This window comes from Dasypus novemcinctus, chromosome 14, assembly GCF_030445035.2.
Source record: "Dasypus novemcinctus isolate mDasNov1 chromosome 14, mDasNov1.1.hap2, whole genome shotgun sequence".
Taxonomy (NCBI): Eukaryota; Metazoa; Chordata; class Mammalia; order Cingulata; family Dasypodidae; genus Dasypus; species Dasypus novemcinctus.
In genome coordinates, this window is record NC_080686.1 from 74,565,465 (window position 1) to 74,637,553 (window position 72,089).

At 34.7% G+C, this 72,089-nt stretch overlaps 1 pseudogene; it reads right to left on the reverse strand.

The window, feature by feature from the left end:
- Positions 1–28,681: 28,681 nt before the first annotated feature.
- On the reverse strand, positions 28,682–37,626 carry LOC101429022 (gem-associated protein 5 pseudogene; annotated as a pseudogene).
- Between the last annotated feature and the right edge of the window lie 34,463 nt (positions 37,627–72,089).

Genomic DNA, 72,089 nt, shown 5'->3' on the forward strand with positions numbered 1-72,089 from the left:
CTTAAGTTGGTCTTTCTCTCAAAGACAAGCAAATAAATCTTCCTTGTTGAAGCTGAACCATTAAATGATAATTGCTTGAGCAGCCTAGGAAAACTGAAACAATATTATTTTCAGAAGAAATGTTTTTCTTTCATGTGCCAGATTGCCTATGATATTTCTGAAGCATCTATGTGGCAGGGCTAAATTGAAATTTATGAAATTATTTATGGCCATCAGACATTTTGATCTATGTTACAGTTTGACCTTGTTAATATTTACATTTCCCTTAATGAATAAAATATCAAAAGAAATTATTAATCTGTAAAGATCAACTGACTCTATTGATGTTAAAGACTAAGTCTATTTACACATAGATTTTATTTTAACTTTGTATACTTGAGGCCTTAGTTCTATTAGTAAAAATTAAGTCCAAATAGTCATTACATTTCTTAGGTTAATTTGTTTATTTAACTGACATTTATTGAACATCCTCTCTATCTGTGTGTGAAGGGACAAAATTATAACAGAGGAAATAAAAAGTGAAGCTCTGTAATATAAAAATTAGTGGTGAAGCAGAGCATGTATTTGAATAAAGCAAGGTAGTGAACCAGTGATAGAAATCAGAATAGGTAGACCAGTTTTTGAAAAAAAATCACCTTAATTGCTGACACAGAGAAACTTTTTTTTGTTTTTTTTAGTTTGGGAAATACTTAAGGATAGCAGTGATAGAAGGTGAAATGTGTGAACTGCCTTTCTCTGTTCTATTCTGAATAAAAAAGAACAGAGGAGGAGAGAAGGAGAGAAGGAGAGAAGGAGAGAAGGAGAGGAGGAGAGGAGGAAGGACTCACACCTTTGATCATCTAATTATGGAAGAAGTTGGTAAACTTAGAAGAGAAAGCCTGAAATTTGATTAATAACAAAAGTAGCCATTCTCAAAGTTTCAAATAAAAATAAAGATTTTGTAACATATGGTAATTCTTCAACCTCATTCAAATGTAGCAGAAGAATAGGCTAAATTGAATAGTAGTAATTATTTTCTATCCCAACAAAGCAAGCAAGGTGAGAATATTTGACCAAGGTTTTTTGACAGAGAATCAAAGTTAGAATGGGGATTTTTTTTTTAAACCTAAAAATCTACGGCATAATTTGAGTAGGCATAATCTGTATGACAATACTTCATTAATTGAATTAATTTAAGACAAGGAAGAATCCAGTACAGTACTCACAAAGTTTCTCTACTAATTTTATACTTTAATGGATTTTAATTTTGTTTATATTTTCGAACTTAAGCTAGTCTTATGTCCCCTCTAAAGCTGGATAACTAACTGATAATATTATTTAGTTATGTACTACTTTACCACTATAGGATTTAGGGACTGATATCTATGTCAACAGCTTACATGTTGGGGCCTTTGGATTTCTTTCATGAATCCTAAAAGGATTATGTTTTTAAACTAAGCTATTCCAATGGTTGTGATACCCTTTGATTGCACTAAATTTGGTTGAGGGCCCTTTGGTTAAATTACATGGTAAGATCAATTGAGCTCTTTTAATTGGACTAACTCAGTGAGGCATGAGCCAGGTTAAGTCTCTGCCATTTTGCAGGTCTGATATAAACTGAGACACAGAGAGAGATAGACACAGATAAAGGAAAGTGCCATATTTTATCTTTGATCCTGTAATGTGAAAGAAAGGACTCCAGTTTTGCCCACAGTTGAGCTGCAAGGAGACAAGTCCCCAAGAGGCTCAAACAACTGAGCCATGTGCCTTATAGCTTGCCACTGAACTCAAGAAGAAAACGTAACAGCCAATACTGCGAGAGGAAGCCTGGAAAGAGATAAGCCCTATGCCTGGTTGCCCATGGCTGAGCTCCTGGAGATGGTAGATTCTGGATGGGAAAGACAGATACCTCAGATGAGATTGGTGGCCATCTTGCTTCACTATGTGGCTAGACAACAGGATCAACAATAGCTGACTTTGGTGGGAAACAACTTTGGTACTTTAATTTGGGCATTTCTTAACCCAAAGAAATTCCTTTTATAAAAACCAACCCATTTCTGATAATTTGCATTGGCAGCCTTGTGGCAAACTAAAACACATGTCAATAGTGATTAATATATCTTAGTGGAGCCAAGTACCTTATCCATGATGGGTTTCAAAGGCAGGTATGTGACCTGGTCTAGCAACGGAAACACAAGGAAGAGTTCTGAGATAAAAAACCTACTCAATGAATTTAGCAGAGTCAAAAGAAGAGAAAAATCTGGTTCCTGCATAAACAGTTAGTGAATAACATTGTGTTTGAAACTGCCTTACTTTTCAGTCTCCAGTTGCTCTAGAAAATAAATTCACAAGTTTGAGATTGGATTTTATGTTTCACAGACTCAGTGAATCTCTTAATCAAAAATAACTCACTGAGAATATGTAGACAAAACCAAACAAAAACAAAAATCTGATAAAACACACACTGTGTAAGGATGCCAGCTCCATAACTAGAACGCTGAGAAAGTTTGTTAATAAGTGGGAGCCATCACAACAGTGTTGGGAAGCACTAAACAGACAGTAAAGGGACTGCTACAGGGAATAAAGATCCTCAGATGTATTACGACTAGACTCTCTCAATGCGGAATTGGTGGACACTGGAAGTGGACTGCTGGGAAGTCCCAAAGGAGGGGGATTAAATTATATACCCAATAGAGCAGCCATTCTTGGTGCTATTATTGGTATGAAATCAGATTCCTGTGGCAACACACAATTTACAGAGAAATTTTGCTGAGATCAGGAACTCAAATTTATTTAAATTCTACTTGTTATTTTGATGTCTGTGTTGGAAGTACTTTTCTTCCAAGAAATTGTGCATGTGTTCCTTTAAGAAGTATAGCATCTATTTAAATTAATGTAACATATTGTGCCTGTTTGACTGTACAAATAGTGAAAATTCAGGCCTTCACCCATTTGAGACTAGCCAGTAGCTTTAAATTCTTAGCAGATCCCATGCTGTGCAGGTTTTAATGTTTAGTTCATATTTCTTTGAGCATATACACTTTATTTTGTCCAGCATTTATGTTAGGATATTTTTTATGTACTTTATCTTCAATGAGTCCAAGTTCTCACCTGCTCACTGTCGTATCACTTTCCTCGTCAGGCCATCTTTAAAAGTCAGAACACTTAATCTGCTTGTATTGGAAATAATTGGAAAGCCAGCAGTTTAAAGCTTGTTTTCCTGACATTATGGGATTTACCTCACTTTCTAATGAGTTCATTTCATTTAAAAATATAGGTTTAAAATATTTATCTAGTATTTTTGGTTTTCTTATAATGTAATAGTAAAGACAAGAGAATTTCAGGGTGTCTAGACCACCGTATTTCAAGGGGAAAAGAAATCCTTGTATGAAGAATAATCCTGATTTGATAATTGCTTTAGCATGTTGATGGAAAACAATGTATGTGTTGCAGGTATGTATATATGTGTATATGTACATGTATAACATTCAACTTAGACAAGAAAATGTATGTATAAATGTGTATATATATATGTATCTAGATATATAAGCACATACTGGCATGCCAAATCGCCTATATGTTAATGTGAGTGTATATATGAATACATATATATATACATGTAAGTATATTTTACCATTTTATAATTCTGTTTTTCTACTGTTTTGAGATTTTGAATGGTTTTATATTATTATTATTTTGCTCAACATGTTGAAAATACATAAATGTAGTATTTATTACATTTCTACTCAGAAAACTCTCATAATTTAATTACCTTATGTATGTCTTTATCCTACTGTTGTAGTTAAACTATTATATAACACAATTCATGCTTAATACATCTGCCTATGATTTACAAAAGTTAACAAAATGTGGGTCCTCACTAAATTTAGATAGAGGAAGGAGTTAAGGAAGACAGAAACCCTCATGCACTTTCTAACAGCACTGTCTCTATAGAGATGCCTGCTTGAATTACTCACAGAAATCCACATAAGAAAACTTTAAAAGCTATAGGTAATCAAGTTAGAATAGCATGATATTAATATAAAATTTTAGAACTTATTGTTTTTCAGTATTGAAACTGTTTTGGAGTTATTGTACTTCTCCTTTAAATCTACAAAAACTAAAACAAGCTACCCTTAATTCAAGAACAGGTCTAATAAATAACTGCTGAAACCAGTGTATCACCTGATTTATGAGGTGCACACCACCCACTTATTAGTTCCTAAAAGCTGTGATATGAACCAGAATGCTCTGCCCCTTTGGTGTTAGGTGACTTTTCTAATGTTTAATTTCAGCTGGTTCACAAATTACACACAATCCTAAGAACTTTAGCACTATATAATTATATCTCAAGTAAAAAAAAAGGAGACTACAGAATTCTCTAAGTTAAAAAAGATTCCATGAGGTTTCTAACTAATAAATTAACCATCACAAAGATGCTATAAAAAAGGAAAAATTTAAAGCAAAGGAACACCAACTAAGAAATATTGAAATATTTAATACCTGCTCCTTAAATTGGTTGCCAACTGTTGCTCACCGCATTTCCATTAATTATAATTTTTAAAGCTGCACCAAATATGACATCCATGAATTCTCTTGATTCACTCATGATTGATTTTTTCCAAACAGCTTCTCACTGAGTCATTTATTATGATTATTAGCTTAAAAATAACATTGACAGCAAGTCCAGTTGAATACATAGTGTATATCTTGTTTTCATTTAATCCTTTAGAAGAGGCATTTCTTCTTCTTCTTATAGTTTTAAAAATAGCATTGACATATTTACTCTTATATCTAACTGAAAATTAATCTCATCTGTCCCTATACCGGTGTCCAACTGGCAGCAGAGAAAACTAATTTACCAGCAATTTTCTATGACAATTCACTACTCTACTATTTCACTCCTTTAGTGAGTTAACTTACTCTAAATGGAATGACCTATTTTTTTTCAACTAACTTATATGTTCAAGTCATTCCTGTTCTTCAGCTTTGAGATTTTGAGTCCTAACTCTGTCTCTTCTTTATATAGCTGCTTGTTTGAATAACAGTACTATCTTACTCAGGGGCATGGGGGTGGGTAAATAAATAAATAAATAAATAAATAAATAAATAAATAAATGCCTATGTGCTTATTTCCATTTCAGTTATAATGAACTTTACACACTGAACTGGAATTATATTTATCAATTGGGAGGTACAGTTTCTCACTGATCCACCTCATATTTCTGATAACTTCTGGCTTATTGACTCACTCAACAAATAACCAATAATGTTGTAAAATCTATGTTTGATCATGTGTAAGTAAGATTGTGCTTGGCAACAAATAATTCCAAAATCTCAGTGGCTTACAAAAACTGTGAAGCATTTCTCTTTGTGTTTACAGGCAGTCTACAGTTCTGCTTTATAGATCCTGGCATTCTGGAGCACAGATTGAAGAATAAGTCCTACATGGACAGACTTGTTCTAATGGCAGGAGGGAAAGTCAAGTAACAGAATCATCTAACCATATTCCTTTGGACAAAACAAGTCACACCACCAAGCCTGGCAATCGCACAGGAAAATATACTCCATAGTATGGTTGGTGATATATACTACTCTTCAGGGAAAGGAGTAGAATAATGGGAACAATAAGACAAAGTAACCCAGAGTATATTTTACATTGAGCTTAGCAAATATTTGTTGAATGCTTATTATTTAACTTTCATATTTTAATATGATTGTGTTTTACTTCTAAAATTTTTATTCCACTTTAACTTGCAAAGTTTAGTGAAAAATACTGAGAAGTCAAATTGAACCTTGTAGAATTTTAAACAAGAACTTCATAGCAGCACAACAGTTATAACTCAATTTCTGTTACTTCAAATGAATTTGAATATATTTACCTTTAGAACACTCTTTTAAGGTCATTTGCTGTATTTCACTTATGATATAGAGAAATATAGAAAACAAAAGACAAAACATCTGAAGGTTTATTTGAGGTTAGAATTCTGTTCAAGGAAAATATAAATTGATCTTATGGGAAAATTAAGAAAACTAAAGATTATTACACACTTTTATGGAGTATTGCATGCTTTACCCACAAGTAGAACTGTAATCTGGTCTAGTGCTTCAGAGAAATAAAGTTTCAGAAGATATATAAATTAGCAAGATAATTGCATTGAGAGTCTGAAGGCAAGTGAGGAAAACCATTATATTGAGACAAATTTAGCAGGTGAATTTGATCAAGTTTGATAGAGTAAAAATTATTGGAAGAAAAGAAAGTCCATAGGATGTAACACTAACATGATAAATAGAATTCTCATGGGCTGTAACTTTAGAAGTTCTTCATAAATTAATACTTGAAATGATAATGTCCATCATTTAAAAATGCTTCTAGATATTTCTCTTGCCTTAAGATGTGTGGTTTTTCTTTTGCATTTAAAATGGACAAGAAACTCTCATGTAAACATTTTATATTTCGATAGCCTGAGACCATTTTGAAAAATCACATCTTTTAATTACAAAAATATGTGTGGGGTTAACTTGGGAAAATCTCATGAACTGGTAAAAATGAATTTCTAACAGATTGCCAAAATGGAAATAAAAGTACCAGTCACTATTTTAAATTTTGAGATAAATTTTAAAAGTACCCATTTGAAAAAGTAAGGAAATAAGGATGATTATAGCTCTTTTGGTAATTTATCTCTATCTATCTATCTATCTATCTATCTATCTATCTATCTAATCTACTTATCTATAACTATCTCTCCCTGCTGCCTATCCATCCATCCATCCATTCACCTATCCATTCACTTATCCATTTCTCTATTTATCTGTTCATCTATAAACATACAGAAATACATATAATAAAAATTCATTCTTATCCTTTATATAAGCTCAAACATGGAAATAAGAAAAGAAAATTAAATTACCACATAAATTTCATGAGCACCATTAATAATTTAGTATATTTTCTTCCAAATTCTATCAGCTGTGTTTCAGCACACATATGCATGTATGCATATTATTGATGTAATGTAATATATTGCATTGAAGTACATATTGATTTTTTAAATTTGAGAGAATATAAAGTTTCTCATATAATTATTATTTTGAAAATCAATATTCTATCTTGTGACTATTACATAATAATTCAAAGATACTATTAGTTTGGGATATTGATATATAATTTTGGTTTCTCTTAGTTATATATTTTCTACAATGGATATTATATCATTGACTTTATGTTATCTGGTATTTTCAACTTAGAGTAGATTCTTAAAATGTTATTACTGCATCAACTTATCAATATTGTTAAGGCTTTTGATATGTAAAGTTACTTTTCCTCATGTGTACCAAATTACATTTCAAAAAACTGTTGGTAGGAATCACTGCTATGGATAGATAACATTGAACTTTCAAATTTAAAATAATATTTACTTATAATTTCAACTAGCTCAAAATCATAACTATTTTAATTTCCATTTTCCTGACTACAAATGGAACTTAACTTGAATTTTTTATTTCATCCTTGAATCTATTATCTAATTTTATTTTCTTCTCTCTAAATTTTTTTTCCTGTCCATTTCTTATTTTTTTCCTAGGCATCTTGTTATTCCTCAATCTTACTCGCTTGAATGTGTTATATGCATGTATTTAAGTATATGAATCAAACAATTTAGCAGAGAATATGGGGTAAGACAAAAGAGGAAGAGTAAATAAATAAAAGAGCAAATATATAATGATAAATAAAACAAGAAAAGGGTCTTACACAAATTCATGTTAAAATGTGTTATGAACTGAATTGAATTATAAACTGTTGTATTGATTTCTTTTAATCATACCTGTATAGCACAGATATGTCTTAAAACATAATCTAAACCAACTATTTTGAGGGTGTTTAGTGTAGCATAGCTATAGATCAGGTATTTTTTTCCCCTTTCCCCATAGTTCAGGCAGTTGCAATTTTTCCTCCCTTGAAAACCTTTATTCTCTTTACCCTTAAGTTTGCTATGTAAAGTACACCAACTGAAATTTGTACCTTAAAATAAGAACAGCTAAGGGAAATTTTACCTCCCAATTCTCTATCTTCTCTTAAAGTTATTAATGAATTCATTTCATGTACCATTAATTTATAGTTTATGATTGCATAAAATATGATTATATAAAAACTTCTGTATATCTTGATTTTCTAGTTGTTCCTTTGAGATTCCTTTTATTCATTGTTCATTTTCTTTATATTTCCTTTCTTTTTACTGTATTTCATAATTATTATTATTGTCATCATACTGTATACTAAAGTAGTTTCTTTTCAGTGAAACATAGTTCTATCATCAATATTTTATCAAAGGTTAGTAAAATTTTAATTTTTTGCTACCTATACTTTATTCATACAGTATTTTGTAATTTTTTTTTACTTGTTTTAGCAAATAAAAAATAATTACATCTTCTACTATGATTGAAAGAATGATGAGGTCAATCTCAATAAACCAATCCATAGTAAAACCACTTTCACCTTGTGTGTATTTGATGAATTACCTCAGATTAACAAATCAGGCAAAATATTTGACAACAGTTATCATTTCTTTCCTTGGTAGAATTGGCTCAATTAACTGATATGACTGACTGTACAGACAGGAGCCCCTGAATTTTTCATAATCATGTACATTCTACCTGAAGCTAGGTACTTCGTACAAGAGAATTTTTAAGGATTCTGAGTAAGTGCATTACTCTTATGACATTTCCAATGTCATACATTTTGAATAATTTATGACTTCCATAGCAACTCTCCTATTCAACCATCCTTTGAGAGGACTGTGGCAATGTATATTGCTATTAATATTTCATATTATTTGCTTGTAAACCATCTTAAGATTATGATGATAAATGTAGTGCTCCACGTGATCAGGTAGTCAATGCAAGTAGTACATTTAAAGCCTGGCGCCTTTGTAATATTTATTCCTGACTGACTTTTATTTTCACATGTGTGTATTTATAAATCCATACCCATTTGACACATAATTTAGAGAGTTTAGACAAAAAGGAATATAGCAAATTAATTAGGGAAATGATCGTATATATAAATGATAGAAATGTTGATCTAATAATGAATTTTTAAATGTAAGACTATAATTATTCATACACAAAAGACTGACTTCTGAGAATTGTATTCTTTGAATTATACGATTGTGTCTAAACATCAATTTACTTTCTGATTGATTCTGTCTTTGAGCAATATAATTAACTTGCTGCTTTGTAGTCAGCTTTGGTTGTGGCTAAATAAGCAAACTATTTTTTGCAAAAATAAAATAAAAATTATAATATTCAAACTGATTGTTACATTGTTTATTGCTGGTATACCTAATTTAATTTAACTTACATATAATCTTTGTTTACTTAGCTAAAAAATTCTCTAGAACATTTAGATAGAGAATAAACTGATGAGAAATAAAGACAGGAAAGATTGATTTTCTTTGTTCAATATTGATGAAGATATGGAAAACAAAACTGAATGATGTGATTTTTTTTTCCTTTTCAATCCATGGAAAAACTGATAAAATAGAAATAAAAATTCAGCCTTGAAGATTGGATTTTAGTAAGCCCAATCTTATCATTTAACAAATATCTACATCCTATTAATTCATAATTTTAATTTTCAAATGAAAAAAAAATGTAACCATACACAGATATCATTATTTTCCAAATAAGACAATTATATTCTAATTTTTACCATTTTGGAAATCCTGCCCACTGTTCTAGCACCTTGCATGTGCCTCTAATTCTGGGTTTTAATTAAACAACTTACTAGAAATCAAAAATATTTTCTACATTTACACTACTTTTCTCATCTTTGAGACTTAGTTTTACTTCCAAGCATACCTACTCTTAAACATTTAATTACATACTGTTATTTGAATGATTGTATGGTATATTAGAAAACACAATGGGGAAAGAATCAGAAAACCCATTTGTGAGTTTTAGGTTTGTCACTTACTAGATGTATGAACTTTAGCAAATCTATAAAGCTCTCTGCAATTGGTTTCCTCATTTATATAAGTAAGATGTTCATTTCTTTGCCTACTTCAGAGTTTTTGTGAGGGTTAAAGAGAAAATACATGTGCACCAGCATTATGAAATATAAGGTAATAAGCAAATTTTTGATACTATTTGTTGAAATGAGAAATTCTGTAATTTTAAAAATTTATTAATGAAAATACACAAATGCTTTGGAGGGCAGAATATTATTGTAGAGCTACATCATTTGAGCTCTATACATTTATGTCTGCTGATGCACTACTTTATAAGGAAATTCCTTAAACCATTCGAGTCCTAAAAGTGTCCTTATGCTTTATCAATGTTTGTGAACAATTAAAAAAACTTTATAGTCAAGAGCTGTTATATTAAAGAAGAACACTGATAATATTGTATAATAAATTTTCCATAATTTTGACAGTAAATGAAGGATCTACTGAAAAAAAATAGTATTGTTCGACTCATTTATAGTGACAATCGCCATTTAAATCCCTTAGGAATGCATCAAGTTGGAAATCCACTTACCATCTCTTAGTCTAAAATAGCCATTCATTCTGCCTCCATCAGGATAATGAATCAATATTTCTTTGCAATAACACACAATGACATAGTTGACTTCCATTAGGACTGTTAAATACTAGCACTCCATGTAAGTGGAGGTAAGATGACAAAGGAGAAGCCCTTGCTGTTGCTATGGAAGTGTATTTCTCCAAAAGGGTGAGATTACTTTCCATTTGGCTTTTTTACTTTGTATTTCAGCCATAGGATAAACTTCTAATCCCAATTTATTCCTTGGCAAAAGAAGATTTTTGTAAGAAAGGAAGGCAAGTGCTTAAAAATTACCTAAGAGATGTGGCCAGGAAAATGTTTCAACATTGCCTCTGGCAAAGCAGGCTGCCTCTGTGAGACCCTGATGGAAGTTCAACGAACACTTTTAACGCAGATGGTTGAAAACAACCGTTGCCGTCATGTCTGTTTGAGGAGCCTCTTAAGGCATGTAGTACTCATAGAAATTTGTTGTGTACGTAAGGGGATGAAAGTGACTGTGGTTCGGACTGTGGTAGCCTGCTTGAAACACACAATGAGACATTTAATCACAAGTTGTACTAGGTTAGATGTGCTTATGATTAACCAGGAAAATAGATTCATGAGTAATGATTCATTGTTTATTCTGCATCAAGGCTAAAAACAAGAAAATATATACGGGAAGAAAAACTATTTTAAAAAAGATTCTTTGAGCATAGAACTGCCATGTACGTGTGCTTTCTTCATGCGCCTGAGTTTTGCTGTATAAGACTCTTCCCACTTTTGAACTCCAACAATTGCCAACAGAAAAATTTTGAAAATAAAATTTTGTAATTTCTGTTTCATGTTTGTACAAAATGCGTATAACGTTTTTCAGCATTTATTACAGCCACTATGATTGCCTGTCAATGCTCATTTCGCACTTAGCACCTATATATTTGTAATTCACACCACGTTTGTTGCATTGTCTTTAGACACTTTTATTCCCCAAGCTCAAAGGGAAGGGATGACACATAGACATGAAAACTAAGAGGCATGATCCTTTGAAGCCATTTCAGAAGCTGCTTCCACAGGCATTATCCCTGACTTTATGAAACCTTTCTTTTTTGACACTGGATATGGTATAGATTCAGATAATGAACAGATGTCCTAAGCTCAGGGAGGCACACAGTAGTCTCCTTTTTTATTTTCTTTTCACTAAGTTGAAAAAGTACATATACAATATTGGATTTTCATTTTCATTCCAATCATCTGGTCATCTAAGATTTATTTAAGAAACTTCGATTTTAGATCCATTATTCCACATGTTTCTGGGATATAGCTCAAAGTAATAGCCATAAAGTGTAAAATGGATTTGGAGTATCATATTTTAACATGAATACAGTTACCTTAAAAGATATATTTGGATTTTTAATATTAAAAGAATATATTTTCCAAGCTTTCAAGTAAAGTTGATGGTACTGGAAAAACTGGGCTTGTACTCGCATATTCTAAGGACTTATATTCCCAATATACAGAAAATCAGAGGATCACATTAAAATTTTGAGGAGTCCAGACTTTGCAACATCCATAGAAGCTAATGGAAGAATATGAAAAGTTTATGAGAGAGCATCTTTTAAAAACATACTTTTTGTCATGTTTTAAAGTAGGTTAAAATATAAAGAGGTAGAACAAGAATATATATTTTTAGAAAGTTATGTATTTTAAAACTGCATAGGAATGCTTCAATGAAGTGAAGTACTTTCAATGCTTTTATTCATGATAATGGAGGTGTGATAGAGTGGAGAAACCCAGTAAAGAATAACTATTATGCACTATTTACATTTCTATTATTGTTTCAAATTTACAGTGAGCCTTCTGAGATTGTGTAAATTGTACTGTGAAGGAGAGTTTATTTTTCTGCAAGATTTTTGTGATCATGTATGGGAGAAAAAAGCATGGAAGAATTATTTTATCTGAGTTATTATTTTTAGTTAGGAACAAATAGTGATCGAGAGAGGAAACATATCATTTATATATGTCAATTACAGCTGAACTAAAAAGACAAGAGATATGAAAATGATACCTTAACTGGAAAAGAAAAATAGTATGGGCATCTTTTTAGTATTGGGGTTAAGAGGTGCAATAACTTGACATTTATTTTAGTAGGGATGTTATAATATGACTCAGATCATTGAACTCCTAAAGTCTACAAATAAGGAAGTCCTCTGAATCTTTGCAGAGTTCATTTATCAGGTTCTTGCAAGTGTGAGTCTTACTAGGGCATCTAGATTAATTGCCACTTCTGGTTAACCCATTCTGATGCTCATGTTATCATCAGTATAGTAGACCTATGTGACTCTTTGTGGATATCAATTATATTAAATGTCCCTACAGAATACAATGTGACAGAGAGTTTTAATATCTCTATCTTACTGGTAACACAAACATGGGAAAACTTATTTGATATTAAGTAATATATGAAAATCCCATGGAATATATATTTGTATATTTAATTGTCTAAAAATAACATACCTTAAAATGAGATTTTTAAGAACACCCACATTTGTAAATAGAATGATATTATCAACAACACAAATGATGCTCAGATTTTTCTTTGTATTTTATCAGCAAGGTTACTGCTGTATTTGTTATGGACAAAATTTAAGGCACTGAGCACAAAAGATTACAGAAGATAAAGATACTAAATGCACCATACCTACAATATTCTCAAGGTAATTTAGCTGAAATGATATTAAATAAATGTTCCTGCTATGTAGAGGGCAAAAAAGTAAGTCTTATTTTTCAAAGTAAAAAGGTGTGCAAGTTTGGGTAAAATAGAGGCTTCAGTATAGTGAGTTTTGGTGGAGGGGATGGAGACAAAATGATTATCTTAGGCAAGTTGAAATTAATGTGCCTATTATAAATTGATATTTATTTGGCAATGGCAATTGGATATTGAAATATTTTCATTAAATCTTGCCAGACTTTTTATTTTGGGGTTATCTTAGTAGAAAAAATTAATTGTTCTGCTCTGATTGGCAAAATACTGTGTTCAGTATCTACTAGTGCCCAGATCCATTTAACATAATCCTCCAGAAGTAACCATCATTTAAACTGTGAAAGGACTATGGAAGCACAAATAATTAATGCTGATATGTTTAGAGAGCACAAAATGTAAAATGACAAGAAACAGAATCTAAATGTAATGACTTTTGTAGATATTAAATTTCTGACAGATAAAGAATACATACTTAAAATATTTTTATACAAAGTCGTTTAAACTAGTTCTTGAGTCTCACAAAGGAGGAATCAATTTGTATATAAATATTTTTATTTTTGTATGTGTGGTTTGTAGGGGATTGAATCAGGTCTCCCACAAAAGGCAGGTTCAGGTTCCAACCCCTAGTCCTTTAAGTCTGAAGTCATTTGTAAATGGGACTTTTTTTTTTGTCCTTTAGATTTTTTTTAATTTTAATTTTTTAAAAATTTATTGAAGTATATCACTCATACACAAACATGCATAAGCAATAAATATATAGTGATAGTTGTGAACTTACAAAACAAATGTGCATAACATCATACAGGGCTCTCATACCTCATCTTATCACCAATACTTTGCATTGTTGTGAAACATTTGTAACTAATGATGTATGAGCATCCCCAAAATATTACTACTAGCCAACAAACCAAGTATCTTACATTTGGTGTATTTTCCCCCAACCCATGCTATTATTACTATTACTTTTACTTCATTTTTACATGAACATGCATAAACAATAAGTGTATAGTAAAAGTTGTGAACTCACTAAGCAAGCATGCATAAATAACATCATACAGGGGTCTATAAATGGTACTTTTGAAGCTGTTATTAGTTAAGGTGTGCCCAAACTGAATGAGGGTGAGCCTTTATTCACTATTTATTTACTATTTTATTCACTAGGAATAGGAATTATACACAGAAAGGCAAGTCATGGGAGAGCCAAGACCCTGAAAGACAACAGCACCTGGAAAAGAAAGGGGAAGGCATTGTCATGTGACAGCAAAGCCAAGGAGCCTCAAAGATCACCAGCCAACCAAAAGATTACTGACCCAGAAGAAAGCAAGCCTTCTAGCCTCTGCAACCGTGAGCCAAGAAATTTCTATTGTTAGCCAACACATGTTAAGATATTGGTTTTTGCAGCTAGAACACTAAAACATGGTTCTACAAAGATTATAGTTCTATAGTACTATAATACCATTTTGCATGCTTTTCCTTGATCTGCCCACTTAAAGAAACTTTAGTAATACATTTAATTGATTTGTAATGTAAGCAAATTTGTGTTTTCTAGTAGAAAAGACACTTACAGATGTCATAAAAGCTCCAGCATTCCACTTTGCAGGGATGTAAGGGAGGTAAGATTTTGTTTATTTCCTTTCTCAGAGGGCAACAGAGTTAAATATTTCTTTAACATTCAACTGTGGCTAATTTGTAGTCTTTTCATATTGATAGAATTGCACTGAATATGAGACTTTCTCTCCCATGTCTATGTTTATATACGCTGTGACACAGGACCTAAAAATGAGTTATATAACAACATTAACAAACCTTCAGTTTTAAATTAAATGGGATCAAGTTCCTCCTTTTAGTTACTGATTTTTTTTTCTTTTCACAGCCTGAATTCTCAGAGTAGCTTTCACTATTTCCACTTTCTCTCATTCCCCTCTCCCCATTCTCTCCTTAGCTCAGAACACTCAGAATGCTAAATGCCAGCTGTAGTTTTCTTTTCTTACACTCTCCATTTCTGCAGCCTTGAAGATGGGGTTCATTCATTCTACCCTAAACATCTGTCTTTCCGCATTCTCTTATTCTAAACTTTATACCCCTCTGCCCACTTCCTTTCCCTACTATAGACATGTTTTCCTTGCACCCTTGAGTGTGTTTTCTGTCTAGATGCTGATCATAAGTCTCTACTTTTTTTTAAATCCTTCTAGAAAATTTGACCTATATCCATGGATTCAGTAATAGGTAGGGAAAACTCAAAAATATATTTCTAGTCTTTACTATACACCTTAGTTCCATTTTCTACTTAACATTCCTAAATGTTACCATAGCCTTTAACAGCCAACCTGCCACAACTCATGAATCCCTACATGCACGCATACTCAAACAAGCATATTCTCATGATGTCCAATGGTATCATGTTCTAAATTCAGGAAAACAATGGAGACATTTTTGTAAGCAATCTGCAAGTTACTTTTATTTTCTATGAAATTATTGACTACCCCCTTCTCTGTAATGAGAGATCCACTGTCTCAGGCCATCTCATCTTTGAGCTATATTTTCTGTAGTATCAAAGGAGTTTTCCAACTCATGTCTTTTGTTGTTCTGATGCTAGCACATCGTGCCTGATTTAATACATGGACATTCAACTTTAGCACCTAGTGGACCTATGTAAAATCTGTAAAATGAGACTATTAATAATATTTAACTCATAGGGTTGTTCAATGAAATAATTATCACATTGTTTTATAAAGTAGAGTGATTCAAGGCACATGGGAAACACTCCAAAATATTTATAAAAATAATTATTATTGCCATTACAATCAAAGCTATATTTCCAAATGAGAAATTTATCATTTTAGTAATTTAGGTAAACCCATTCATTTACTTCCAGTTGCCTTCACTACAGTGAAATTGGAGAATTCAAGAAGTTTCTTGGGTTATTAAAATACTACCACAGTCAAAAAAATGGAGATTAGCAGCTCTTGCTATTGAATGCCCACAACTAATTCAAGCATAATGATTTAGTTCATAATTAACTTTAATATTAAGTGTATTTGAATATTTAAAAATTTTCAATGGTTTTAGAGGTACAAAAAAATTGCAAAGAAAGGAAAGAGTTCCCTTATATCCCACACTCAGTTTCCCTTTTTCATAAAATCTTATGTCAGCATAGTACATTTGTTGCATTTTTTTTTTTTAGATTTATTTATTTATTTCTCTACCCTCTCCCCCCACCTGGTTGTCTGTTCTCTGTGTCTGTTTGCTGCCTTGTCTTCTTTATCCGCTTCTGTTGTTGTCAGTGGCACGGGAATCTGTGTTTCTTTTTGTTGCATCATCTTGTTCTGTCAGCTCTCCGTGTGGGCGGCACCATTCTTGGGCAGGCTGCACTTTATTTCACACTGGGTGGCTCTCCTTATGGGGTGCACTCCTTGTGCGTGGGACTCGCCTACGCGGGGGACACCCCTGCGTGGCATGGCACTCCTTGCGCACGTCAGCACTGCACATGGGCCAGCTCCACACTAATCAAGGAAGCCGGGGTTTGAACCGCAGACCTCCCATGTGGTAGATGGGTGCCCTAAAACTGGGCCAAGTCTGCTTCCCCATTTGTCACAATTAATGAACAGAGGCTAGCATATTATTATTTACTGAAGTCCTTACTTTATTCAGATTTCCATAGTTTTTGCCTCATGTCCTTTTTATGTTCCAGGATTTCATACAGGATACTATATTACATTTACTTATTATGTCTCCTTAAGTTACTCTTGGTTATGATGGTTTCTTATTCTTTCTAAGTTTTTGAAAATTATGAGAGTTTTTAGGAATACCAGTCAAATATTTTGTAGACTGTCCTGTGATTGGTATTTTGTTGCATGTTTTTCTCATGAGTAGAATGGATTTATTGGTTTTTAAGGAAAGAGTTAAAGTACTCCTCTCATCACATCTTTCTATCTATGTTATCTATGATAACTATTAATGTTAAGCTTGATCACCTGTTAATGTAGTGTTTGTCAAGTTTCTCCAGTGTAGAGCAACTTATTCCTATATTCTGTACTATATTCTTTGGAAGAAAGTTGTTATGTATGACCTACTCTTAAGGAGTGGAAAGTTATATTTCAACTCCTTGATGATAGAGTATTTATATAAACTATTTGGAATTATTCTGCTGGGAAATTTGTCTATTCCCCTTATTATTTATTCAATGATTTATTTATATGAGTATGGATATATGAATATTTATTTTATATTTTGGTGATAATCTAACACTAATTTAATTATTTTCTTGCTCAGTTTGTTCCAGTTTTGGCCATTGGGAACTCTTTCATTGGCTCTTTATTTTTTAAATTAATTAATTAATTTCTCTCCCCTTCCCCCCCACCACAGTTGTTTGTTCTCTGTGTCTATTTGCTGCGTTGTCTTCTATGTCTGCTTCTGTTGTTGTCAGCAGCATGGGAATCTGTGTTTCTTTTTGTTGCATCATCTTGTTGTGTCAGCTCTCCGTGTGTGCAGCACCATTCCTGAGCAGGCTGCACTTTCTTTCGCACTGGGTGACTCTCCTTATGGGGTGCACTCCTTGCGTATGAGGCTCCCCTATGCAGGGGACATCTCTGCATGGCACGGCACTCCTTGCGTGGATCAGCATTGTGCATAGGCCAGCTCCACACCAGTCAAGGAGGCCCGGGGTTTGAACCACAGACCTCCCATGTGGTAGACGGACGCCCTAACCACTGGGCCAAGTCCGCTTCCCTCATTGACTCTTATACTCCTTTGACATACCCTTATCATTGTATTTATGTTTGATCATATCCTTACTTTCTGAGGCAATAAGGTATCCCCACATTCACCTTCCATGTTTTCTAGCAATCAACCATTTCTCCAAGAATACCTATTTCCCTTTAGGGGAAAATAGTATTAGAATCCATGATTGAAACACTTTGGTGCCCCATTGTTCCTGGAGTGTCTTTGCTTTAGGCCTTTTCAGCAAACAGAGCAAGAAAATATGTGTACAAACGTGTATATTCATATCCTATAAATAATCTTATATGTAATGATCTCTATCTCTATTAAGTTAACATGATTTCATGCTGATATCCCTAATTCTAGTCCACTACCACGTGATTTTTTTTGCATATTTTAAAGTCCTACTCAAAAAATATCGAATCCCACATTCTGCTATCTGTTCACTTAATTGTTGACTTTTACCGTATATGTAGAGCATTTCCAGAATTGTTAACCTGTACCTCCATGAAAGAAATCTATCAACTAAATTAAAATACTTATGCATATCTCCTTTAGTCTTTAATCTTACAGACTCCACTTATCCCCAATACCACTTAAGTCAGCATCACTTTCCCCATCCTCTTCAGTGAAGTGGTTTCATAAATTTGTAATACATCTATATTATTTGGTAGCATTCTGTATTCCATCCTGGGATTCCCTAACTATCTAAGTGATTTTTTTTGATTTACATATATAATATTCACTTCTGTTCTAAACATTTTTAAAGATTTTGACAAATGCATCATGTAGTTAGCCACTTCTATAGCATCATTCAGAATAGTTTCATTACCCTAAAAAATTCCCTGTGCTTCACCTAGTCAACCAACTAATCTATTTAACTTTTCTATTACCTTGTCTTTTCCAGAATGGCTTATAATCGTAACCATACAATAAGTAGATTTTTCAAACTGGATTCTTTCACCTAACAATATCCATTTAAGATTATCCGTGCCTTTGCATGGCTTGATGGCTCACTGTTTTTATTAGTGAGAAGTATTCCGTTGTGTGGATTTACCATAGCTGTTTATCCATCCAACTATAAGAATAAGTTGGCTGTTTCCAGTGTTTGGTGATTATAAATAAGGCTGCTCTTAACATTCATGTGCAGGTTTTTGCATAGACAAAAGTTTTCATAACAATTGTGTAGATACCTAGAAGTGCAATTGCGGATAATATGGTAAGATTGTATTTTGCTTTGTAAGAAACTGATAAACTATCTTCCAAAGTGCTTGTGATGAGAGTTCCGTGGCTCAGTGTTCTCACTAGCAGATTAGATATTGTTAGGTTTTAGCCATTCTAATAGGTATATAATGGCATCTCATTGTTTTATTTATAATTCTGTATAGTAAATGGCCTTGAGAATCATTTCATATGTTTATTTGTCATCTGTATATATTCTTTGGTGTTATGTATTTTTAGATACTTTGTCCATTTTTAATTGTTTTTTCTTATTTTTTTATTTGAAAATTTAGTATGCTGTGAATACAAGTTCTTTATCGATTTTTTCTACCAGTACATGTCTTAGCTTTTAATTTAACATTGTCTTCATTTAACATTGTCTTATGAAATTCACTAAAGTTCAACTTACCATTTTTTCTCTTATTGATCAAGTTTTGTGTTACCTCTAAAAACTTCACACCAAATGAATAAATAGATTTCCTCCAACACTTTCCTCCAGAATAGTTTCAGTTTTATATTTTACATTTAGGTGTAGGATGCATTTTGACGTAATATTTATAAAAGGTATAAGTTGTGTCTTGTTTCATTTCTTTAGATATGGACCACCACGTTTACCAGTGTGATTTCTTTAAAAGACTATGCTTTTTTCTACTGAATTACCTTTGAATCTTTGTCAATGTTGTTGACTATTTATTTTAGAGGTTCTATTTTGTGGCTCTCTATACTGTTCAATTTATTTTTGTGATCACTCTAGTTTTATAGTAAGTCTTTAAACAAATTCATCAACTTTGTTTTTCTTCTTCAGCATTGCTCTATTTTAGGTCTTTAGCCTTTTTATGTAATCTTTAGAATCATTTGGCCAATTACACAAATTAGCTTGCTCAGATTTTGAGATTTCACTGAATCTATAGATCAAATCAGAAGAAATGAAACCTTAACATATTAAAGCTTCCAATTACTTTGATAATTACAGTTCTTTTGTACTTTAGTGTGATTTTAGAATCAGTTAATTTCTACAAAAAAAAAAAATCCTGCTTACGTTTTTACTTGACTTACATTGAAATTCTAGACTCATTTGCAGAGAATTGTCCTCTAAACAATATTGAGTTTTCAGTCATATCAACATGGTATATATTTCCATATATCTAGGTCTTCTTCAATTCTGTCTGTAAGCCTTTGTAGATTTCAATGTTCAGTTCTTACACATTATTTTATCAGATTTATGCCTAAGTATTATTTTTGGCTCTATTGTAAATGTGTTGTGTTTAAATTTAATTTCTGATAATAGATGCTAGTATATAGGAACAAGATTGATTATATATTGTTCTTTCATCTTGTAAGTTTGTTAAAATTATTGGTTTTAGTAGAACATTTTATAGAATCCTTTGAATTTTCTACATAGACAGTTACATTATCTGCAAATAAAACGTTTCATTTCTTTCCTACAAATTTGAATGTCATTTATCTCTTTTCTTTATAACCTTATTTCAGTGACTAGGACCTCCAGTGCTTGTGGAATGTAAAAGTCAGAAAGGCACCATGGCAAACCTTAAAAATATTCCTCTTTCCTGAAGTTACAGGGCAGACTACACTGAAATCAAAACGAAAGCACAGCCCTCAGAAGGCTGCTTTTCTAATGGCTGCTACTGCTCTATGTTAGTTGGATTTCGATGGGGCTATGAAAACTGAGATGGGTTTTTTAAATCCCTAGATTCTCCTGACCATTCCTAATTAAAATAATAGTAATAATAATGAAATCGTAACAAAAAATAATAAAAGCAAAATCTTCTTTCTTGCTCGCAAACGACTTTCCACACCTGCAGATTTTGTGAAGTCCTAAACTGATACACTTACCTTACAAGATGATGTGTTCCATGCAAGATTTCCCCCAAATAACTAAATAAACTCCAGATCAGTAACTAGAGTCATTGTTAGCAGAGCACTAGGAAAATACAATTCCTGCTCCAGGAATGTTATATACTATACATACCCAAAGAATTTTAAGACCTACCAATATGTCCTGGAAAAGTCAGGGGTAAAATATTTGGAAATAGCCATTCAGCACACTGAAATTTTTAATGGAATGCAAAGCAGTAAACCATCATACCTCCAAGCCCCACATTAAGACAGCACATATAACCCTTCTTTTGTAGAGTGGCAGAACATAGTACCAACTTCAATCACTAAAGAATTAAACTGTGAATTTCTGTTATATACATATTCAATTCAACTTTATCTCCTTCAAAAACAAGAGAATCATGGTAGATTATGATGGACTATCAAACGGCAAGCAGAATTTAACCACACATGTATCATCTTAACTGGAGCAAATTAACATTGTTTTTGGCCATTTATAAACAGCCAGTGATACAGCAAATTTGTTCTTAATCTCTATGACAAAGTAAATCAAAACCACTTTTGCATACCAAAAGGACACTTTCACTGTTTTTCTCTAGTTATATGAATTATCCTGCTGTCCTTCAATATAAAGTCCATAGGAAACCTAATCATCTTGAAATTCTGGAGAAAATTATTTCTGATTCACTGTTTTGCTGACATGATGTTAAGTGAACCTGGTGACCATAAAGTGGCAATTTCATTGGATACTTAATTAAGACCCATGTATGCCAGAGTGTGAAGTTTTATGGGTTGATGAACCAGGTCTACTAGAATATTATCTCTATAGTAAAGGAGAATTTGTTGCACTTCTTACATCCTAACCCCTAAAAAATAAAGTGTTTGGTAGGCCTTACCGAATATTGGAAACAGCATATTAAACACTTAAAATGCTACTCTGTCCAGTTTATAAAGATGCCAGTTTTGAATGCAGTTCATATAAATAGAAGGCTCTGTAGATGGTTAAAGCTATGGAGCAAAAAAGTCCTACACTTTGAGCTATTTCACCCATCAGATACAAAAGTGCTTTGAATATCATAGTTTATAAGAATAACCTATTAAATCTTTAGAATTCCCTGCAAAAGAGAGTTGTAAATTCTTAGTACATGACAGGGGCAAAAGATTTTTACTATAGAAAGCAACTCATTTTTTAGGAAACACCACTCAGCATGGTACTGATAGATACAGAACACCCTTGATTAGATATTAAGATACTGTGTGCCTGGAGCTATCTATCAAGAGGTGGGTATTATCAGAGGGCTGGTTAGCTTAGCAGCAATATTTTATATAATGATGGGGTTACACCTGATATTGGGCCTGGTAATATTCAGAGGGCACAAGTAAGTTTCCTTAATGTGTGCACCAGGTCCAATCACCTACCTCTGTTGTACCACCGCTTGTTTATCAACTAATATCTATAGATCCATATAAAAAACTGGCAGAGGAGGAGTAATCTTGGGCTAGGTTTACAAAAAGCCTGGCTCCTTTTGTGTCTCCTGCTACAAATGGACTACCTCTGCACTGAAACCACACTAAGGGTGTGATGCTGAAGGACAGTGGTGAAGGAAAAATCTTCCAGAAATCTGCAAGTAGAGCACTTAGGCATTTACTTTGTATATAGTGTGACTTTTCCTGAGGTCCAGAGCTAGAAAAATTTGTGGGTCTTAGAAAATGCCCTGGCTGATTCTCTGGAGAATGGAGGGATGAAGACTGGATGAAAAGAGACAAAGATGTTTGGATAAGTTGTATGTAGAGGGATCTATTGAATTGTCAGAAAGTTTGAAAGTATGACTTTACTTTAATGTTGCTACATAATAACCAATACAGAAGAAGCTCTCAAAAAAACCCTACCAGGTAGATAAAAAAAACTTATCCTATGGATAGCAGCCTAATGGCTGTCGTTGGTTGCTCTAGTAGTTGTGTATAGTTGTGTAATAGTCCCATAAGCAGAGTAGTCACAGCTGTAGGGTTAAAACTTATGCACAGAATTCATTGCATGTTGTCCTTCTCACTAATGCTGGTTTTGTTGATGCCACTGTTGAGTGTCCATCCTGCCAGCTAAAATAACACTGAAATGTCAATATCATATAATTACTTGAGATACCAGCCACATGCTGTGTCAGGTGGATTATATTGGAGCACATTCATTCTAGAAGGGACAGAGATTCATCTTTCTGGGAGTTGACCTCTCTCTCAGAAATCATTTTGCCTTATCTGACAAAACTACCATTGCCATCATCACTATGGCAATCCTGAAAAATGTCTGGGTACAGGTATGGGATTTCATATAATAACCTCTAAGATCTTAGGATGTAATTTATAACAAAAAGCTACTACAATGAACAAATGACCAGCACATGAAATTGTCCTAATTATATACCATCTAGAAGTGGCCAGACTGATAAAATCTTGAGAAGACCAGTTAAAAGCTCAAATATGATGCCATCTTAAGGATAATACATTTTCAATATTATGTTTTATGCTGTTATTTACAACTAGGAAATTAAAATTTTCCAATATTTGGATACTTTAGTCCTGGGACCAAGTCCTATAAATCAGATTAATCTCTTACCATTATTTTCAATGATCCACTTAAATAAATTTTGCCTCCAAACCTCACAAAATTAGACTCTTAGAGATTAAAATGTCTTATTCTATGGATTTGGGGATACTTCCTGCTGGTTACTCAGTAAGCTTTCTAGTTAATCTGAAGCTTTGACTATTATTTTGGACTTTTCATTATTGTGAAATAGCAATTAAAGAAAGGCATTACTTTTCTGGGGTTGTTTACTGATGTGTATTATATTATCATTGTGCTGCTACACAGTGATGGTACGAAAGAGTAACCTGGAATCCAAGAGATACACAGAGAAATGTCAATAATTCATGCCCATTGATAACCAGTACACAGTGCAACAAAGACAAAACAATTGAGTGTCTCACATTTTCAGGTTGAAGTTTTAGAGATTCCAACTAAGGAAGAAACATATCAACATGAATGCTAACAAAGATTGAGGAAAACCTAGAATAGTTAACAGAGTAAGGAAATGATAAATATCAAATTCAAAAACATGATGCAGCTTAACCTACTAACTGTCCCGTATTGTGCTTTCCAATGATTGCCACTGAATATGTACCTTGAAGTGTTTGTAATGGACTGGATTTGATGTAAGGAGTGAATAGAACTGAATGGATGAGAGGATGTATTAAGTTATGGATATTTCATAACCCACTTATATTTTCTTAATCCCTACCTCCCATTTTGGTCCAGTCATTGCTGTGCTTAGGTGTAACCTGATAGTACCTTGCCTCACTTGCAACAGATGGCTTTCGAATTTACTTCTTTTCAAAATTCTGATTCTGACTCATTTTTGCTGTGTTATCATCCAATAGTGACTAGTTGACTTTTGCTTTTGTTTTCAAACCCATTCTTGCTTTTCAGTCTGGGTCTATTTTCAACTTGTTGCTTCTTTTACACTGACCTCAACCAAGTCCCGGATTGGGGAAAAGTGGAAAATCAGTTCTAAGCCACTATGCCAAGATGGTGGCATGTTTTAATTCACCAATAAACACATGTATAGGTATGCAATAGTGGGAATGAAAACATCTAAATTGTATCTATAAAATTAGATATAAAGGCACGGTTTGAAAAGAAATAGTTTGAAGAGTAAAGTATATTTAGTTCAAATATATATTAAATTTTTGCATTTAGATAATGTGGTGATCCCTGAGATGGCATTAAATCTTCAATATGGAATTTCAGTATGCTAGCACCTCCCTTATAAAACATTTAAACAATATCATAGGAGGACCCTCCTATAAACAAATTTTCAAATTGACTTAACTCCCCATCCCTCTATTTATCCCTGTAAGGCCAGACTTCTTAGACCACATATATACCTTGATTAATCTATGACTTTCCTCCACTTGCACTCCTACATGCATTCTTTTTACTCCATAACTCCTGCCAATTTGAATACCATGCTAATTCTCCACCAAAGCTGCTATCTCTCAACTTGCTAATAATCAACTGACCATCTTTCTGCTAAATCCAATAGACTGTTAAGGTGTCAAATAGTTCCCTTAACAGTTTTGCAAAATTTTCTTAGTTATAAAAATACCATAATACTTAAGATTATCCCGAATTCACTGAAAGTTTTCTTTCAATCACAATCAGACATTTTTTTATGTTAGTATTTTCAGGTTATTTCTTTTTCTTTCATTTTACTTTTATTTTAAAATCTCTGTAGAGATTTATATTTTCTTTAAGAAAGATTTAGCTAGAAAGATTGCCATTTTTGTTATTTAACTGTAGTAATAAGTCCATTTTCACTGAATGTAAAACCTAACATAATTTGTTTAAACCTTTTATGCTTTGATTTTAAAATATCCTCCCCATTTGGTTTTTCTTTTAACTTAGCTATTTTTTTTCATTTTAATTGATTAATTTTTGTATTAATATACATTCCTTGTTAGATTATTTATACTCAATTTTTTTCTTTGAATCATTACTATAGTATTTAAGCAGACATCTTAAAAGTCTAATATATGTCATTTTCTATCTTTCTGCATAATGCAAGAACCTGAGAATACTTTAAAACAATGTAACTCATCAAGTCTCATATAATAAATGCATTTTATTCTCCTTATTTTTTAACACCCATGGGCCATTGCTATTAATTTAATCTAGTCAATACTTATTTTATTCCCACATATTTAATCTGTTTGCATTTCTGAGTTCCAATTGGATCAGTCTGCTCATACTGAAATCAGTCAGATTTTGTTTGCTAGAAAGAAATATATATATATCTATTATATAATTTTTGAAGGATATTTTTACTAAGCATAGTATTCTTATATTCTTCAAGCCTATTAAAATTACTTCTATTTTCTTCTGGCATCTACTATTACTGTTGACAAATCTGCTGTCAATCTAAATTCTAGTTCTGTGAAGGCAATAGATTTTTTGTTTTTGTATGTTTGTTTGTTTATTTGTTATCCTCTGGTCATTTTTAAAATTTTCTCTTGATTTGATTTTAAGAATTTAAATATGATTTTTGTAGGAGGTCTTTTCTTTTAGTGTGCTTGGGGATTTTAGTGTTTCTTGAAACTTTTTTCAGTTTGCAAAAATGCTTAGCCATTATTTTCTTCAACTATTTTTATTGTATTCCTTTTTCCCAATCTCCAAATTATACATATATTTGATTGTTATATAATGTCTCTAATATTTCTTTCCTGTTTTATGCATTTTACATATTTTGTCTTTCTGTACTTCTTTCCATTCTTTTGCTTCATGAGTTTATTTTATTTACTTTTTAAAGTTATGTTAAAGCTACTATAACAAAAATCTATTGGATCCTTTAATATATTTTGTTTAGTTTGGTTAGTTCTTTTTACAGTTTCTAGTTTTCTGATAAATTTTCAGTATTATCTATTGTCTGCTCGAACATATTAGGCATATTTATATTAATATTACTTTTTTACCTACTTTAATTATGAGGAATATCTATGAAAATATTTCAATTTTTAGTTGCTCATTTTATTTTATCATGTTTTAGAAGGTCTGTTTATTCATAGCTATGGGCTGGATATGATATGGATTTTCAGGCCTTGGAAAATAGATGCATTCAAAGAGAATTTATATTTATTAATAGAAGGAGCCTAAGGGAAATAGCAATCCAGATTATCTTAATCTGTTATGATGGTTCAGGTATTTAAAGTTTAGTTTAATTTCCTTTAAAGCTGAAATAATCTCTACTTCATCTTACCACGATTATTTCACTTTTTAGGATCACATCCAAAAATAGGTAGGGAGGCACTAGACTTAACATACTTAGTAGAACCTGAGCTCTAAGCTTTATTTCCTTCATTCTAAAAGGGACTTAAGAGATCTGCCAAGCTTCTCAGCCACCAAGTTTACAAGGAATAGATTTCTCAAGGAGAAATATTTCCTCAAATAATTGCCTCATTTAATTTCATGGAAATATTAAATTTTACCCAGTATCTTGCCCTTGTTGTTCCTCAATGCCTATTTACTTTATAATGCCTATGAATGTTTTTTTAAATTTAATAAAAAATCCACTGCTCTGCTAGCTGGTTAGTTTAGATGAGCTAAGCTTCTGCCTTTGAAAATATGTCAAACATTTGAACAAATTTATTGTTTTAAAAAGTGCCTTCAAATAAGATTTATTTATGTTGGAAACAGGTAAAATTTGAAGACATATAGAGCATCATAATAAGCATATTCCTTCTATCCAAGATAAGATCAGCAGTTCAGACTCCTGTTAGCATACAGATTCTTTCCCTAGTTTCATTGAACTACGTAGTCTCATTAAAACAAAACAAAAACACTTTATATTTTTAGAATGTGGAAACATATATTATAGATATCTAAGTACGAATTAACTCACATCATGGAATTTAAGTTGGGTAGTCCATGGAGACACTGGCACTATAAAAATTTCAGGATTTGGAAGTAAAAAGAGAAATATTTCCTTTTGATGACCTTTTTTACACTTTTCTATTTTCCATTTATTTGACTCACATTTATGCATAGCTATACATAAATTTTTGACTCTCTTGCTGTACTGGGCTGTAATTTTTCAAAATCTCCATTGTTTTGTTAAAGTTGCCCTTTCTGTCTTACATAGTCCTTTCCTCTACTTACATTTCATCTGACTAAAGCCTATTCATTTTTTTTAGTGAGATAAGTAAGAACAAGGATTTATAAAATAATATTTTGGGTTCTATTACACTAAAGCTGAAGTCTTTATGTATATATGGAGTCATAAATACAAAATTAAGAATGTGTATTTTTCTTCTGATAAGTCAATTTCTTCCTGAGCTATTTGATCATCAGCAATCATTTCTTACAAAACTGAAGGGAAAAGACATGTCTGAGTTAGTTATTTATTCCTCTAAAGCTTTAGTAAGTTATTTGTCCAAATAAGCAATTACATAAAATAAAACAAAACAAAATTAAACAGTGTATTTTCAACCTAAAATTCCAAGAGAAGGTAAAGTTAACATGATGCATAAGACATATTTCACATTCAAACTTCAATCTTTGAAAGAGTGGAGGGAGAGAGCCTGGCTTAACTAAGATAATTTTTAAAAATCTTCACTAATCCCCATAAATAAAAAGGCCTCTAACAAGAATGACATGTATATGAACAGATGAAGTTTTTACAAAAGTAGCTTGTGTTTGAGAACATAACACTTTGGGTGATTAAAAAAATGTTTCTCCTCTTTGGGTGAAACCTTCATGAAGCTTTAAAGATGACTGAAAATCACTCCACAGGGGTTTTCTGAGTAACTACTGCCAGCTTTTCATTATCTGTCCTCCAATAGGAAACAATAATTAAGTCTATAGGGCCTAACTCTTTAGTCAAAGTCAAATTCCACTGTGTCTAAGGGTAGAGTTGATTTCAAACTTGAACTTCATTTATGTTCTTTTGGATCACTGCAAAAGGATCTTGGATCAGAGTGAATGTCTGATGGGGTATAACTGCAGAGACGAAAGTTGTTCAATGTTTTGAATTTGGCAGTTGCTGAAAGATTCTTGAAAGTTCACATGGAGACAGATTGGTAGTGTCTTTTGTAAACTTTAGTGCTATTCTATTTCTGAAGGATCTCTTAGACCTGTTCCCACATTTCCTGGGTCACACTTCCAGGACACTGGGAACTGATGTGAAGCAGGATGAGGCAGCACTCTAGCACATCTAGGAAGGGCCAGGTCTTAATACTCTCAGTAAACTTAGCCATTGCTCATTTGCCTAAGAATTTTTGTCAACTCAGGCAGAGAAACTGATTCTTTTTGTTCTTTTTCACATTGGCTCTGAGGACTAGAGAGGGGCTTTTCTGCTTTTTGCTCAGATTCATTCATGTAAATTCATTCACTGTGGATTTACAGAGTTGACTTTTCTGGTGCTTCCAGATCATTTCTTCCAAGGTGTCCTGGACTTCTGCAATTGTTCTCTGTGAGTGCTGGAGATTGGCATGCCTTTCTGAAAAGGGCTCGTTACAAGCATTCAGCATTCATTCACTTTCTTTCATGAGTCTCAAGTCTGCAATCCAACTTAGCTCTGGCTGAGAAGAAGCTTCAGGGCAGATGTTTCAGGGCTGGCATCATCCAAATGCTAACTTCCCTCAACAGAGATCTTCCTTCTATGACCAACCCTTACCCAACACTGGATTCAGGCCCTAGAAAGTTACCACCAGAATTCATACAGATGTCCATAAATAAAAGGGCCTCAAACTTCTGAGAACTGATGTGCCAGAGGACTGATGGTCATCCAGTTTGCTCTTAATTGGCCACAGCCCACAGAAAGAAAGTTTGAGTAGACTTCCTGTATGATGGTGAAGTTGCCAGCATTGTAGCTCCAGACTACAGATCAAAGCAGTGCTTCACTCCAACATCCCAGATAGCCACCAGTTGCCTAAGCACCACCAGTGTCAAGTCATGGCAGATGTGAAGTAGGGGCTGTTTGGAGGGAACGTTATTTGTAGCAGAAGGGTACTTAATGCTTTTTAGCGTCTGAAATGCTGCCTGAAACTGCAGTGGAGTATCAAGGCTAAAGACACTCATGCACACTGCAGTCATCCTCTCCACAAAGGGCCCTTTTGTGCCTGTGGTTCAAGCATGGTAAGAAGAGGAGCTTCTACACTCTGAAAGCTGCCTTTCCTTCAGATGCTTGGAGAGTAGCACAAGAAGGCAAAACTCCAGTCTCTGAATCTTTAGACTTTCCTTGAGCTTCAGAGCTCCTTGGTTCCCACCCAGTTCCTGTACAAAAGCAGCTCTTCTGTATACCTGAGAACTAGGGAACCACACGACTCCTCCTCTCCTACAATGGCAGTCAACTTAGCAGCCATTCGACATGATACTGAATCCCCGTTTTTGGTCAAAATGTAGGCTGCATCAGAAGTGGAAGTGGCTGCTAAATAAAATTTGCCTGCCACAGCATAATGGCCATCTTTTTCTAGGCTGGTTCCCCACCTGAGGTAAACGCCCTTTAGAATTGGGTCAGGTGGGCACAGCCCAGCCTTGGCAACTGCAACAGCTTCCCTGTAGAAAGTGTTTGACTTGGGCAGCTCACAGCTTCATATACTTTGTGGATGGAAAGCAGGTGAGAGGCAGCCTTGACATACTGGTCTTTGTTTCATTAATTTATTGAGGTATATCACTCATACATAAACATACATAAACAATAAGTGTTTAGTAACAGTTGTTAACTTATAAAACAAACATATAACATCATACAGTACTCTCATAACTCACTCTACCACCAATAACTTGCATTGTTGTTAAACCTTTTTAACTAATGATTAAAGTGCATTGTAAAATATTACTACTAACCAAAGTATTTTTCATCCAAACCACCCTATTATTATTTTTATATCATTTATTTATGAACATACATAAACCATTAAGTGCATAGTAAAAGTTGTGAACTTACAAAGCAAACATGCATAACATCATACAGGGGTCCCATACATCAACCCTCCATCAACACCTTGCATTGTCATGAGACATTTGTTACAAATTATGAGAATATTGTCAAAATCTTACTACTAATTATAGTCCTTATCTTACATTTGATGTGTTTTTCCCCCAACACACCCTATTATTAATTTTTACATATATGTTTTATGACAGAAGATGTAAACTTATAAAACAATCATGTGTATTTGCAGATTTCCCAAGTAACACCCCTCCACCAACACACCACACTGTGGTGGAACATTTATTACAGATAAGATAATATCATCTGACTGTTACCATGTCATAGAGTACATTTGACTCATTTTTCAAACAGTCCCATTATCAACCCTGGACATATGTGGCATAGATGCATGAATATTATATTATTACTGCTAACCACAGTCCACAGTTCACTCCCGTTGTATTTTTCCCATGCTTCTCCACATTCCCAACACCATGCAATAGTGATGTACATTTGCTCTAGCTCACAAAGGACACTCTTGCATCTGTACCATCAACACAATTCTCATCCATTTCTTGGTTTACTGTGCTATTCAATTCCTAGATTATTCTCTAACATTCTGTCAATTGACATTTACATATTAAGACTACCATATTCAGCCACATTCCCTTTTATAAAATAGCTGTTAATCACTATTTGTTTCCATCCACTCTATACACTTCCACACTTTTACATAAATCTAATTAAAAATTCTACATCCATTAAACATGAGTAGTCCAGCTCAGTCCTCCTATTTCCTTTAAGAACCCAACACTTACCACCAGGTCTTGAAGATATTTTCCTCCAGTTTCTTCCAGAAGTATTATGGTTCTTGCTTTTATTTTTAGGTTTTTTATTCATTTTGAGTTAATTTTTTGATAAGATGTGAGATAGGGGTCTTCTTTCCTTCCTTTGGCTATGCATATCCAGTTCTTTCAGCGCCATTTGTTGAATGGACTGTTCTGCCTGAACCATGTGGGTTTGACAGGCTAGTCAAAAATCATTTGTCCATATATGTGAGGCTCTGTTTCTGAACTATCAATTTGGTTCCATTAGTCTATGTGCCTGTCTTTATGTCAGTACCACTGTGTTTTTATCACAAACCTAGATATGATTTAAAGTCTGGAGATGAAGGTTCTCTTTTCCTTTTTATGATGTTTCTGGCTATTCAGGACCCCTTAACCTTACAAATAAATTTGATAATCGTGTTTTTAAAAATTTTGTTTTTTTAATGATGGTGGAATTTTTATCCAGATTTTAATAAATTTGTATATCAATTTGAGTAGAATTGACATCTTACTGATATTTATTCTTCGAATCTGTGAGCATGCAATGTCTTTCCAGTTATTTAGGCCTTTATAAATTTCTTTTAACATCTAGTTGCAGTTTTCTAAACACACAGGCTATACATCATTGGTTAAGTTTAGTCCTATTTGAGTTTTATCTGTCATATTTTATTTTCACCACTCTTTTGACACTTTTAGTCACTTTTATTGATATTATCTTCATTTCTAGACTCTCTTACAAGCCTCTCTCTCCAATCTTTTCTTTTCGGGCTCTAGCACACCCTTTAGTATTTCCTGATGATCTGGTCTCTTGCTTAGAAATTCTCTCAGTTTCTGTTTATCTGTGAATATTCTAATCTTGCCCACATTTTTGAAAGACAGTCTTTCTGGATATAAGATTCTTGGCTGGAATATTTTCTCTGGTAGTATCTTAAATATATCATACCACTGTCTTCTTGCCTCCATGGTTTCTGGTGAGAACTCAGCACTTAATCTCATTGGGTATCCCTTATATGCCATATGTTACTTTTCTCTTGATATTCTCAGAATTCTCTTTGTCTTTGGCATTTGATATTCTGATTAGTATATGCCTTGGAAATGGGTGAGATAATTTTGGATGGTAATATATTGGGCTTCTTGGACATGGATAACTATGTCCTTCGATATGTTTGGAAAACTTTCCACCATTATTTCTTCAAATATTCCTTCCTCTCCTTTTCCCTCCTCTTCTCCTTCTGGGACACCCATAGCACATATGTGTACACGTTTTTTGATGTCTTTTAGTTCCCTGAGACCTGTTCAAATTTTTCTATTCTTTTTTTCATCTCTTCTTTTGTAAGTTCACTTTTGGAGGCGATTTTTTCAAGCTCACACATCCTTTCTTCTGCCTCCTCAAATCTGATATTATATGATTCCAATGTTTTTTAAATTTCATTTATTCCACCTTTCATTCCCATAAGCACTCCTCTTTTTTATGTATGCTTTCAAATTTTTCCTTGTGCTCATCCAGTGTCTTCTTAATATCCTTAATATATTAGCCATCTCAATTTATTAAGGAATTTGTTTGAACATCTATAATTAGTTGTCTCAATTCCTTTATGTCATCTGGAGGCTTATCTTATTCCTTTAATTGGGCCATATCTTCCTGTTTCTTGGATCAGTGTATGATATTTGTTGGTATCTTGGTATCTGGCTTACTAGAGAATTTATTCTGGGTGCAGTTTTTCTGTTTAGTCTAGGACTTCCTGCATTTTCTCCCTTGCTGGTTGTGTAGTAGGAGTCAAAGATGCAGTTGGTGCTATAAGCTGTGGAGGCTCAAGCTGCCTTCATTGCCCCAGGGACCAATGAAGTTTCTCCTAACTTTCTCCTTTCTCCCACTGCCTGGGGCGGTGATAGAGCTGCAGGTGTGGGTGGCAATCTATGCATTGTGGGTCCAAGATGACCATAGTTGCCCCATTAGTCTTCCAAGTAGTCAATCTGTGCCAGTTATAAGGTACCTGCAGTTACCTGGATAGGCTGGTGCAGGGCACACCAGCCTCCTCCCTGCCAGAGGTGGGGTGAAGACTAGGCTAGGGCTGCAGGCCAGTCTGGGTGAAAGAAACTAGTTCCTACTGTCACTGTGATTTTCAGTCAGCTGGTCTTCCCCTCATGCTGGGGGCAGAGTCAAAACGGTGGCTACCAGCCTCTTTCTGACTTGGACAGATTCACAACCCAGCTATTCCTAGGGTTATACCTAAGCCAGCCAAGTCTACTAATCACTATAAAATGGATGTCCAGCTGTCTCCTCCTCCCCTGTTTTGGGGAAATGGAGCTTCCATTTCCAGCCACAAAACAGCTCCTGGGGTGGCTGTGCTGCCAGAGTAGGATAATCACTGGCCTCCATGACTTGGCTGGTAATTTTCTGGAGAGGCTGGTGCAGGTCACCCCAATTTCCTCCCTGCTGGAGATGGGGCTAGGGTCTAGGCTAGAGCTGCATTCTGATCTGGATGGAAAGAAGTCTTTCCCTACCAGCATAGATTTTCAGTCCAGTCTGCTTCCCCTCATGCCAGATGCAGAATTACAATGGCAGTTGTTGGCCTCTTTCTGACTTGGACAGGCTCAAACTGTAGTTATTCTTAGGATTATACTTTAGCCTGCCAAATTTACTCATCAGTAGCTGAAGTTGGTGCCCAACCATCTATTTTTAGGAAGTGGAACTTTCAATTCCAGCCTCGGAGCAGTTCCCAAGGCAGCTTGTGCCTCCAGTGGAGGATGGGCATTGGCCTCCATGGCATTGGGTGCTCTACTTACGAATCTTCTCTGCAGATGGGCAGTCTCCTCCTTCCATTCCTTCAAGTATGTTGCAATATGGTCTATTGGCCTCCTGAAGCCCCCAAATAAGTGCTTCAGATAGCTCCAGATAGCTCTGGGTGTTTACTAACTGCCCTGTAGCAGAAGCTGACTCTGGGAGCTCCTTACTCTGCTGCCATCTTGCTGGTTTTCCAACATACTGATCCTTAAACACAACTATTTGGCAAAAGCTTCCATGGTCCACAGCCATACGTGGTAGCCAGGCATTGGTGCCATAGCCACGAAGTTGTCTGTCAGCTACCTTTTCTGCTGCAGTCTCAAGAACACCTTTTAAATCTCCTTTCCAATGCATGAGTTGGTGAAATAACGTAGGCTGGCCATTTTCCAAGTGACCTTTTTCTGCATCTTCAATCATTCTGTACAGGGTAACCTAACCCTGTCTGTGAAGAGCCTCTGGTGAAATCTTTCCTCTAGCCAAATCATCTTTTAATTCTTTGGAATGTTTTGCAGTTGCTAGTACCAAAGAGCCCTGATGAAGTTCCTCTTTGGTCCAGATTTCTGTTCAGTGCCAGCATGGATCAAAGCTTTTCTCTTCTTGAGTAAAGCTTCTGGATTCTTTTTAGGAGACTCCTTTTTTAGTAAAGTGATTTTGTTATAAACAATGACTTTTGACTTTTCAAGTCCTAAGGAAACTGGAGGGCAGATAGCTGGTTATTTATTAGTAGAACCCACTGCAGTGATATTGCTGAGCAACTCTGGCCACTGTGCATCCTCTTCACTCTCCTGGCCTGAAACACCAATTTCAACTGATTCTGAGTTCTCCTTTATGCTCTCATCTTCCTTCTCATCAAAGTATTCATGCTTTTTAGGCTGTCTTGAGGTGGGCGTTTTCTTGTTTGTGAGTTTTGGCTTAGGTTGAGAGAGACTTTTTTACTCTAATTCAATACTTTCATTTCCTTGAGGGGACTGGGAATGATTTTGCATAGAACAGAGCCTTTTGTACACACAGGAGTCATTTGCACCTGAGTAGATGCAGTCTGCATCCAATGGGGACCACATCAAACAAGGAAGTTGACCTCGATGTCCTCAGAAACTGTACAGTGGTTTTTTCTGGAGAGTATTTTATATCTGGACTATACCCCATGGGAAGCAGATACCAGCCTTCTATCATGATTTGGGCTCCAAGCCAGACTAGCAATCTTTACTGTGTGTCCTGAGAGGATTTGGTAAGTCTCTGTAATGGTCACTGGAGATTCAGGATTGCTTTCTATGACAGTCTTCAGATTGTACACATAAATGACAGAATTGGTGAACCCAAAGGCCATTAGATAGCTCAGCTCTGGAATGTTGACATACTCATGATGCCAGATAATGGTATTCACAAGCTTGTGATGCTGTTGGATGGGGTAGGTCAGTTTCAAGTTGGGAACCTGAAATATTTCTATTGATTCCTCTTCATTGCCAAGAGCCATGATTTTGCCCGGTTAACTCTGCATGTATTATCAATTTGTATTTGATTGATTTGGTGTCCCTGATGAGCTTGTTGATGTCAAAGGTTTCTCTACTAAGATACTAGGAGTTATGCTGTAAGACAATCCCTTCTCCTTCACAGCTGAATAAAATATCCTCCCAGTGATATGGGGGTCTGGGGGTCCCCAGGATAAAGTGTATGCAGTTTTCTTATATGTGCTAGAAATCTGTGTATATTTTTTTGTAATAGACAGCACACAATCCCACTTTTCCATCATCATTTCTAAAGTCTAAGCAAACTTCCTTGGTTGGGTGCCAGCACAGCACTATAACTTTGGACTTGATACCTTTGTATTAGTCAGCCAAAGGGGTACTGATGCAAAATACCAGAAATTAGTTGGTTTTTATAAAGGGTATTTATTTGGGGGTAGGAGCTTACAGACCAGGCCATAAGCATAAGTTACTTCCCTCACCAAAGTCTATTTTCACGTGTTGGAGCAATATGGCTGCCGACGTCTGTGAGGGTTCAGGCTTCCTGGGTTTTTCTGGGCTCAGCTCCTCTGTTTTCTCCACAAGGTCAGCTGTAGACTATGAGGCTTTCTAGACTTTGCCTCTTTCCACAGTGTCAGCTGTAGACTATCAGGTGAACAGCTCTGTTTCTCTCCCAGGGGTTTCTGCTGTATCTAAGGAGCCATCTCTGTTCCTCTGTGTTCTTCTCCTGGCTTAGTTCTTCTATTCCCAGGGCTTATTTCTCTTTCCTCTGTGTGCTTATTTCTCTGCGCTCCAGTTTAAAGCTTCAGCATCAAACTCCAACATCAAAACTCCAACATTAAGAACCCTCAACTCTGTCCTTTGCCATGCCTTTTATCTGTGAGTCCCCATCCCCTCCTCAAAGGGTGATGACTCAATGCCCTAATGATGTGGCCCAATCACAATCAAAGCCCCAATCATATCGCAATCATGCCCAGGTACAGGCTAATTACAAACATACTCTATAATCTATTTTTGGCATTCATAACCATATCAAACTGCTACACCTTTCCAAATATTTTTCACATTATAGGTTTTCTTTATGGAAAGTATATTCCACACATGAATCATGCAATCACTGATACCTATGGCCAAACAGCCTATATCCACAGGAATGAAAGCCAGACTATACACAAACATACCAAGGGAGGAGAGTGTCTAGTAGTACTCCAGGAGTGGCCCTGTCACAAAATATTTTACATATCTACCCATTGATATAGTAAGCAGTAGCTGTTTGTCTTCCTCAGTTTGTAAAGGACATAAAGTTCTAAAGAGGGTATATGTCCATTTCCAAGACTGGGTGAGATCTCATAGTAGCAGTTCTCATCAAAACATCTGAATACCAACTGTGTTGGCTGATCCCTAGGCCCATGGAGCATCAACCAAAAACTCTCTTAGCTGTTTGGTCCACACTCCCTCCTCTTCAAAAAATGGCAATTTCATAATCATCACCCCTTGGCCTCTAGAGCAGCTCCAGATTCAAATGGTCTGATCTTTGCTTCCAGTGGCTAAATGGCAGGCTTTTGTTATTGGAGTTTGAATTATAATTTTCCTTGAATTATAATTTTCCTATTGAGAATTTCAGGTTCTTCTGAATTTTCCTCTTGATTTATGGATCAACAGTCTTTATATCACAGGGGGCACCATCATGTGGCCTCAAAGTGTGTGAATCACTTCAACTTTCTTACTGATACCAATTAGAACCACTATGACATCCTTGTAGCCAATTTTCTACTAAATCTTCATCATGAAGTGAACAAGTAAGGCAGAAAATTGTCCTGGGTTCTATACAGAGGGGCTGTCTGTCATTTCTGTTAAGCCAGTAACAGAAAACTACTTTTTCATCCTCAGATACTATAAAACCCTTTACTGGAGGAGACCAATGTCCTTCTGATATCGCATGCTGATGGAGTGCAGGTTCTGTCACCAACTCCCCTATTACTTGAAAAGAGGGCATCCCAGGGCTGGTGCTTGAGCCCATACATATCAGGAAGACTGGGGTACACACAGGGAAGCCAAAAAGTTTCCCGGGCACAGCAACCCTGCATTGCGGGGCAGTGCCAATTGGAGAACCACAGCAGAGTCCGAAGCAACTGCCTCGTGATTCCGGAAAGCCGGGGCTGAGGGAGCAGCCGCCACAAAAGTCAGTCCTCAGACTCACTCCCTCACCCCACCCCCACCTAATCTTTTTTAATGCTTAGTTCAGGTATTGCCTTCTCTAGGAAAACTTTTCTTACACCCATAGCCATAACCACCATCACCAACTCGAGTATTTATCACTATAAATGTAAATTTATAATAGTTCAGTTATATCTATTCATTTTGTTTGAGAACAGGAACTATATTTTATTTCTAGAAATAACAGGTTGCTAAATGAACAATGGATAAATTAATAAACAAATGTTGAATTACAATGTTACAGAAGCTAAGAGAAAAGATTAAAAAAGGAAGGTGTTTCAGTAAAGAATAGCATTAAATGCTAAGGAATTTGTGCAGTTGATATATTAGCTGTCCTTTGGAATTGAGGAGATCAATGACATTTCAGAGTATCACTGATTGCCTTGCAGGAAGAATAAATGCAAAGTAAATAATGGAGGGATGCCCAGATAGGCTACTTTTTTGATAAAACGGATTGAGAACCTAAGTCAGTATTTATGTTCTTTCTTCTCTGCCATGAAGGAGGCACAAAGTTCATCAACATTCAAGATTCTTGATCAAGGGAGAAGAGGAAAAATGGAAAGAAGAGGACATTGAAGTAAAGTGTTGTTGACTTTACTGTCATGTCTAGACATGATACAACTTAAAAATGTATATATAATTAATTTTGACAACTGCCTTCATTAATTACAATTATGATTATGATTATTTAGGTCTACTCTGTAGAGGAAACAATGTCTATGAAGAGGAATTAAGGGGAAAAAGAGGAGCAAGAAAAAACAGGTCAATGAACAGAATTCAATGACTAGAAGAAGGGATGATATCAGAAAACAAAACACTCTCAAGCACCTATGAGTTCATTATTTTATATAAGGGTGGCTGTAGATTAATTTGAAAAAAATATATTTTTGTTTATTTCTATAGACAGTTAAAATTTGATATTGAAAAATTCAGTTGAAAAAATAATAGAAAATAATTGTTTTGTACAGATATATTCAGTTCACTTTTGGAATTTTTCTTCTTCCACATGGCTTGATTTTCATTTTATATTACTTTACTACTGCATCTTAGAACTACATACTTTGGGGCCAAATATAACATATTGCTATCTTTCCAGAATTTCCTACAAAATAGTAAAGGATAGTAACAAGAATTTGTGCTCACAAAGCACTAGAAAAGATAAAAAAGAATGTTCATTCGGTTTATTTTATTTTAAATGTATTGTAAGCAAAATTTGTTCGGCATTATATAGACAGTGAATATGGTAATTTGATTAAAGTGTGTATTTTTCTAGTGGCTGTACTTTTGTTTAGAATGTGAATAGCTCTTTTGGTTACTTTGGCTGTATTTGTATAAGAAGGACACATTTGTTTCTTTTGTACAGGAGCACATCTGTCTCTTACTAAGTAAAAAATTTCAATCCTGTGTGCATAATATCAGTTGCTTAAATATCTTATTCACCTTTGTGAGCCCTTCACTAACTAGCAGAGTCTTGCACATATTTGGAAATATAAAAATGTTTATTTAAATAAAACAAAAATCCAAAGGAGAGTGAACACCCTTTTAATTATAGTCATTGTCTATACAATTCAGAATAATTATTTATTTAAAAATTTTCTTCATAGAAAATTGACATTTTAGTATTTGTTTTTAAATGCATTTAAATAGTTTCTCCAGAAAATCCTTTACATTTCTGCACTAAACTTGTAAATTGACTCTTAGTATGTTTCGTTTCCATCTGATTCTCCAAGAAAAAGTCAACAAAAGGCAATTATTAAGTTCCCACACCATCACAAGCACACACATTTTTTTTCCAAATGTAGCCATTTGCAGTCAAGAGAATGGCCTATTTCTGCATTAGAATTTCACACATAACTGCTTTTCTTAGTGAATTGTTGATCTAGTTGGTTTAAATTATCCACTTGAAACACATTATTCTTGCATTCATTTAGCTGTTAACTGTAATTAGTGTTTGTATGAAGAATACACTGTTAAAACGTGTATGTGGTGTATATTTATGGTCAAATGCATATGTAATCAGAAATATATTTTCACCTACCTTTTCTAATTACAAGTATTGTGCTTGGTGCTATTTAGGTGACAAGTTAAACTTGTCAATTAAAAAATTATTTGTAATTAGATTTAATAATCAAACACATATGTATATTTAGTGCAGCAATTTTCAAGGAAATGAAAAATATTAACAAGAGAAGAGTTTATCCTAAAATAGCTCAAATATAGGGAAATAAATTACAAACTCATATTCAATTTCACCTTGATGTGGGCTATGGGTAGAAGGCTCTTTGTCTCTTCAGAGATAACCTAAGCTGTTTGACTTGTGGGTGTGGAACCGTAAGAGGCTGCAGTCCTGCCCTTAGGGACAATGGCAACAGCTCCAGTCCCAGGAAACAATTTAACAATGCAAGGGCTATAAACTTTAAGTATTTAGGGGAAATGCAAAAACCAAATATGCTAAAAGCTTATCTAGAATATCTGGAGTCCATGCTAAAAGCTTACCTAAGATGTGGAAGATATATATGCTAATTGAAGTCTATTGAGAACTGAAACAAAGGGACCATTTGGCCTTTCCTCTCTGTATAAAAGACATTTGAAAATCTTGTTCAGGGCTCGGGATTCAAACAGAAAGCTCCCAAGTCCAGCCGGCCATCAAATAAACCATTTTTCCTTCTCAAAATCATTCCTGAGTCCTGGCCTCTCTATACTCAAATAATTGAACTTCTCTCAAATTCTACAACAACCTGACTCCAATATCTACCTTCTTTTATTTTGAATTCAACTGCATTTTGTAATATTAGTTGAATCCTTTATGTTCAATATACAGCTAATACTACATCAACTATTTATAGAGAGAGTGAACTTTGATTAGTAAAAATTTAAAATCAGAACAATCAATACAAATATTAATATAAACTACCAAACTATTAACAAATTAATATATAATCTACTCTACATTCTGAGATATAAGGTGATTTCAAGACTTCAGTATATTTCTGGTATATGATTAATGCCAAACAAAAACTATTAGTTCAGATTTTTGAATTATAATGGAGTTTTAAGTGCTATGTAACAACCACTAAAGTGAACAAACCATGCTCTAGAATCTATTTTCCCAATGAAGGTTATATACTGATTTGAGAACTTTTGATTCTATTAAAAATAATACTGCTTATATGATTTTGAAAACATGACATATTGTATACAGTTTAAAATATGTAAATCATGAAATATTTTGTTAACTAATTCCAACTGTAGGCTTTTCTAATGTACTGCCTACTCCTGTATGCTTTAATTTATTTAATATAATTTATTCCCATCATCTTCCTATCTAATCCTGTTAAACAACTTTATTTAGTAACCCTAAATCTTATATTGAAAGGAGAGCTAACCCAAGATGTGGGGAGGAAATTCTCAATGGATTACTTCTGTTCCTACATAACTTCAGCCTTCTGTTTTGAAGAGTAAAAATGCCTTGAAATTTAAAGATAGCAAATCTCTTCTGGAGAAATTCCAGAAATCTAAAGATAAATCTTTCTACTTCTCCTCTCAGACACCTCAGACACAATTGATGACATTCTAGGGTCTTTACCGTACAGAAGACTTCCACCACTACTCTGGAGATTATTTGGTTACAGCTCAGGGTAATGACTGATCTATTTCTGAAGGGCATGGTTAAGAAATGTTTCAGCAGCCCCATAACAACTCAGATTCTCCTGACTTGTGTTGCAACCCATTGTTCCTGCAGGTAAACATGTGGCCTTCTTCATGATGTCCCAGGCCATTGGAGTGTGGGAACCAATACAAGGTAAAGTAATCTGACTGGGTCTTCTACTCTCCCATTAGTATATGTATAGTAAACTGTGGAAGGCTTATCTGTTAGCTTTCAAGTAAGGTGGGCTGGCAGATACTTCACAGTTTCTGATAAAACATAGATTATAAAATTTTCCAAATATTAGAGATATATCATATCCTTTAAAAATGGAAATAATAACAAAAATGAAGGCTGAATGGAAAAACCATGCTTAAAGAATTCTATATACATAATCTGTAAAACATTCATTATAATTTCTTGGTTTGATTCCAAGGCTTCCATGAGTTGGCCTTAATTTTACATTTCTAGCCTTATTTTCTACTTTTGTTCAAAATAAACTGTAAATTATGGGCAGGATAAGCTACTCATTTTCACTTAAAGAGGCCATAAAAAGTTTATATTGCTTGGTCTTATATCAGTCTGTCTTCTTGGAATTCTAAACTCCCTTGCCCTCTCTTAATTTAAGTAACACCTATCTATAAATTCAGTTTAAGAATGGGCTAATCTGTCATGTACCATCCTGACAGAAATGTTTAAAGGTAAAGGCTGTCCGTGTGCCCTGGAAAGGAACCTAGCTTCAGAGGTAGAAGCACCAGGCTATCCTATCTTGCAGCCATTCCATATGCAGATTATTCACCTGCAGAGACCGCATCACTTGGTTATGGTACTGGATTTGATATTATGCAAGCAACTCCTGAGCTCAGACAGGAGGTTGTCAAGGCAGTTTAGTATAGATTCCCAGAACAGGCTCTAACCCTGCTTAAAAAAAAAAAAATTGAGTGTAGTCCCTTAAGTCAAAGCTGACTGTATCAGTCAGCAAAAGGATTGCTGATGCAAAATACCAGAAATTGGTTGGTTTTTATAAAGGGTATTTATTTGAGGAAGCTTAGTTACCAGGCCATAAAGAGTAAGTTACTTCTCTTACCAGTCTTTTTTTATTCTCTCTTTATTTTTTTTAATGTTACGTTAAAAAAATATAAGAGGTCCCCATATACCCCCACCCCCCTCACCCCTCTCCTCCCACATCAACAATCTATTTAATCATCATGGGACATTCAGTCTTTTGCCACATGTTGAAACAAGACTGCTGCTGATGTCTGCCAGGGTTCAGGCTTCCTGGGTTCCTCTCTTCCCAGGGCTTGTTTCTCTCTGGGTTCAGCTGCTCTGCTTTCTCCACAAGGCCAGCTGGACTATCATGCAATCAGCTTGCCTCACTCTCCACATCCTCAGCTAGGTCTAATCAAGCCTTCTTTCTGCTTCTCTGTGTTTACTTCCTGGGCTCCATCATTAAAACTCCAAATTCTGTTCTCTGCCATGTCTTCTCTCTACGAGTCCCTGCCCACCAAGCCGGTGGGGATGCAAAGTCCTACTGACATGGCCCAATTAAAGCCTTAATCATTACATAATCAAGTAAAAGTGAGCCTCTGAATCCAATATAATCCAATAAGCCTGGAGGGACAGACTAGTTTACAAACAAAATCCAATATCTATTACTGGAATTCATAAAAAATATCAAACTGCCACACCCACTGCTGTCAAGTTCTGCTTCAGTTACTTTTTAACTATATATGGCACAGATTATTCATCTCTGAAAATAATGATAAAAATGGACATTATCTCACAGATTCTTCCTAAGGAAGTGAAATGTGGCTAATCTATGCAAATTCCTTAGAATAGTCACTTGCTGACAATAATAACTATAGAGCTTACTCTCAAGGAGTGTTTGTGCCCTTGCACTATTCAAAACGCTTAACATGTATTAGTTCATTTAAATGGTAACTTCTGAAAAATCAAACAAATTAATATTTTTACAGCTGGATGTCATATTTCTTTCTGTACTTACACAGCATTCATTTTTTGAAATGCAGATGGATGCCTATATAGATGCATATGCTAAGGTTTCTGGTCTCTTTTATATCAATTACCTCACTAAAGATGCGCAAGGTAAGGGCTCTAAATGATCAATTTTATATTGCACCGAGCTTCTTACAGTTTGGTCCACATAGTGGAGCTAAATTCATATTAGGACAATTTCTATCTTAATTAATTGTTCTTAAGCAAAGCATAATGCATGGTGATCATGATCACATTAGTGACAGCCCTAGGCTAACAGTTTAATTAACCCATTAACAGTGGGGAAGTTTATTAATCTACAATGATTGCTCCATGGCTTAACATATTTCGTAATGTTTAACATATGAGTCACAACTCCTCATTGATACAGGTGTATTTTAGCACTGGACAGAAAAATCTTGGCGATTGTCCCACTTCCAGCCCCTACTGGAATCAACCCTGCCCTTTAGGGTGGATATCTAGGCTTCTTTTCCTTGTGATCTTTCAGTTCTTGGATCCCTTGATACATTAATAAACACTTATTCTATAATCTGGCAAGTGTGATTTGAGGTATATTGGCACAAAAATTAGTGTTAAGAGTCTTCCTCTTTTATTAGCCATTAGCCATATCTAACACAGTTTATCTTTTTTTTTTTAAGATTTATTTAAATATTTATTTCTCTCCTCTTCCCCCCCGCCCCCCCGCCTTGGTTGTCTGTTCTCTGTGTCTATTTGCTGTATCGTCTTCTTTGTCCACTTCTGTTGTTGTGAGTGACACGGGAATCTGTGTTTCTTTTTGCTGTGTCATCTTGTGTCAGCTCTCCGTGTGGGTGGCACCATTCTTAGGCAGGCTACACTTTCGTGCTGGGTGGCTCTCCTTACGGGGCGCACTTCTTGCGCGTGGGGCTCCCCTACGAGGGGACACCCCTGCTTGGCATGGCACTCCTTGCGTGCATCAGCACTGCGCATGGGCCAGCTCCACCCAGGTCAGGGAGGCCTGGGGTTTGAACTGCGGACCTCCCATGGGGTAGGCAGATGCCCTATCCATTGGGCCAAGTCCGCTTCTCTATTTTATCTTTTATATGTGTCTTGTATCCTGTGTCTTTTTCATCTCTGCTATAATTCAAATCTAAGTCACTTTTATATTACTTATTCAATTATTAAGCAATTATTTATTGAGTACCCATTATGTGCCAGATATTGTGAATAGGTCAAAGTCCCTGACTGTAAAGAGCACACATTCTAATAGGATAAAAATTATAATATACAAGTAAACAAATTATTTAAATCTGATGTCATATATTGTTCAAACTTCTTTATGAGAAATAAACAGAATGATATAATCAGACTAGATGTGGCAGAGAGCTACATATGCTCAGAAGAAGAAATAGAAGAGCTCAGAAAATTTGTTGCATGCAAAGGTAGAAACATGACTGCAGGGGTTGGGAACGGTTTGAAGAGGTCAAGGAACAGAAAGGACTCAAGAGTAGATGAATACAGGGGATTTCTATATATCCAATGCCCTCCCCCCTTTCCCTCTCCTCTATTAATAACATTTTACATATGGATGGTACATTTGTTACAATTGATGGACAAATATTGATTACTGACCATCGTCAATGGTTTACATTATGATTTACATTTTGGACTATACACTTTTATAAATTTTGACTAAACTTAAAATGGCCTGTATCCATTATTGTGAGATCATGCGGAACAATTTTAATGCCCTAAAAATGCCCTATGTTCCAGCTATTCTATTCTTCCCTCCCCCTCCCTTCAGGACCTATGGTAACCACTAAGTTTCACTTTTTGAAGAATAAGATTCATAGTTACTTGCAATAATACTAAAGGCTTAACATATTCATCTGTTTTCTTTTAATAGGCACTGCCTATGTTCTCAGGAGACTCTTGCCGCTTTATTTGAGAACAAAGCACTACTCCCCAGGAAGGTAACCTAAAACTCTTTGAAGATAAAATTAAAAAGAAAAAAAAGACACTGGGAGACTATATGGAAGAAAATCTTACTGTACATACAAAACAACAGATCTTACAGGTATGAAAGACATATTATCTAAAAAAGTTATTTTATTGTTTAAATTTTTTTTATTTTTAAAAAATCTTTGTATTTTATATGTTATTTTTAAAACAAGTATTATTTCATTTTCTTATTTTATTTGAATATTTTCTTGGCTTCATCTTTGGAGAGGTTTTGAATCACAGAAGGGTCACAGCTGTGTCAGGGGAGAAACATTGATGCGGGGTGGGTGATGGGGGATGCATGGGAGAGTTCACCTGGCATGGCTCTAAGGCATATAATGTCTTCAGGTTTTTATGGGGCATTGTCATGGTTGGTGGAGATGCAGATAATAACCTAAAAAATATTGAATTCCCATTCTGGGGAGTTCTGGTACATTCTGTAATGGAACAGCAATAATCCCCTGAGTACAGGGGTAGTGCCTATTGAAGGAGGATGGGCCATTGTTCTGGGCCCTTAACATTGATGATTGTATTTATGAGCCTTTTCTTTTGAAATTGAAACTTAGCCTATTATATGTTGCCTAAGAGTTACCTCTGAGGGCCTCTTTGTTGCTCAACATGGCCTCTCTCTAAGCCAAACTCAGAATATAAATGCACTACTTCTGATGTGGGCTATGGGTGGAAGGCTCTTTGTCTCTTCAGAGATAACTTAAGTTGTTTGACTTGTGGGTGTGAAATGGTAAGAGGCTGCAGTCCTGCTCTTAGGGACCAGCAGGCTCCAGTCCCAGGAAATGTTTAACAAAGCAAGGGCTATAAACTTTAAGTATTTAGGGGAAATGCAAAAACCAAGGCTTATCTAAAATGTCTGGAGTCCTTGCTAAAAGCTTACCTAAGATGTGGAAGAGATATATGCTAATTGAAGCCTATTGAGAACTGAAACAAAGGGACGATTTGGCCTTTCCTCTCTGTATAAAAGACGTTTGAAAATCTTGTTCCGGGCTCGGGATTCAAACTGAAAGCTCCCGAGTCCGGCCGGCCGTCAATAAACCATTTTTTTCCTTCTCAAAATCATTCCTGAGTCCTGGCCTCTCTATACTCAATTAATTGAACTTCTCTTAAATTCCACAACATTAATGGCGACCACGAAGGGACAATAAATGAAGGCCAGAGACGGTAGCATTTTGCTGCCCCTTCCAAATCCCCGAGGAAGCCGGGAGGACTCGGGTGAACCCCAAATCTGGGCGCCCCTGGATTAAATTTAATCCAGAAAAGATGTGGGCTCCACCAGAATCTTCCCGACAAAATCGAGGGGCAATGGAAGGTCTGAAGAGAAAGATTCTGGGAACGAAAAAGAGCTCCGAACAGGGAAGAAGGTAAGACTCCCCGGGTGAGCAGAGTCTGGAAGGCCCTAGCTTTAATTGCTAGGAAGGGGAGGCTGATCACCTCCCGAGAGAACCCTAGTAGCCCCAGAAGGCTGGGGGGAAGCCGTTCTCTCTAGGCTTGGGAAAAGGAGGAAAACCGGGGAAAAGCCCTGGTGTTTTGGGTTTGTCTAACTGCATGTTAGAATCTGGTACTGGTCTTATATCCACTAAAGGAGTGGAGTCTCGATTTTAATAGGAAGGGTATTTATAGGTTCGAGTCCTAATGTCCTGGAAATTGGTCTAGATTAAGGAAAACAAAACTTGGTTACAGGAAAATGGATCGGCTTTTCTGGTGGAGCTTGGTCTGGGTGTAAAGTTTAAACAGTGGAAAAGTCTAGCTGAAATCTTTTGTTATGGTGCTAATTTGTGAATGAATTTGCTTTATACCAAATGTTAAGTGTTCTGAGGTTTGTGATGGCTGTGGGGGCAGCCATGGTGAAAATAAATATATAAACTTGTGAGTCAGATTAGTGACCTTTGTGCTTCTGTCTGTGTCAGCTCAAGGCTAGTGTTGGAGTTGTGTCCTTATGTAGAGTGGAATTACAGCTGAGCTGGAGCCCTCCCTTGCCATTGGCAAGGGGGTGAAATGATTCTGGGGCAAAAGCTGAGGAGTCTGGATGTTTGCGGACTCTAGATGTTTGTGCATGCTCTGCTGTCTTGTCTCTGGTCTGGCCCTTTGCCGGGGCTTGGAGGCCATCTGTGTCCGCGCCACGCACCCAAGTTTGTTGGGGATGTCCCAGTCAGGGTGGCTGGGTCCCTGGGAGAGTTGCCAAATTTGAGTAGGTTCTGTCTGCCCATTTTGGCTGAAAGCTGGAAAGGGGGGAGCGGCTTGCCCCTTTCCAGTGAGTCCACCCTTCTATTCATAAGCCGCATTCCTGTTTGTTGTGCACCTGACTGCCTGGAAGGGGGGGGGAGTGAAGGAGGTGAAAAGCAGAATCAGAATAAATGCAGTAAAGTTCCCTCCTTAGGGTGTCAAAGCCAAAATACGTTTGCATTCTGCTCAGGTTCTTAGAAGGTATTGTAGTAACCTTAAGTAAGAGAATATTCTGTGAAGGTAAAATTTGTGTTAAGGGTATAAATATAAAAGTTTTACAAAGCATTGTTTAAGGTATTTAAGTGGCTAATTGCAGAAAGTCATTATTTAACAAAACTGAATTGATAATAATAATAATAAAAGGCAATTTTATAACAAACTTATTCGGCAGCCAATCTCCCCTGCCAACTTACTTCCAAAAAAACTGTTTCTGGTATTACATGCTACTAAGTATTTAAAGTGAAGAAAAGTTCATTATTTTAACAAACTTGTTTAGTATTAATGGCAATTATATGTTGTAAGAAGTTTGCCTGGTAACTCAGTATGTGGGATATATGGAATGTGTTTTTATTGTTAAGGAAACAGAAGATGATTTTGTCCTAAGATAAAATGATTGATTATTGGAAAGAGTAGAGTGTGGGACAGAACCTGAATGAATACTGAAAGTGTAGAAGGTTTGTGGAAGGGAAATTTTTATGATTAAATTGAGTAAGATCAATATATAAAGAAAATCATTTATCAATAGCTTCTTGTGCTTTAACCTCATCATATCCTCAATGTTTGAAGAAGAGTCTTACCTCTTTTAAAAGAACATTTTATGTTCTAGAAATCAAATCCTGAAAAGTAGCCTTTTATTTCAAACTAACTGCAAGAGATTTATTCTTTCACTTTAAAGGAAAAATTAAAGTAATGGTTAAGTTCATTTAATATGTTATAAGTTGAATGAAAGGTATTTAAAGGTGTTATAAAATTAATAGGTTTTAAAAAAATTAATAAAAACTGTAACTAAGAGTTAAAATCATTTATAAATACATTTATATTGTAAAACAGTGGAAAGACAATAACTGAGATTATAGCTGGGTGAATTTAGCCTGAAACTATTATTTAAGTGTAAATTCTACACTAACCTTTCCTTTGTTTATGGTTACTTCAAGCCTAACCTCACCCTTTGCCTTTGCCTATGGTTATTTCATAATTGAGAAGAGCTGGGACATCACTGTCTCCTCTTCTGGTATTAGTAACCCTTTCTCTCATGAATTCAAGTGTAAACTAAATAAATTGCTGCCTGATAGAATAAGGTTAAATGGCCACTGGAGTTTTATTATCTCCAAAATCAAAAAGGGGGGTGGAGGGGGAGAAGTCTCCTGCCTTGACGGTCAGTGTTCCTCAGAGTGGCAATTCATGAGAGAAAGCAGTCTGTCTCCCTGAGGCTTCAAATAGCCTCAGTAAATATATATAAAGTTAATCTTGTGGCTTATCCAAAATTCTGCTAATTTCAAAGTAAAATATAAAGTTCTAAAACAAAATGGTGCTAAGGCATTGAGAACATTTTGGTTATTACAATCCATTAAGTAAGAAAGAAAGTTCTTGTGGTAAACTGCATGGTCATAGTGCAAATTAAGAAGAGTTTCAAAAGTCTTTGAAAAGTTTAAAGTAACTAAAGTCATGTTGTTGTGTCAAACTATTCATGTCTGCCTATTTGCTCAAATTGTTGAGGTTAAATATGCAGTTATATAAGTAATATGTATTTCTGGACCCCTAATTAATTAAGTTAAACAGTATATAAAATAATGCAAATTACAAGTAATATCAATGAGTTGTGTTTGTGTCTAACTCTTTGTGTCTGCCCATTTTTAAAAAAAAAAGCTCAATGTATGTCTTCATACATCAGGATAATATCAAATTAACATTATGTACGAAATCTTTAGTGAGTGAAATTAGGCTGAAGGAAAAAGATTGTAGATATGCTCTCTTAAATAAAGAGTAAATTTCTTTCATTGGTAATTGTAATTTAGTAAGTTTATTTAAACATGAGGTGGCTAGTCAATGTGGTTATAGTCAATTATAAAGAGTTTGTAAAACATCTTCCAAACTGAAAATGTTTAAATAGTTCTAGTTGTAGAAGTTATTGTTAACTAAAGAAACTTAGATTGGTATTGGTAGCAGAAATAACTTCATAATAATAAACCTGTCTGAAGGCCACTGCAAAATACACATTTAAGTAAATGGTAATAAAAAGTTGTCTTGATTCTATTGGAAAAATTGTTTTCATTCTAACAATGAAAAATAATATTTTTCCTCTATTACTAAAGTAAAGCACCTACTGTTATCTTCATAGTAAAATTGTGTAAGTAAATAGTCATTTGATATATGTATTGCGTTAAGTTGTTTAAAATATATATAAAACAAGGAATAAACTTTAACATTGTCAAACTCTTGTGCATTCGAACCAGGCCTTGTATACATTACAGGTGGCCTCTCCATGTGAGTTATTGGCTAGGCTGGTCACTGACCCCTCAATTAAAAATATGTGCTATATCAGTCTCTGGTTCTGCTCCTGAAGTCGATGGAAACTATATTGCAGTTTCAAGCTCCTGCAGCCAATAATGACTCGGTACAAGTGTACAATGGATATCGCCTCCAGACTGGCACTGTTCCATGGTGCCAGAGAGCACTATGCACCAGGCTAGTAGAATACTGGAAAATCTCTGGAATACTGGAAGGATGCTGCAACTTGCTCACTGCGTTGAAGAACATGCTAAGTGGAGCCATGATACCAGGAGACTGTAAGTAAAACTTAAACACAATTGGCATTATGGCCTGCTTTCATGGAGAGATAACATGTAAAGTATTACAAACCTGAAACTCAAAACTAATAATGGCAACTCTGAATCCTTATGCATTAAGTAATACATTAGTTAATATTAAGTGCTGTACTTTTATCCTGTACTAAATATATGCCTAATAATTGTAATGTTATCTTTTCTATTTTGGATCAAGTGCAGAAGTATATTAGACATGTTAAATTCCTGGTAAAATCATTTTCTAAACAGTTAATAACATGTCTATAGAATAAGGTGGCAGTCTCAGCCAGTCTCAAGTTAGCAAAAGTGAGGCTTGCTTGCTGATGGTGAGTCACCTATTGAACAAGTCAAAATTGCTAGAAATTGTACAATGAAAACCAAGGTGTAAAAATCTTTATTCTGTAGTTCTGATCACTCCCACAGGTGAAAACTAAGAGTATTTCCAAATTAGTGTTCTAATCCTGAGTGAAGCCAGTTGCCCAAGGAGTGCCAGTTCACCAGGAGCATCTGACAGAGCGAATGAGTGTCAATCATTGAACAGCTTGGAATGTGTCTTCAGACAAAGCTAAGTGTCTGTTGCAATTTCTCTCTAAAGATGGATAACTTAAAAAAGAATATATATGCTGTTCCCACCAGCTTTTAAGGAATGCCATCTTTATAGGTACCTAACCTTGTCTACCTCTGTAATCCAATGTGTCCTCTTTTAAAAACAGGTATTCCAAAATTTTAATTAAGTTTGTTTCTTTCAGAGTGAACATCTTATTAACCATATGAAAACTTCATCCAACTTCGTACAGAATGCCAGATCCATCTTCCTCCAGTTAGAATAAATTAAAGAGTTTTTACACCTTATTAGGCAATGACTACAGCCCATGGCCAGCAGGAAGCAGTTACAGAAAAGAGATCGTCTCCCTTCAGCACCCCTTTTAAATTAAAGGTGTAAACTCTTTAAGAGTAAAATAAAAGTAATAGATGGATCTGGAACCTGACTGGAAATCCACGTGAGTGCCAGTGGCAGCAGAATAACTGCGGGAGGCCCCTGCCCAAGATTCTGCTGTCCAGAATGAAAAGTTCTAAACTTCTAAAAACGGTCCTTGATGCTGTACTAAAGACTGATAAATAATCAGTCAAGACAACAAACAGTCATCCACCTCATAGCTACAACAATAATTATGCCAAAGCTTAGCAAGTAAACTTTGACAAAGGGGGGGAATGATGTGGGCTATGGGTGGAAGGCTCTTTGTCTCTTCAGAGATAACTTAAGTTGTTTGACTTGTGGGTGTGAAATGGTAAGAGGCTGCAGTCCTGCTCTTAGGGACCAGCAGGCTCCAGTCCCAGGAAATGTTTAACAAAGCAAGGGCTATAAACTTTAAGTATTTAGGGGAAATGCAAAAACCAAGGCTTATCTAAAATGTCTGGAGTCCTTGCTAAAAGCTTACCTAAGATGTGGAAGAGATATATGCTAATTGAAGCCTATTGAGAACTGAAACAAAGGGACGATTTGGCCTTTCCTCTCTGTATAAAAGACGTTTGAAAATCTTGTTCCGGGCTCGGGATTCAAACTGAAAGCTCCCGAGTCCGGCCGGCCGTCAATAAACCATTTTTTTCCTTCTCAAAATCATTCCTGAGTCCTGGCCTCTCTATACTCAATTAATTGAACTTCTCTTAAATTCCACAACACTTCCAGTCCCCCACCCCCGCCCCAGCATGGGACCTGACTCACAAGGATGAGCCTCCCTGCCACCGAGGGATTATTACCAAACACCAACTAGAAATACACCTGGAAAAAGAGCTTTACCATAAGGCGGAGATGGTAAGTACAAATGAGGTTTTATGGCTAAGAGATTTCAAAGAGAGTTGGGAGGTCATTCCAAAGATTATACTTATGCACATCTCAGCAGGATTTCATTGACTGCCTCAGTAAGTATTGCCTCAGACAGCAGGGCTTCTGAGGGCTCCAGAGATATCCAGACACTATAGGCAGGGCAGGCAGCTCAGGAGTTTGGTGTCCTAACAGTGGGTCTTACCCAGTGTGACAGAGTTGTACTCATTTGTGGTTTTTCTACACATGGTTCTTCTGCTTCTTCTATTTGAACCTATAGTTAATACTACTTGATAGGTGTATGTCCAAGAGACTTAAATCTCTGGTCTGTCTATATGCCAGTTGGGCCCTGAATCTCAGCAGAGATGCAATACCTACTCTCCAGGTCATTGGAATCCCACAGGAAAACTAACAAGGTGAAGATATTGGACAATGCCCATCCCAAGGAACACAGAGCGTCTACAGCTACAAACAAGAGAATTCCATCCATCAGCCCCATGGGATCTAAGCCCCCTCTCAATTACAGGAAGAGTGGACATCATCATTCCCAAATCCTCAAGATTGGTGAAAGAACGTTGGACTAAATTAGAAATATTAGTATTCTGCTATAGACTTATTATTATTCTAGCAATGGAAGAACTTTTATCTTGGATGTGGAGGCAGTGGCCACCAGAGCTTCTGAGGGAAGGGAGAGGGGAATGTAATTAAATATGAGGGCATTTTCAGGACATTGGGATTATCCTACATGACATAATGATGGATACAGGCCTTTATATATTTTGCCATAGCTTACGAAATTTCACAGGACAGAGTATAAACAATGTAAACTATAATCCATGGTTAGTGACAGTGCTTCAATATGTTCTCATCAATTTTAACAAATGTACCAAACTAATGAAGGATGTTGCTAAAGTGCGGGAGGGGGAGGAAATGGGGGATATGGGAATCCCCAATATTTTTTATGTAAAATTTATGAAATATAAAGTTTCTTTAAAATAAATAATTAAATAAATATATTTTTTAAAAAGAGTAGATGATGTGAAATAAGAGGGAAGGAGAGAGAGAGTGATATAAAATGAATTGGAAGAGGCTGTCAATAGTAGGGGTTTTTATAGTAGGGGTTATTCATTTAGCACCTGAACTAGGTAGGAAACTAAGTGTGTGGAGCTTCCAGTTAGAGGACAAAAAAGGGAATAGAGGTTATTCTTTTAAACTGGGAGCCCATGCTCTGCCTAAATTAGGCATTTAAATGAAATGAAAACCAAAATACTGGACTGACAGAAAAAAAAACATCCCCCCACCCCCCATACCCATGCACAAGCACGTACAAAAAAAAGTGGAAGGGAGGGAGGGAGGAAGGAAGGAAAGGAGGAAGGGAGAGAGAAACCAAAATTATCTTTACGCAAAATCACTCTTTCTTCTGGGACACTGGATTTTGCAATTCCTAATGCAAGCCCTGTTAATTATTGCATATAGTTTGGATTTATTTTATTATTATTTTTAATTGACTTTGTAATGATATTACATTAAAAATATATATGTGAGGTCCCATTCAACCCCACCCCCGCTCCCCCCCCCAACAACATTCGGATTTATTTTAAATTCCTTAGGCTTTTTTAACTATGAAAATTTGTAGGAGTGTTACAGACCCCAAAATTTTTCTTTATATCACCACTTATTTTGATAACTGAAAAGAAAATTATAAAGGTCCTTCGATTTCTGCCAGGCTAGCTAGCATTTCTGGAACTAAAATTTTTCACTAATTATTTCACTAGATTCCTAACAGGGTCCTTACATCCATTCTTGCTTTCCTCCAAACTAGAAGACTCTCCAAATTATTATCATTCATTTTTTTCCCAGGAATTATTCATTGAGTGTCTTCTCTTTCCCAAACTCTGTAACTGACACTGGTAATCCAGCAGTGAATGAGATGGCAAAAGTCCTTAACTCCTATGAAATTCACAGTCTATAGAAGGTAACATGCAATCACCAAATGATCATATATATACATATATACACATATACACACATATATGCAATTATTGTCAAGTGTCATAAAGCTTGACGTTCTGGTAAGTGTTACGAAAAAGTAAAAAATGACTGTTTCAGTGCAATCACTTTCTCAATGCTCCCAGATCATAGTCCTAAATACTAAGGAATTTACTTAGATCTGTATTACATGTCTGTTTCTACTTTGCAGCCCTCATATTTTACCACTTCCATGCTTATTTTATGTTTGAACCACAGTCAACTGCATTTTGTTTTTTTAAAAGTTTGAACAAGATGTGATTGCACCCCTCTCCTACCCTCACCCCACTCCTCACAGACATATAAATATATAAACAACATTCAAAGTATTTTGGTACTGAAAATTTACTAATCCTCCAAGTCTCTACTTAAATGTTACTTTTCTCTTGTAATCTTTTCTTGGCTCCCTAGAGGAGAATAAATCCTCCATTTTAAATATGTTTGGAACTTTGCATTTCTTCATAGTACTTAAAGGGGGATTATTTGAAACTACACTGCCTGCGTTGGGATTGAAGTGACAGTAATTCCAGTATCTAAAATGATCCCTAGCATATGACAGGAATTTTAAATGAATAAAAGAAAATATAATTACAACGACTAAAGAAGTCTGTGCCCAACTAGTTTTCAGTACCAGAAATTCACTGATGATATACAAACATGGTCAGGTAGTACCAGTAATAGAAACTATTAATAAAACAGTGACTCTTAACCTCTTCTGTTCCATGGACCTATCTGCCAGTCAGGTGAAAACCATGGATCCCTTACTAAGTCTACACTACACTATGTATTATTTAATAAATATATCACACACACACCAACACATCCCCACATGAATAATGTTTTTTTAAAATTTAAATTCAAGCTCACAGTCCCCTTGTTAAAAACCCCTGAAGTAAAAAGAAATTTTCAAAATTGTCAGCATTAAATACCAAAAATATCCAGAAGCCTGGGAGAGAGTGTAGGGGGATGGGGAAAGATATTTTGAGTAAACAGTATTCCAAAATATATGCAGAGAAATCATCTGATATGTGTTCTGGCTGCTAATTCTACAGCTGTTAGATACTTTGTAATGTTTTCTAGAGCTGCACGCTTGTAAAATGTGAACCTTTCTACATGTATAGTTTCTATTTCAATAAAACTCTGCGTGAGTGTGTGTGTATGTGTGTGTTTGTGAAAATCAAAGCTGGTTTGCTTTGGTAGGATCAGTAGAGACAGAGAGAGATTCACAGAAATTCATCCTATCATAACAAAAAAGGAGTAACTATTGATAAGGAAGGAGAATACCTTGTTTCTTGGATCCTGACACATCTCCTGGATCCTGATCTATGTCTCATTCAGGAAATCAAGCCCTGTTCCTCCTCCTGGGTTTCTCTGAGATTCTTGATTACATTATGTTCATGTGTAATTATCTCTCAATTATATAAGGTAATTTGCTTTGGAAAACACATACATAGAAATAAATAATAACCTTACAATAAATTATCCTTTCCTTGCAATTTAGGAATGTGAATGTCATCATGACATAATTTTTTTCTGTCAAATACTGATCACAACTATCACCATTTGTGATACTTAAATTTGTGTATCAACTTGGCTAGGTTAGGGTATCCAGTTGTTTGATTAAACACTGACTTTGGTCTTGCTGTGGAGATATTTTGAAAATAGGATTAAAATCCACACTCAGTTGACTTGAAGTAAAGTTTCTCATCAATGCTGTGGATGGGCCATCAGTCGGAGATCTTAAATGCAGAGAACTGAAGGTTCAGGGATGTCGAAGAAATTCTCTCTCAAAATTAAATCCTCCACTCACCCCTGAGTTTCCAGTCGAAAAAATTCTGACTCAAGATTTCAGTATGACTCTTACTGGAATATACAGCCTCATTCTTACCTTAAGAAACTTGGATTTACCAGCCCCTACAATCACATGAGGCAATTTCTTATAGTAAATTACACGCACATACCTGTATATACTTATGCATAGGTCTGTGCCTATACACATATAGACTAAACATATACATATATAAATATATGTTATAGAATATATCATTTTTACCCCCACACACATAAATACCTTGGATTCTCTTCCTGTGGAGACTCCTGACTGATATACTAGTCATTTTCCCTAATTACATAGAATTCATGACTGACCCATGTGGAAAACTGACCATATAAAATCTCTTCTTTCTAATCCAAAATAGTATTTGCAGAAAATTTTCAATCACTTTGTTAAAAAATAGTTTAGGACCTTTGCTTGCTAGAGAAGGATTCAAAGTTCTGTTTGGTGGATACCCATCACAATTTTATTTAGGATTTTGAGGTTACTGAAAGTTTATGGATTTTGATGAGAAATTAATGGAATTAAATAGGGAAGTAAAATATAATTCTTAAGCAAGGTTAATTTAAGGTACCAGTAAGTGTCATAATATATTTCCTGATTTAAAATAATAACAGTCATGTTTAGAACTCAAGAATTGAACAAAGAAAGCTCTTCTTCATATGTTTTCTGTATACAGAAATCCTTGGATTTACCCATTTACCCATTTACCTTACATACTATTCCATTCTTATGGTTAATTTTTATTATGCTTCAGATATAGTAAATATCTGAACATAAAAATGCACAAATCCTAGATGGTATTGGCTCAACTTAATTGATTTGAAAATACAAATTTTATAAAAATACTATAGGAATGATGGGCTAAAAGATTTAAACTAAATTTGGACAGAATAAGCACTTTCTTTCCTGAGGGTCAACATCAATGAAATGTCATACCTTAAATTTACAGGCCTTTAAAATGCATCTTACTTGTGAGTTGCTATTTAGAAGCTATTTTTGTCATGTCACTTCCTGATGTGCTTGACAAATGACAAAAGTTGAATTTCAATCATCTGGGGAAGATTATAACTCTTAAGATCAAAATAATGTCCTTTCTCAAAAGCTTTTCAAAGCTACCTTATATATCATATATGCTGGGGTTTAAAATCTGTTGTTACAGATTTACTTGTCATAAATGTTCTAATGATTAATGATAGTACAAAAATATAAATCATTTAACTGTTCTCTTCTTGTGTTTCATTTGATTTTAACATTTTTCAAAGGTAGAAAAAAGCTATTTTGATCAAATTATGGTTGAAATAGAATGAATGTCTTAAATAATAAGGCAGAGAGGGCCAGCTTTTCTTTATAAATAATCTATAAACACGAATTTAGTGTGGCATTTTGTGGGACTTGCATTAACTTGTTCTATACACCAGAGGAAATTATTTCCTCAAGACAAAGAAATAGTAGATTAGACCAGAAGATGTAAAGGAACTACCCAAAATAATGCCACAAATTGAGAAACCAGTTAATTAAAATGAAATTTCCTAATCTAAGGAATACTCTTTCCCACTCAAGAAGCTAAAATCAGTTTTGATAAACTAAATCACTCAAGAAGCACAGTAGTCAATGAAATTTTCTGATTAAAAAAAAGTACTTTAAAAAGCAATTAAAGTAACTATTTTATTTAATATTTAGACAAAATTCTGGGCTTGCAAATGCTGGTGCTAGATGAAAGCCTGCAAAGATATGGAGGCAGGGCACAACTGATAATGACTACTACCTTGGAACTAAACTGTGTTACTAGACCTGATTATGAGGGAGAAATAAATCATTACACCATTTGGGAGTAAAAAGTGTGTAACACGAGGATGGTACTATAAACATGACTCCAATTTCCAGACCAAAAATCACTCCAATTTTCTCCCCAAATTTTCAACTACTAATTATATAAATATGTGGGTGGACACTAGGACGACCTTCCATCTCAGCCCTTCAAGGAAAGACTGTTTCTCCATCTATGATGAGTAAGGTGGTTTCCTTCCCTGGGGAGCCCAAAGCTGGTGACTGACTACAGCACATTATAAGTCATTTCAGTCTAACAAAACAGAACATATTGATAGGCAACACTCATTCCAGAGCTTCCCACTGTATTAGCTAAGAGTTTGTTGAATATATCTCTGGTCAACTTATTCCATGTCTGATCCTATTTCCTTCCTCTTTTTTTTCCCTTTTTCTATTTTGACAGCCTGCGCCCTTGAAGAGCTGGTGCAGCAAGATGATGCAGCAAAGGGAGTCAAGCATACACAGAAGAACACGCAGTGAATGGACACAGAAAGCAGACAGCAAGCAAGTGGCGGGTGGGGGGAGGGGTGAGGAAGATAGATAGATAAAATAAATCTTCAAAAAAGTAAAAAAATAAAGGAAACTCATCTCCCAGTGTTCATCAATGTCAAAAACGGGGTGAGGATTATCTAAAAAAAAAAAATATGGTGCATTCATATGTTCTGTATATCATTACAATATAAAAATGTTAAAAACATGAAGAATATTTCTATACCTTAGCCATGAAAAATGCAAAAATGGAAATTGAGAAAACAATTCCATTTACAAAAATATTTTTAAAATGACATACTTTAGTATATTTTAACAGTAGTAGTATAAAACTTTTACAATGAAAACTTCACTACATAGATTAAATGAATAAAAGGATCTAAATAAACGGAAAGTAATTTCTTATCAATTTGAGACTCAATATTATTGAGGTGGCAATTTTTCTATAAATTGTTCTGTAGAATCAAGGAGTTCCCTATCAGAATACCAATAAACTCTTTACAGAGAGTGACAAGCTCTCCCAGTCTCCCAAATCTATACTGAAATGTGAAGGACTCAGAAAAGTGAAAAAGCTTTTGTAAAAGAACAAACATGGAAGATTTATACTTCTTGATTCAAAATTCACTACAATACTATATTAATCAACAAATGTAGCAAAATGTCATAAAAATAGCAGTTTAAGTCAAAAGAACAGATTTGAGTGTTGATAAATGAATCGTTACCTCTATAGAAACTGATTTTTTAAAAGATTTATTTATTTATTTATTTCTCTCCCCATCTCCCCGCACCCCGGTTGTCTGTTCTCTGTGTCTATTTGCTGCATCATCTTCTTTGTCTGCTTCTATTGTTGTGAACGGTCCGGGAATCTGTGTTTCTTTTTGTTGCGTCATCTTGTGTCAGCTCTCCGTGTGTGCGGCACACGGGCAGGCTTCACTTCCTTTCCCGCTGGGCGGCTCTCCTTACTGGGCACACTTGGGCGTGGGGCTCCCCTACACGGGGACACCCCTGCATGGCAGGGCACTCCTTGCGCACACCTGCACTGCGCATGGGCCAGCTCCACGTGGGTCAAGGGGGTCCAGGACCTCCCATGTGGTAGACAGATGCCCTAACTACTGGGCCAAGTCCACTGCCGCCCAAGGTACCATGACGATTCAATACGGAAAGGATAATCTTTTCAACAAGTTTGGAAAGTTGGATATCCAGATACAAAATGATTAACTAAGACTCTTCAAATGGATCATAGATATAAATATAAGGACCAAATTCTGAAACTTTTAGAAGAAAATGTCATAGAGAATCTTTGTGAAATTGGGCTATATAAATATTTCTTAAATACAACACCAATAAGACAATTCATAAAAGAAAAATGATAAATTGGACTCAGTCACTTTGGAAAACTGGAAGTTTCTTTAAAAATTCAATGTAAGTTTTCCAAATGATCTAAGGAGTCTACTCCTACACATCTAACTGAGAGAAATGAAAACAATTGTCCATTCAAAGACATGTACATAAATGTGCATAGAGGCATTATTCAAAGTATCCAAAATAGCATTAATAACTCTTACTGGTTATAAACAAAATTTAGTATAGCCGCAAATAATATTCAACCATAAAACTACTGATTCAGTGTGAAACATAGATGAAACTAAAAAACATTACAGTAACTGAAAAAAGTCTAGATTCCATTTATGTTAAACATCTACAAAAAGACAAACCAATAGAGAAAGAAAGTATTGAATATACAATAGGAGTAAATTTGCACAAGTTAACTCTCTGATGTCAAGATAAGAAAGTAAACAAATTATGATGAAATGTGAGAACAAGTAGATTAGAAATTTGAAGAAAACAATTGGGGAGAACATGTGAGAAAGGCCCTTACTTCAGCTTTCATAAAGGATGTGATGACAGATATGAGTTTTCTTGTCAAAGAGGAAGGCAAGGGTCCTTCTAAGACTAAGAATTCAAAAACATGGGGATAAGCAAAGGTGTGGTATATAGAGAATATGAAAATATTATGACTGAAGCCCAAAATGAAAGACTTAGAGGAAATTACTAGACTGTAGAGAAAACTTCAGCTAAAATTATGAAATGTTTTTATTGGCATAATAAGGCGTTGGAGTATATGGGAATGATAGAAGTATCACATTAGCTTTAGCAACCACCTAGGAACCAGTTCTTATTTATAAATTAGACTAAGACACAGAGAATTTGAGACATTCACATTCACATGAGTACCAGGAATGTAATGTATATGTTTCTTACACTTTTTATGATCCTGCACCAATGTTCATTTCATTATGAAAAATTATCTTCTATCCTATAAAAGTGCATATATAGTCTTTTCATTATTATCACATTTCTTCTATTTAAATTGTTATTTAGGTTAGTCAATGTTGTCTATTAATGTGAAAGCTTAATATAGATCATTTGGTTGTCTATTAAGTTTTCAGTATTTTTTAAAAGATACTTAGATTACACAAAATGATAAGGGATTCTCAGATGCTCCACTCCCCACATTTCCCACCCTTCACCACATTAACGATTTCTTTCATTAGTGTGGTAAATTCATTGCAATTGATGAACACATTTGGAGCATTACCACTAAGCATGGATTATGGTTTACATTGTAGATTACACTCTCTCTCAGGCTATGGAAGGATATATAATGACCTGTATCTGTCATTGCAATGTCATTCTGGACAATTCCAAGTCCTGAAAATGCCAATATATTACATCTCTCTTTCTCTCTTCCTGTGTTCAGCACCTCCAATGGCCACTGTCTGCACATTAATGGTAAAATTTCTTCAGTTTCTGGATTCACAATAAGTCTATGGTAGAATACCAGTAAGTCCACTCTAATCCATATTTTATTCCCCAATCCTGAGGATTCAGGGATGGTGATGCCAATTCCACCTCTAATTGAGAGGGAGGCCTCTATCCCATATGGCTGATGGATGGGACTCCGTTCCTCGCAGTTGCAGACTCTCTTGTTTCCTTAGTGTGGTGGATGTCCATCCTCACCTCCTTGTTAGTTGTATTGGGTGAGCCCAATGGACTGGAGAGTAGGTGTTGCAACTCCATTGATGCTCAGGGCCCAATTAGCACATGGACAGCCCAAAGATTCAAGTCTCTTGATGTACACCTACCAACTCCAGCACCAACTATAGGTTCAAATAGAACGGAGAGGAGATGCATGTGTAGATAAGTCACAACTGAGTCCAACTCTGTCACATTCGGGACCACAAACTCCAAAGTAAGGTCCACTGGCAAGGCACCAAGATCCATAGCTATCTACCATGACCATAAGACCTGGGTGTCTCTATAACCCTCAGGAGACTTCAAGAGATTTAGGGTAGTACCTATTTTGGCAGTCTATGAGATCCCGCTGAGACATGCAAAAACGTTACCTCTGAGATTACCTTCCAACTCACTTTGAAGTCTCTTAGCCACATAAACTCATTTGTCTTTACATTTGCCCCCTGTTATTCAAGGTCTTTTTCCAGTTGCATTGCTAGTTGGTGCTTGGTAGTAATCCCTCGGTGCCAGCGAGGTTTATCTCTGGGAGTCATGTCTCACATTGGGGGGAAGGTAATGCATTTATATGCTAAGTTTGTCTTAGAGAACGGCCCACATTTGAGCAACAGGGAGGCTCTCAGGAGGTAACTCTTAGACACCCCACATCACTAGGCTAAGTTGCAATTTCAAGAGCAAAGACTCAACAATGGACCATCCTTCTTCAATAGTCTTTGTCCTGTACTTGGGGGATTGTTGCTGTTCCACTAGAGAATGTGGCAGAGCTTCCCAGGATGGGAATTCAATATTCTTTCAGTTATTGTGTGAATCTTCATCCACTATGACAATGTCCCATGAGCATTTGAACACATTTATGTATCTTATATGTATGCCGAGGTGAACTTCCTCCCGTGTACCCCCCCACACCAATGATTGTCCCAACACCAATGATCCTCCCCTGCCACAGTTTTAACCCTTCCGTAGTCCAAATTTCTTCAAAAATGATGCCAACAATATCACCAAATACAATTAATAGGAAAATGAAATAATGATAGGTTTAAACATAAGAAATAAAATACATAATAATTTAGAAAAACTGAAATTAAGTGAAAAATTTGGAATATTAAAAAATGATGAAAAATACTTTAAAAATTTTTTGTCATTTTGTCTTTCATCATTCTCATATCTGTTGTCCTATATGTAGAGTGACATTTTCTTCCATTTCTTACCCAGTGTCTTATTTCTTTGCATTTTGTCTTCAAAGAAGTTTTATGTCACAGTGAAGTCATATAGGGAACACAGGGGACTCCCATATACCCAACATTCTTCACCGTTTCCCCCTTCCCATATCAATAACCTTTTTATATATGAAGATGGTACATTTGTTACAACTGATTTACAAATATTGAAACATAGTCACTAACTATGGCCGATGGTTTACATTATGGTCCACACTCTAGACCATAAACTTTTACATAATTTTTTATGAAATTCAACATGACCTGTATTCATCATTGCAAGATCATGCTGGACAGTTCCATTGCCCCCTAAATTCCTCCTCTTATAAACTTTTCAATAATTTTAATTATGAAATTTTCTTAAAGTATTTTTTCACATCAACCTGACTTAGAAAACAATTCCAAATCTTGGAAGAAATCAGGACGTTTGTATTAAAATATGTTATTTGTTTCTGTGTCATCAAATAATGAACACCAAATTAACTCACATGACCTAGAAACAACCTTTAGTGAGATTTTATCCCAATGAAAATTCTCTTGACATTTCCTAAATGAAAATTTGACTTGTACACAAATGTGCCTAATGCTAGCACATTAATGGGATGACATTTAATGAATTATCAAATACTGCAACTTGAACATAACCACTACAATATTCATTAGGTATAAAGAATCTCTACTTAGTCCAATAATTTTAGTCTATTCATATTTCTTAAAAGTTGAACCAATTACAGAACAAGAGATATGGAAAGAAAATATCCTGCCTTTATTAAAAAATACATTTTTGACTATGAACTTGAACATGTGGTTAAAATTCTCTGCCTACTAAATATCTTTTGGTTTTTTAGAATTAATACCAAATATGTTCTTATGTTTCTGCATTTCTTAAAGCTGTCAAATGTATTATAACAGGTGAGCACATTAATTTAATGAAGAAATATTAGATTTGTCTACTTTAACTATGGCAATTTACTCATTGATGGAAATCCATTGCACTAAATACTAGTTGTATATTGCTTTCTGTATTGCAAGTGACAACATGCTTACTTGTAAAGTCTGCCTTGAACAAAAATTACTGGCACTGCATTGCCTGTTTCACACGTCTGTGTCAAAATGATCCAAGAGGTGGTTTAAGAAACTCAATGCATGTAGTCAATATTCTAATTATAAACATGGAATTACATTTTTTACAGTTAATTCTAGTTCCTTAGAAGATGTTTAAATGAATCAAAAGTGATTCTAAGGACAAAAAGTCAAGCAGTATAATATATTTAAATCTCACACACGTATCCAGACCCTTCCATACAGCATTTCAATGCATAGTTTCTTCTACCTATAAGCTCTCCTGCCTATAGTCACATTTAATACAACATTTTCTAAAGCCATTCCCTTCAAAGAAGAAACTGCAGGTGTTTAGGATGGGGTAGAAGAGGTAAATGTGGATCACATTCAGCTATGAATAAAACAGATAGTTGCCATATTTTATGGTTGGTATATACCTGGATCTTTATGTCAAGAAATGAAGACTCAGAGAAGAATAAAATGTTTCCCTCTCTACTCTAAATTAAGCAAGACTATTTTGTTTAATGACTTTATATATTGGACAACTCACAAAAAGTATCTTTTTATTAATTCAATTCTAATCATTCTTCTTTCAAATAGTGAGAATTTCACTTGGCTATAAAACATTGTCAATTTCACTTCTCAAAGATATTGAAGTTTTATGTCTATTCAAAATTCCTCACCATCTTCTTAGGTGTTTTCCTGGAAAGTGCTATAGTTGAAAAAAAATTATTGCCTAAGAAATCTGTCTGTATTTCTCATTTTTTCAGTAAATTATCAGTGCTTCAAATAATATAATTTCTTGGCAGACATCTATGCTATAATATGAATAGGAAAATTTTTAAAAAATCAATAATTATATCGGCCATCAAAGCTGCCTTCTCTTCCTATGTCCTGTATTTAAGTTGGAAATAATATTCAAATTAGAAATCCCTGATTTTTCACTTCATCAATCTGTCCCATGTATTCCTTTTATTTTTTTTAAACAAACACTCCCTCCATTTTATTCCTCCTCCATTTCTCTTTCTTCTGGTAAACTCTAATTACTTTCTATTTCTGTGAATTTGCTATTTCTACTCATCTCTTATAAGTAATATCATACAATGCTTGTACTCATGCCTTGCTTATTTCACTGAGCATGTTTTCAAGCTTCTTCCATGTTGCAGCATACTCATAACTTGATTTTTTCTTATAGCTACATAATATTCCACTGTGTGCATGTATCACATTTTATTGATTCATTTGCTGATGTACATTAGAGTTGTTTTCAGCTTTCGCCTATTGTGAATAATGCTGCTTTAAGCATTGGTATACAAGTATCTGTTTGTGACACTGTTTTCACTCTATTAAGGTCTATACTTAGCAGTGGGTTCACCAAATCTAATGTTAATTATATAATTAACTTTTTGAGTAACCTCCATAGTGCTTTCCAGAGGGACAATACCATTTTAAATTTCCACCAATGAACTAGAGTTTCAATTTCTCCACATCTTCTCGACCACTTGTTATTTTCCACTTTTTTGAATAATAGAAATATTTGTGGGTTTTAAGTGGTATCTCCTTATGGTTTTAGGTTGCATTTACCTAATGGCTAATGGACTTAAGAATCTTTTCATGTGTTTATTGGCCATTTGTATATCTTTGGGAAACATCTGTTCAGGTTCTTTGTCCATTTATTAATTATTTGTTTGTCTTTTTGTTGTTGCATTGTAAAAGTTCTTTATATATTCTAGATATTAAACCCTCAACCGATATATGATTTGAAACAATTTTCTCCCATTCTGTAGGTTGTCTTTTCACTTTCTCTATGTTTCTTTTATGCACATTTTTAATGTTCATGAAATCAAATTTATCTATCATTTATTTTGTCATGCTTCTGTGCCATACCTAAGAATCTACTGCCAAATCTCAGGTTATGAAAATTTGCCCTTATGTTATCTTCTAAGAGTTTTTATCATTTTACTTCTTATATTTATGTCCTTGATCCATTTTGAATTGATTTTTGTATATGTCATGAGGTAAGGGTTCATTCTTCTGCATATGTATATCCATTTTTCCCAACACCATTTGTTGAAGAGACTATTCTTTTCCTACTACATGTACTTTCTCTTGCATTCCTGTAATAGTTCTAAATGTCCAGTCTGGTTCTAGATAATCCCCCTAGTTAATTTTAGTCTCTTTTTTCCAGCTCTTTCTTTTTCCCTAGTGAAGGGAGTAATTTGTAAAACTTCCCACTCTCCCAATTTGAATTAGTTTTTATCTCTTCTTTTCTAGTGTTAACATTATTCTCATCAATATGTCATCAATATGTCATCTCATCAGTATGTCTCATCAGTATACTCACCACATGGTCTTCTGCTTATCTTCTGTCTTCCCTTCAAATTTTCTTATAAATCTTAGATTTAAGCACTTTTTCCCCACCCATTTTTTTAAAAATCCAATATCCAAATACTAGTCCCTTTCATCTCCCACCAGTACATACTTCCCCAGGCTACACTACCCCCTCCTCCGCACTGATCTCCCATTACTGGCTTTTTTCTTCTTTGCCTTCCATACTCCTTCATCATACCATTCACTTTTGCCCCATATGTGCCAGTGCTTGTGGAATTGTCTATCTGTTTATCTGGAAAGATTCTAATCATTGCCTGAAACCCAATATAAATAATAATTTTTATGCAAAATATTCCAGTTCTGAAAAGGAAGGTTAATTATTATAATTAGCAACTTAAGTTTGTATTGCATTTTCAATGTTGCTTGAATAATATTATAAAGGATAATTAGCTCATTATTTTCCACCATAAATGATTACATTTTGACATTATTTTATTTTTGACTATCATAGAATAATTGTAAATAGAGTAGGTTTCCCAGATATTGGGCTTAAATTAATTTTGCTTAATGATTCCTTGAATTTCATTCTATACTTTTTTTCTGTAGGGGGACTTCTCTTTTTTTTGACTTTTTAAAAAATATACTTTTATTACAGAAGTTGTGAACTTACAAAACAATTATGTACATATGTGGAATTCCCATAAAACATCCCTTCACCAACACACCACACAGTTGTGGAACATTTGTTACAGATGATGAGATAATATCATCAGACTATTACCACTAACTATGGTCCATAGCATACATTTGGCATATAGCTTTCACACCACTCTATTATTAACACAGTACATCTTCGGCATTGATATAAGAATATTACAGTATTGCTGCTAACTATAGTCCACAGGTAACATTAATTGTATGTTTCTCTAGGTTCTCCACATTCCCACCACCTTACAATAGTGGCATATATCCATTCTAGTTCACAAAAGGATATTCTTGCATTTGTACTATTAACCACAGTTCTCATAAATCTCACCTTTGGGTTCACTATGTTATTCGGTTCCTAAATTATTCTCTAGTTTTTATTTTATTTTTTATTGATACATGAACATACATAAAAATAAGCATATAGCAAAAATAGAGAACTTACAAAATAAATATTTATAACATTATACAGGGGTCCCATACATCATCCCTCCACCAACACTCTGCATTATTGTGATACATTTGTTACAAACTATGCAAGAGCATAGCCAAAATATTACTACTAAATATAGTCCATATCTTACATTTGTTGTAGTTTTTCCCCAAATTACCCTATTTTATTTAAACAAATCAATTTTATTGATACATATTAATAAAGCATACAAATTATCCAAAGTGTATAATCAATGGTATTTGGTATAATCACATAATTGTGCATTCATCACTTCAATCACTATATCTCAATAAAACTGCTTAAAAAACAAATAAATAATTGTGCAATAGCCAGGAATAGCAACTATGTACAGCTTGGGGAACAGATTGAGAGGGAAGAAATTTCCTTGTTTGTCTTTTTTTTAATCATTATTATTGAAATAATGAAAATACTTTAGTAAGGGCTTCTCTTTTGAAAGCATTTTCAGTCTTTTGTTATTAATGAAATAGTTTCAGTATACTGGTCAGGGATATATTAAAATAATAAATATGTCAGGTCTTGATGGACCAGAACAAAAAAAAAAGCACTTGTTTTACTAAAATGTTTTACCATAGAAAGATGCTCTAATTTTATCATTGGCATTAAATCAGTCCAGTTTAGCCACATTTAGTAAGGGCCCACTCCTACAAGTCACAATGCCATATAAAATGGGGTCAAATGTATTGTTTGAAAAAACAAACAAGCAAATGGATAATGAAAGGGAAGGTAGTTTTCAAAACTCCAAGTTAATCCCACTATTTCTACAACTTTTTGGCATTCAAAGCTATAATACAGACAGTGAAAAAATATAAAGGTAAATTCCCTAGTTAATTAAAAGGTACGGTAATTTACCCCATCATGCCTTGCAATTATAGGCAGCCAAGAAATATCTGTTGAGGAAGGAATGATAACTGAAAACATCTTTTGTATTTAAACTAGTTGTGGATGCCAAGGTAATCACAAAGCCATCTTCCAGGGATACCAGGTTTCTTGGGATTATGACTGCAAGATTACATGACAAGAGTTTAAACCTCCGTGCTATCAGATTAATTAAAGGAAATTCCCTGAGTGCTAGTTACCTTATTTTTATTTATAATTTTACCAAGTTTGAGCTTTCATAAAAATTCAGTGGCAGTGTTCTTGGGGAATTATATTGGGGAATTCTAATGGAACCTGCTTCCAAGCTTAAACTCTTTGGGGACACAATGTACCAATTATTTGGAGTCCATATTTCTTAACTACACTATGAAGATAAAGACATCTGTCCTGCCTACTGCACAATATTGTTATTCATCAAGTTAATGGTAAGCTGAATTTTAATATTTTGGAAATTTCTATAAACCTCTATAAAAATGCAATATATGTATCCATAAATATATTTGTAAAAGATACAAGTATTTACAAAAAGTTACTTGAACATAATGTATGTATTTATACCATCTACTGTTTCAAAATGGCCATGCACTATTTGTCTCTATATTTTAAATTTTAATTTGATTATAAATTTAGTTAAAATAATACATGAAAATACACGAGCTGTTATTTGTGTTGTAAATGAATAATAGAATTTAGACTGCTTCAAGGCAAAGAAATAAATGATATATAAATGGCACTGTTTTGACTTTATTATTTCTTTTTAAATTTATTTCTATTTCTTTTTTTATAAAAAGAAAAAAAAACTTTTGGATGGTTAAAACTAAAAATGTATTCATAGACTCTTTGTGGTTGATATATCCTAGAGAATTTGTGTGATTTGGACAGATGAAACTTGCCAGTACCTTGAATTTGGAGAAATTAATTACTTCTCAGGGATGTTTGATACATAAGAAGAAACTCTGGCATGAAGCAAAGAACCTCCTGTGACAGAGTGTAAACTCAGGTCATAAATGGGATTTAGATATATACAGACTTACCTGCAAGACTGAGGTAAATAAATGGCGTCATGCCTTCAGGAAGAAAATAAAATATAAAACACTGAATTAAAGTCACTATACATGATGGAAAATTGTGATGTTTAGGCCAGCCAGAACTGCAAGTCTTAAACAATGGGGGATCAGAGACAGGTGGGCAGGAGTGTTATTTGACTGGAAGGATGCCAAGAGCAGGTGGATATCCCTGTGTAGTTCTTCTGATAATAAATAGGTAAAGCGCCCTTCCATCACAAATTACTAAAAAAATGAACTATTTGGAAGATAAGCCTGAGGAGAAGTATAGAATTTTTTATAATTAAGTGAATTGTGATCTAACATTTTGCACTATTGTTTTAATATGACAAAATTGTGCTCAACAGAAAGTAACTAATAGTATGCAACAATCTGTAGTGAAATGCATTATTTATAATAAATTTTATTTATTAACTTTGATAAGGTATCAACAAAATTTATTAAAATCCTCAGCAGTGAGCAATAAGTGAAGATAAACTTTGTGTTATTTATTATGTAAGATTATATTTACAATAATAGCCTGCAAAAATTATTTTCTTGGTACATTAGATGAAATGATTTCTAAGACCAGGTGTCTATCTCATTGATCTAATTTTTGCTTTTTTATTTAACTATGTTTATTAGTTTTTTAAACTCCTGTATAAAGCATTACCACAAAATTTGTATCTTAAAACAAACAACCTTTATTATCTCATATATAGGAGTCAAAGCACAGCTTATCTAGGGCCTCTGTAAGTCTGCATTCAAAGTATTGGCCAATTCTGAGTTCTCACCTGGAGGCTCACCTGGGGGTGCATCCTATTTATGTTGACGCTGATGGCACAATCCTTCTCCTTGTGGTTGTAGGACTGAGGTCTTTGACTTCTTACTGGTTGTCAGGGTCTACTCTCAGCTTCTAGAAGCTGTCTGCAGTTCCTTGCCAAATGGTCCTCTCCAGAGACCCTTAAAAAATGGCATCTTCTTCAAAGCCAGCTAAGGAGAAAGTCTTAAGTCTGAGTCTGCCAGCAAGATGGAGTCCGATAAACTACAGCATAATCATGTAGTTTATATCCCATCACTGCTGTATTCTATTGGTTAGAAGCAAGTCACAGTTCCTGCCACATCTAAGAGTTGGGGATTATAAAAGAACAGGTACATCAAAAGTCAGGGATCAATGGGGGATCGCTTTATGACTGGTCCATCATGGTTGTAAACTATCAAAAAGTAGAACTTTTTTCCCACTTTTCTTAGATAAATTATCATGGTCAATTTAAACTATTGATTACATAAATTTGCATATTTCATTTAAGGTTAAAAAATCCATATATGAAGCCCAATGAGCCATTTGAAATGGAAAAATTTTAAGAGAATGCAAATATACTTAACACCACTCAGATAGAATACATTTTCTAAATAAAAATCAAATCAATGTTGATCTTAAGTTTTCTTAAAGACAGATTTGACTTAAGACAACTGTCAATAATAAGATTGAATTACTGTAATTAATATTCATGCAGGAAGAAAATATTCTCCACCCTTTACAGTATGTATGCATCTTGATACCCAAATCCAAATTTAAGCAGAGGAACTTAAAGGATTTTTTTAAAAGTTCCTACTTTTATACTATTACCAAGATTTTATTTTAGGTGTAGGGTGAAAGAGATATATGAGCCTTTAAAATAGTTGTCTTTGCCCTTTAATTCCAGATTGAGTCCAAAATGCCATTTCTTTGCAAATGTTATAAGAAAAGAGCACTAGTGTTTCTTACTTTAAATTAGTCACACTGTATTAATCCATTAAAATATGTAAAGGAAAATTATACAATTTTAGAACAGCCTTACACTTAAACATTTCAAGAACAGCTTTATATATACATTTTGTCTGGATCATGAGATCCAGACCAAAGGAGATCATAATTTTTGAATTATAAAAACAGTAACTTCTTATGATTTGACCTAATAATATGTGTTCACTATGATTCATAGATATATGCATATGTATATACATGCTAGTGTAAATATTATTTATCTTAATTTCTGGGTTTTGTGGGATTTTTTTTGGTGTTACCTTACATTTTGTGAGGCAAGTGTTTCATGAACCTCACTTTGTTTTAGGAAGAAAATAAAGTAGGAAGGAGGGAAGGAATGAGGAAAAAAAGGAAAATAGAAAGGAAAGAGAAGAAAGGGAGGAAGAGTGGGAGGGAGGAAGGAAGATTAAGTGCAAGGATGGAGGGTACAGTGTCGAATGGTGGCCCACAAAAAGCCATGATCATGCCTCAGAACCTGTTAATGTAGATTTATTTAAAAAAATAGTCTTTGCAGATATAATTAAATTAAGGAGCTCAAGATAAAATAATCCTGGATAATCCGCATTGGCCCTAAATTCGATGACATGTGTATTATTTTTTTACTTTTAAAAAAATTTTATTGAAGTATGTCATTCCTACAAGAACATACATAAACAATAAGATAAGAGTAAACGTTGTGAACTTAGAAAACGAACACGCATAACATCATACTGGGGGCCCATACTTCATCCCACCACCCACACCTTGCATTGTTGTGAAACATTTGTTACAAATCACAAAATAATATTGTCCAAATATTACTACTAACTGTAGTCCATATTTTATATTTGGTGTATTTTTCCCACAACAGACCCTATTATTTTTTAAATATATATTTATTACCGAATAAAGGAAGAGGAGCCCTTGAGTTAGACTCAAAACCTAACAGATCTCACTAGAGCAAAAAGTAAAAATGATGAACAAATCAGAAGCATTATTCTATAAACCATGATGTATTAAAGATGTAAAGAAGTAAAATATGCTATATGTT